This window comes from Neovison vison, chromosome 8 (genome assembly GCF_020171115.1).
Source record: "Neovison vison isolate M4711 chromosome 8, ASM_NN_V1, whole genome shotgun sequence".
NCBI lineage: Eukaryota > Metazoa > Chordata > Mammalia > Carnivora > Mustelidae > Neogale > Neogale vison.
This window is the reverse complement of record NC_058098.1, coordinates 47729251-47801339: the sequence shown is the minus strand read 5'-3', so window position 1 is coordinate 47801339 and position 72089 is coordinate 47729251. Positions and strand designations below refer to the sequence as shown.

General features: G+C 44.3%; 1 protein-coding gene and 1 long non-coding RNA gene across 2 annotated transcripts; both read left to right on the top strand.

The window, feature by feature from the left end:
* The first annotated feature begins 21348 nt into the window (after positions 1 to 21348).
* FOXA2 (forkhead box A2) lies at positions 21349 to 24516 on the top strand. The gene is made up of 2 exons (XM_044262404.1): positions 21349 to 21488; positions 22495 to 24516. The coding sequence occupies exons 1-2, from the start codon at positions 21402 to 21404 to the stop codon at positions 23797 to 23799; spliced, it is 1392 nt and encodes a 463-aa protein (XP_044118339.1). The 5' UTR covers positions 21349 to 21401; the 3' UTR covers positions 23800 to 24516.
* A 2396-nt stretch (positions 24517 to 26912) lies between these two features.
* On the top strand, positions 26913 to 42304 carry LOC122915650. Its single transcript, XR_006386073.1, has 2 exons — positions 26913 to 27227; positions 41785 to 42304. It is a non-coding gene; the product is annotated as an uncharacterized LOC122915650 (long non-coding RNA).
* Positions 42305 to 72089: the final 29785 nt, after the last annotated feature.

Genomic DNA, 72089 nt, shown 5'->3' with positions numbered 1-72089 from the left:
CCTTCTCCTCTCTAACTCCCCATGTCCTACGTGGAAATATTTTTAACACAATGCCCAATTTTAAAAGACGGTGAAATACCAAGTTTTCTATCATTATTAGGTAAAATATGTATGTATGAGATATAATCTAGAAGAAAGAACATAGAAATTAAATGGTTTTCCAGAGTGGTGAGATCTATTTTATTGTTGAATTGATTAAATGACACTGTAGTAGGACTGACATTATACATTACTATTCTCATGTGGAAAGGAAAAACTAGTTTCATCATTTCCTATAATTGAACTCAACTTCAAAGTCCCTCCCACCTGTATACCCTCTACAGACCAAGGGCAGTCTGAGCAACCTGCTAATTAAAAGTCACACCATATCCTCTATGTAAGCAACCTCTATCAGCTAATTACCCCATCTATTCTAAAGCTACCTTCCCCTAAGAGCTGTTCATCCTCTTCTTTCTGCCTCATCAAGATGTCTCCAGTTTCAAGAAATGTTCATATATCCTCAGGTAATGGGGGTCCCCTGCAGGAAGTCTTCTAGATCTCACTAGTTCCCAGGTGAGGAATACCCCCTCTCAATTGGTCTAGACATTAGCTCCTGGTACCACTGTTGAGTGCTGGCCCTGTTCACTTCTTCAAGGAACTGTGTGAGCTCCCTGTGCTGGAATGTCTGCAGAGCATGGTCCTGGATCATGGCTGGGGGTCTACACACAGGCTGACTCTCATGTGTGGGGGTCACAGATCTTGAGTCTCAGCCATGTTCAACTTCAGGTTCAGCTTGAAATCCTCACCAGACAGTCTTTTTCTCCAGGGGACCTGCCAGCCCTCTCCCTGTCTACCCACAGCAGGCAAGATGAATCTCCTGTCTCAGGCATGGTGCAAAACCTCCCAAGGCTCCCACAGGAATGCCTGCCTCCCTTTCTCATCAGGAGGCTGGAGAGGAAGACACAAAACACCAGGTCAGGACCTGCTACCCCAAACTCACTTTCTTCCTTGCTCTTCTACAGCTGCCCTATCATGTTAGAAAGAGTTGCATGTACCCAGATGTCTTTGGAGTCTCAGAAACACCTTCTAGATGTTTCCATACCCTGCTGTCATCCTGAGATTCACCTATTACTCCACTCCTTCTGACTCTGTAGGGAACCACATGCTGTTTGCTGGGCAATGGTTTTACATTACATTCTACAGCCTCCTTTTGCCTTATGGTAAAACTTATGGTAAAGCTTTAGGGTCTCAATCTATCCATCCTCATTCTTGATATGTAAATAAAGATTTTAGAGTTTAAAATATCTTCTTCTCTTCCCCCAAAACTTGGATTTCAAAATAATTTCCTTGCTCAAGAAAGGACTCAAGAAAGAGAGCTTCAAGCCTCAAAACGGCTCCTTTGTACTTCACTTTTGATGCTCCAAGATGGTACTTGGAATGCTAGATAGGCATTGCCTGGGAACTTGTCAGAAATGCAGAAGCTCAGGCCCCCATGGACCTTCTGAATCAGAATGTGCCTTTGAATCACCTTTGACTACCCCAAATGATTATTGTCCATAGTAAAGTTTGAATGACATTGGTCTAGGAAAATCTCTTCCTTCATGGATTCACTTTCATAGTGGGTGGATTGAAAGAGCATGTAATTTACAGAAGGACCAAGAAGGCACTGGTTTAATATTTTTTGATAATAAAAGTCCACTCTTAGGGGCACCTGGGTGGCTCAGTAAGTTAAGTCTCTGCCTTCGGCTCAGGTCATGATTTCAGGGTCCTGGGATCGAGCCCCGCATCGGGCTCTCTGCTCAGCAGGGAACCTGCTCCGCCCTCTCTCTCTGCCTCTCTGCCTACTTGTGGTCTCTGTCTGTCAAATAAATAAATAAAATCTTTAAAAAAAAAAAAAAAGTCCACTCTTCGTCATCATGAATATATGGTACCTTTGAAAGAAAGCAAACCCTGGGCAAGAGCCAAACCCCTTCTATATCCTGAAAAATGGTAACTGGTTAATGGGAGTTCTCAGACCCTTTCAGCTTGAACTTTCCCATGTCCCTGAGTAACAGTGTGTGGGGCAGAGATGGTATTGTGATTTCACGTCACCTTGATGGTCTCTTATCACATGTGTGCCCTCGCCCTGTTTTAAACGTTAAACTCCAGAGGCTCATTGAAATTAGCCAATTCACTCAGGGTCACCCAAGCCCTAAGAGAAAAGCTGGGGAGAGAGTTGGGTCATTCCAGTTGGGCATACATCCAATATTCAGCTGTTCAGAAGAAGAGAGCCAGTAAAACCTTGTTTCTCTGGTTTTAAAAAATAACCACACACACACACACACACACACACACACACACACACAAAATAGAAATGCCTGTCTTGAATTAGAACAATTGGGTCTTCTATATTACCTTCTTTGGGAGAGTAGGATTTGCTTCCATGATACCAACCTCAGACATTAGGTCTTGTGTCTATATGATGACAAGGAGGAGAAAGAGGAAGAAGAGGAGGAGGGGGACATAAAAACCAGTTAAGTGTCCGGTTTTACCAGACAATCCTTAAAAAGCATATATTCTTGCTATTTTTTTTCTCCTCCTGGAATAGACACCTCGCTAAACAGGTAGGTAGCATGGGACACACAAGGCAAGGCCTACAGCTGCCTTGAATAATGTCACCTCTTAGAACTTCTCAAAGGGAGTCTCTTGGGCACCACACAGCCTGTATTTTATATGAGACTACTCCCAAATTCACTCAAAATCCATGCAGGTGTTTCCACAACCTGTGATGGCCATCATATAGAGAAATATTACTGTATTTTTATAGATCATGATTAATACAGAGATTGTCCTCACCGTGAGCCATCACTGGATACATGACAGCCATGATCTCCACAATGCTTAGAGAAAGGAATAACTATTATCTTCCTTGAGAGACGAAGAAACAGAGTCTCTGGGAGGCTAAATAACCTGCCCAGAGTTATCCACCTCCTAAGTGATAAAATCAGAGACTCAAGTCAAGGTGTTGGTTCCAAAAAGCTCACGCTCTTTTCTACTACTATCCACCAATTTAACTTCTCAACCAAAGAAAACTTTGATCTAGACCACCTGTTAGATTGGGTGCTAAGCCTCAGGGAGGAGCAGTGACTGACAGAACTCTGAGGGAAAAGAACACCCAGCAGGGGGCTGATGAGGGATCTGTGGGGATAGAGAGCCAGGAATCCCCAGACATCAAAGATGGTGACTAACAGAGAAGGTCCAGCCCACCATGTTGACACAGTTGCAGAGAAAAGGTGGTGCTGATGAATACGGTTAAGCTAAAGCAAAGTTGAGGTTTTTTTCCATCCCCCATTACAGCTCCTTCTCACACACCCCTTTGAGAAACAGTGGTTTCAATATGGACTAGTAGTGTGCTTTTACCTTTTCTTGTAAAATTTTAAATAAACTCAACCATAGCTATTCCAGGTACTGGGGATATGCTGCAGTTTTAGCACAGACCACGGAACATTTTAATGTGCGTTTCCTACCAATATGACCAAAAGTTCCTTTCCCGTTTCATTTTCCAGGACATTTTCACTCAAGTAAAAGAGGTGGTGATCCATGCAATTGCCTACATAAAATCAGGAAAGGAATACCTTTGGGTTTTCGAACCCTAAGAAAGAGGGTGGTCTGTGATAAATTATTTAAGGGAAGGAACCAACCCCACCACCCACCTCTCAATGCCTACACGCATGCGCGCGCGCACACGCGCGCACCCCTCTTGGAGTAACCTACCAGCCACTCAACTCGTCCTTTCCTGCCCTCCCAGGTCCACCAAGATTGAGGTCTCTGTTCTGGAGCCTTACCATTGGCTACTGCTCAGCACTGGCATCCAATCAGCTCACGGAGAGAATGCAGACCCTGCAGCAGATACCAGCAATTGAGATGAATATCAATTCCTCTGCAAAGACCCCTGGAGAATTCATTATGTGGGTTGTTCTTCTGAATACTCCTTTAAACATGCAAATCCCTTCAGCACTGCTGTACTCATGGTTGAATAGAATATGAATCAAAGGCTCAGCCCTTTCCTTTTATGCTCAGATCATAAAGTCTGAAACATCTCAAGTTTGTGTGTGTGGATTTTTTTTTTTTTTTTTTTAACCAGAGGAGGTTAAGACGTTACTTATTATTCAGAGCTGTCCAAAAGGAGATTAGGAAATGGGAAGTCAGTCCTTCAGATGTTATCCAGATTTAAAAATTAAAATGATTAATGTCTGGAACATAAAACTCAATTATAAGAAAGACCATTGGGATAGTGATAAAAATAAAGGGTGGAATTTCCAGATAAATTCTGAAGAGTCTTGTAACTGATGTAAGGTCCCATTAACCTCATGGGGATCTAATCAAAGGCTTTCTGTTAAAAGTAAATTTGAGACTCAGGGAGTGAGAGTTCTTGCAAGGGCAGGTGAAATTCCATCAGTACTTTGTAGAAATGGCCCTGAAAATGGGATGTCCCTTCTCACACAAAGTGGGAATATCACAGTCCCAGTTTTTGCACAAAAGTGCTTAGGGTCAAATCGTAAGAGGTTTCCTCTGTGATCCATAGTCTAATTTGAGTCACCAGTACATTGTACTTTCTGGCCTCAGGGTTTAGGGAGCAGCTGGAGATCCAGTCTTCACTATGAAGATTTTTCACGGTGAGATAATTTTATCTTGAGTCCCCATTTACTGCATGTGAATCATCTCACCAGGAAATGAGAAGCAAGGCAATAGTTTACCTTCTATTTAGTAAGGAACAAAGTTCACCATTACTCAATACTTCAGCTGACTCTTACACCACTGAGTGTTGGAAATGCATAGTTGTAGAATGTTTCTGTTCAAACTTGGCATTTCTGCCTGCCTTCCTTCAAGTAATGAAAGACCTTGCGGTTCAGGGAGCATTGCAGTGAAGACATAATCCTATTAACCCTCTAGTTGACATCGACCCCACTGATCCTAAATGTTATACCTAAAAAGTGAAAAAAATCACATTACTGAGTTCTGAGGCACATTTCTGAGGAGCACAGTTCATAGTTCCAGTGCTTGTTGGGAGAATATCACTTCTAGTGAATACAGGTGATTCACTCTACATACTTCTGAAAATCAAATTTGGAAGGTCAATCCTATCTTGAAGGAGTTGGAGGGGACTCCTGGCCTCTCCACTCTTGGGAATGCGTGCTGGGGTCCAGAGCATGTGATAACTGTTACTACTATATGTCTACTTGTCTCTCCCTTCCCTATCAGTCATTCTTAAAGATATCTTTTGAGAACTAAAGCCAAGTTAGATTGAAAACTTCACAGTGATGATGAGGCACTTATCATCATTATCCTTGTTTTATGACAAGGATAAGGCCTCTAAAATCTTGGCACTAGGAAATGGACAGTAGAACTTAAACAAATGATGTCAGAGCCCCAAATATATTTCCCTAAGCCCACCCTCCATCTGTCAACATATACTGTCCGCAGAATCCTACATTTCCCACACAGGACTGGAAGAGCCTAGAGAATTAAGACTGCCCAGCAGCAGCTGCTGTCAAGCAATGACTGACATGACTTGGTGTACAAATACCCCAGTTCCCTCTCCCCTTGATAGGAAGAACCCTGAGGTCTTCGTTCTGTTGTGTCTCCCAGGGTCCCCAGCAAGATTAAACCTCAGTTGCCCTTAGCAGTAACTAACTCAGTGGCATGCCCTTTATTGGCTACCTTCCCTTCCCAGTCTCAGTTTGTACCCCTTTCCAAATGTTTCCTGGCCAAACACCATGTTTGTACAGAATGCTTAGACATACTTCTAGGGGAACCAAATTGAAAACACAGACCTTTTGATTCTGGTTCTATATTTTCATTTCACCCAATGATTTCCTGGCTTTCTCAACAGTTTGGAATTTTCTGGAGAGACTGTCAGAGGCCAGATGTAGATCTCTCCTTCCAGAATCAGGCCATGTCCATTACTGTATAGTAGAAGCCAGAGACAATGCTGGTCTCAGAAGTGTAGCTTCTCCACCCAGATTAGTGCTGTAGCCTCCTAAATGGTTGTATTAGCTGAGTTCCCTGAAGGCAGCCTTTAAGTCAGAGCTTAGCATGAGCCATGGTTAAGAAACAGGGGATCAATAACTTGTGTGGGGAGAAGAGGCAGGAACCGGGGTGGGGGGGATAGATATTGGCTCCAAAGCAGTCTTGGTCCACCCCAAAGAGAGCCCCAGAGCTAGTGTGGCCCTCAGATTTTTCTGGAATTGGGTTGAGATGACTGGGTCATATGAAGGGCTGTGACTTCAAGAGAGGTTATCTCTGCAGATGAGGTGACTCCAAAGGGACTGACGCTGACTAACTTGTCCTTCTTTGATAAGGACCAGTTTAGTAGTGATCCTGGGTCCCACCTCACCTTCTTCCACACTACTGAGAGAACAACTATTCCAAACCCTCAGTGATTCCCCATACTCAAGGAAAGAGGTCCAATTCCTTATTCTTCAGCTTCTCTGGCAATCCTCCCATCACCCACCAGCAATCTGTTTCTCCAAAGATGTTCCCAACCCCCCACTGTTGAGCCATACCCCTGCATTGGTATTTCTCTCCAACTAGAGAGAGACCAGAGGAGCCCTCAGTTCCTTTCAACTTGGGGAACAAACTCTTCCTCTTTCCCCAGGATTTGACTTAAATATTGCCCCATCAAACAGGAGGCACCTCAGCCTTCCCAGACAAGGAAGAGCAAACTGCTCCTGTCTTGGGGATACACGGCCTACTGTTGCAGCAACACATTGCATTATGTTCAGTTTGTTCCTGGCCTACTCCCAACCCTGTGAACTCCTTGAAGACATTTGTGGTGCCCATGATCTGTGAATCCACAGACATATTGGGGATTCAGTACACGTTTATCTAATGCATTTTGGCAGAGCTTCTCCCAAAACACGGATAAATGTGCCTTTAAGTGGGAGCTAAGACCAAGATTAATGCACACCCCTGTCACAGCTGGGGCAGGAAAAGAATGAGGGCCTCTTCAGGAGCCTTGGACTCACAGAATTCCTAATTCCTGAGCTTGCAAGCAAACGAGGAGGAATTAGTTCCATCACTGCTATCTCTGGCTCCAACCCAAAAGGAAGATGCTCAGAGCAGAGACACTTGGCAAGCCTCTTGACCAGAATTGCTAACATTTAATTGGTTGATGCTCTTGGAGATATTTTAGCATATGTTAAATACAAAAACAACACATAGACATATTCTTCTTGCAAAAAAATTTAAAACATTACAAGTAAGGGCAAAGTCCCCTTTAACATCCACAGTGCACACTTTTTCCTCCCCGGAAAAGTATGGTGTGGATCTTTCCAGACCCTCTATGCACTAGAGAAACACAGTCACATGCATACACAGACATGTACAAAAATATTCATTGCACTACTGTCTATTTAGCAAAATGTAAAGTTGTCCCATAATGTATACTATTGGTACACTAGCCAGCTTCCCTCTTTCCACTTTTGTCATTTGGTGTGGGGTTTTCAGTAAGCTTCTGTGCCTAATACTCTATCAGAGCCTGCTCTTGGGCTCTAAGAGCCTCTTCATGTGCTCCCCCAGAGAGTTCCAAGTGCTGGAGAGTGTGTGATCTGACCCCAGGGTGTGCCTTAACCAATGATGGGCACAGGAGTGAGAACTCATACAGCTCCTGTCTGCAGGGCTTTGCCCAAGATGGTTCTTTGCTGGTCTTTGCCTCCTTCCCCCATCCCTTACCTGGGATGACTAGCTTAGTAAATCACAAGCAAATGAGACCCAGCCCTCCAGACTCTGCTTCTAGGGAGCTCAATCTGAGACACCATCAGTAGTAAACTGACTAAATACTGGTGGAATGTATATATCATACCATAGTGAAAAATAAGAGGTTGTTGTGCATGTTTTAACATGGGAGAATCCCATATCCCCAAGACATACCTTTGTGTAGAAAAAGCTAATTGGAATGTAATATGGATCTGTGTGTTAAAATACCATTTCAGGGAAAGAATAACTCTGAGCAATGTTATAAGAAAGATAACCAAGTGGGGCACCTGGGTGGCTCAGTGGGTTAAGCATCTGTCTTTGGCTTGGTCATGATCTCAGGATCCTGAGATTAAGCCCCGAGTCAGGCTCTCTGCTCTGTGGGGAGTCTGCTTCTCCCTCTGCCTCTCATCCCACTCTTTTTCCTCTCTCTCTTTCTCAAATAAATAAATAAAACCTTTTAAAAAAGTTAACAAAGGCATAATTCTCCCCTCACACACCATCATATACTCCTGCTTTCTTTCCCTCCACCGCCCCCCACCCCACTTTCTTTTTACCAGCCTGACTTCTTCTGTTTTTCCAAGCAATGAGCAAAGCAGCAGCTCCTTGTGGGAATTTCCATTCCTGCTCACCACCCAATCAGGTCCCATGGAAAAGGGGAGAATTTTCCATTGCTAAGAGCAAGGTTTTCACTTTCTGATGGAACAGGTGGCTATGTTGATCAGCTTAAGAGAGTGAGCTCTTTCAAGTTACCTGAATCCAAGTAGAAGTGTTTGCTGTTTTGTTTTATTTTGGTTTGTATTTTATCTAAGATGGAAGTTGCAAATGTTTTTTCCCAGAGCAAGTTCTCCAGGCTGGGCTGAAACAGCCGGTGGGAGGAGCAGCAGCCTGGCCATGGTAGCTGAGGATCTTTCTGAAAAAATGAAGGAAGGAAGCTTCTGCCAGATTTGGGTAACCCGGAGAACATCACATGGGTGGAAGTTAGCTTTGTGGGTGAGAGAACAGCATAGTATAGAGATCAAAGGAATAGGAAGGGAGTCAGAAAGAATGGTGAGCAGCATATTACCGTGTGGAAGCTAAGGTTTTCTGGACTTTAGGAAGAGAGCAGGAAGGAAAAGGGGTAAAGGGCTTGGAAATGATTGGGGTAATTATCTGCACAAAAAAATGAAATGCTGAATTGACTTAGCCTTCAAAGGGAGGAAAAACCATGGAATTAAAGCAAAGTGAAGCTTCAGACTGCTTGTCAGCTGAGTCAGGCTCCTCAGCTTCTAGCTCTTTGCTACGAAGAATCACAAGATGGGAGAACCCATTTGCTAAACTTGGAGTTGCCCTTGGCCCAGAAGTAAGCACAGCATTTACATCAGAGTGATCATTTCAAATTTACAGTATCATTTTGAACAAATACCCTTTTCCTTTAAGAAGGTTGTTTTTTTATTACAGTTGAGAGGAGAAATTGTAAAATGCTGAGCTCTTCCTCCAGTGTGTTGCTGAGAAACTATATAGGATACAAGAAGGAAAACAACACTGACCCATGTTCCCGATGTACCAGGCAGTGGACTGAGCTATCATCATGTGCCTCAACTGATTTCATCCTCACCCAGGCCAAGGAGGCAGCTTCTGTTATTCTTCCAGTTTTACAGATGAGAAATCTGAAGCTTCTTTGAAGGCAGAGCTAATGAGTCCTCAGTCTCCAGTATACCCAATTTTTTCAGGTTCATAGATGAGAACCCACAGTAAGAAATGAATTTTCTATCCTGAAATGGATAATGCACACATTAATAATAGAAATGGTTTTTTTTTTCCAAAAGAACACATGTCTTTGCTATATGAAATGCATTGAAAGATTCTTTTGTATTTCTTTCCTTTATTTAATGATAGTATTAATGGAATAAACTGCTGTCACAGCATATTAATAAGCCCTCAATTGAAATTTGAAAAGCACTCGGCTAGGATTTCTTGTAATCTGATTTGATCCTTCCAAAACCAGTCTTCCCAGGTTAAGTATGAGTTTTAAATTAATGTTGCATAGCATCTGTCCTCTATTCTTCCTTCCATCCATCCATCCATCCATCCATCCATCTGTCATCCATTCACCTACTCAATAAACATTTACTAGCATGCAGAAGTTGAACCAATTTCCAGATTCTCCATCATAGGAACTGATGCTATGTAATCAACACTCAGCTCCCAGATGGAAAAACTCGTGTCATCAATCCATGCAAAGAATCAGTAAATGGCAGATATACACCCTAGAAATGCCCAACACAACAATTATAGATAGCCCCAGAGCTAATGTCTTGAAGCATAATCGTTCCCCCACCAAACAAGAAAAATATTCCTTTGGACCATCAGTCACAAAGACATGAAAATGTGCAAAGGAGGTAAGTGGAAACAATCACTATGACATTCTGAGACTCCCTGTTGGAGGTCTCACACAGCAAAGAACACGGATCGGTGACATGAAGAAAACTGAAATCACACCATTCCCACAGATCCCTCGTTCTTGCCTCTGAATTTGTTGTGAGTTCTGCTAACCATGACCACAGGCTGTTTAAAATTACACCGTTTGCCTTATTTAATTTTCTTCTGCAGTCATAAATATTAATTAAACTAAACCACAGAGCGCCTACATTTCGATCCTTTCACTTCCTGAGGTCCATAAGCAATTAAGACCCACAGCCATTTAAGTACTAGCTGGTTCTTTAAGTCCACCTTGTGAATCCACTTTTTAATTTTTTTAATTAGGTCAGATTAGCAAATCTTAGTGGTTTCTTTTTTGTTACCTAACTTCTCTTGGCCTGTGGGTGTTCCCAATTTGATTCTCTTCTTGCAAATACAATCTCTTTCTTCCAACAGACTTGTTCTTTTTCTCCAAAATAAGATGCAGAAAAGCATATAAGAAAAGCTTAATAAAAAAAATTTTAAAAAAGAAAAGCTTAATAAGAATCAGAGATATTTCTGTGCAGTCTGTCAGCTATCCAGTGATATCCAGTGACTTTTCAAGTCTTATTCATTGTCATCAAATGGTATTTAATGACAAAGACAAAAGATGATGGTAAAAAATGAAGAATGTATAAAACACAAGGGAAGCTCTTCTCCCAAACATCCCCAAGGGCCCAACTTCTGGGGTGTCACTGTTAACAGTTTCATGTGACCTTCAAATCTTTTTTATGCACAGACAGAGTCATGGTTTATTTTCATCAAAACTAAATCAAGTCACCTTATCCTGCAACTATTTAACCCTTCGTCATAAATATATACACATTTTACATGATATTAGAAAGATTGAGGTCATTCTGTATAACAGCTGCATAATATTCCACAATAAAGTTGGGTTGATGTTTATTTAACCATATTCTTTTGGGCTTTTGATATTGGACATGTTGTAGATACACCACACACCCATACACACGGTGCCAATAAATGGAGCATTTTCTTTCCTCCCAAGGTTTTTGAAAACTGTTCCATCTCACTAAGGTAAGGTCTGTGGGGAAGGGGAAGAGATCTGGGTCAGAGGGCCTGGGTGTGGATGGGAGGGCTGGAGGGCCAGGGGCCAGAGGCTGGTTATTAGCATCTCTCACTCCCAAGACCACAACAACAATTTGAGTTCCCATCACAGACAGGCCTGCGTGTGAAATATTAGCCCTTCTACAACCTCTCTATTCTCCCTCACCTGTGTCAACTAGGAGATCCAGGGAGAATCGTAGAAAAAATTCTGAAATTCAAGATGTCAAGAGGGAGAAAAGAATGAAACAACCAGGAAGAAGAGAGAAGACATCTCCTTCCAGTTTCTACGGAACTGTAAGGGAGTGTGTCTCAGAGGTGAGGCACAGGACTCCCACAAAGACTAGATGTTTCCCATCATTAGCATCTACTTAGCACTTTATTTTGAAGACTTCAAGGAATGAATTCACCAGGTTTCTCTTTTAAAGGGGAGAGCTAAACTCTCATAATTGTGAAAGCTATAGACCCATTTATGTAGACTACTTTGGAGACTATTATGCAGACTATATAATTCTTTATATGAGGGTGCCTGGGGCTCAGTAGTTAAGCAGCTGCCTTCAGCTCAGGTCATGATCCCAGAGTCCTGGGATGGAGGCTCACTGTGGGCTCCCTGCTCAGTGGGAAGTCTGCTTCTCCTTCTGCCACTCTCCCTGCTTGTGTTCCCTCTCTCACTGCGCCTCTCTCTGCCAAATAAATAAATGTAAAAATCTTTTAAAAAAAGAAAAGAACTTATATGATATTAAACAATACATTTGAGTTCAGTATCACATATTGCTGTCCTTGGAGCTGAAAGAGGCAAGCCATGTACTAGCTGGGTGTGAAAGAGACAGCTACAAAACCAATTTGTATTTTACATCCAGTTCCCAGCAGCTTCATACAATTCCCTCACCAGTCTCACTATCACAACTCATGCTGCTTTAAAATCAAACCCAGGTTAAGTACTTGGTCTAAATTTCTCACTGCATTGACATTAATTCTCCACGTGCTTCTACAGAAAACAAAAAAAAAAAAACCCAAAACCAAACCAAACAAAAAAACATATCCTCCCTTTGAGCAATTCCTACCTGGAAGGAAGGAGCCCTTTTCAGAATGAATGCCTTATTTAAATTCCCACAAGGGAAAGGTGTTCTAAGCACTAATTATGAGTGCATATTGCAAATAGAATAAGCATTGAAAAAACATCTTGAATTTTTAAATTGCTCTTACCTTAGAGACTCAGATTTTAGTTCATAAACGTTTTCTATTTTATACAAAAATACATGAGTGGCAAAGCAAGGGAAACAGTGTGTTTCTTAACAGCGGGTTCACTTTGGTATTGTCTGTGAGTTCAGTTTTAATTACTTCTGACGATGTTGTTTTTCTCATGCACTGGTGGGCAGGGCCGGTCCAGCATCGGCTCAGTCTGTGGAAGAAAGTTCCTACTATCAGTCACCATCACGAGAGGCCTATGTCTTTTCCAGGAGAAGGACCTGCAAACCTGCAAACCCAGTTGGAAATTCAGTAAACAGGAATCCCCTCTCTCTCACTTTTGCTCTTTCTCTGTCTCTAACATCTTTCCATTTTTCTTCAAGCAAAATGCATGTTGGGATCAGCTAAATGGTTGTGGGCTATTTAGGAAAGGTCCACAGGGAGGCAAGACCAGACTGGGTCCCATGGGACCTCTTCTTTAAGACTGAAAAGTTAAGGGGCCTTGGTGGGCGTTTTCTGAAGCCATGTGAAAACAATGGAAACTTTGCTTAGGCCATTTTCCATGCTTGGGAAAGGACAGTTTCCACATTGCAAACTGATCATAGCCACAGGTCCCCTGTCCCTCCTAGCCAAGCAGAGAGGTCCCTCTCTCCTGAAGACTTGTGTGAGCAGAGCAGATATGGGACCTGTGGGGGGAGCTCTGGGTGGAGCATGGGCTACGGCACTATTTTGCCTGCACCTGCAGATAGGTTCTGACTCCTGTGAGCCAGGAAGGTGGAATCTAGGCTGAGGGGAAGGTCAGTGCGGTCACAGGCCAATGAGGGGAGAACAGACAAAGGTGAAAAAGGACTTAGCACTTGTTATTTTTTCAAGTCACATGCCACCATCCGTCTCGGGACAGACTGCAGACTGAGTGAGAAACGGGCCTTGAAGGGCTGAGCTGGTCTGTCTGTGGCCAAGGACCCGCAGCATGGTTTCACCAGGAAGCTTGTTGGAATGCAAACTCTTGAGTCCTTCCCCAGACCTGCTGAATCAGAATCTGCATTTTAACAAGTTCCCCAGGGGATTCCCATGCACATAAAAATTTGAGGGGCAGTCCTGGGTCTGGTTAATTATCTCAGTCTCAGTGGATTTCTGTTGTTCTGTTATGCTACCCCTCCCTGTAAAATAAAGCTCCCACTTTTCAGGAAGCTCCATCATCCTCCTTCTGGAATTACTTTCGGAAGTGAAATTGACAACGGATACAGAGGTGTGTATTACAAACACTTGAGGGCTGAGAGCTCTCTGTGCCAACTGCTTTTCTCACACCCACAAGACTCTGTTCTCAAGCCAGCATCAACCACCAGCAGTAGAATCTCCCTGCTTCCTGCTCCTTCTTTCCAAAGCCATAGCCCTCTAGTACCCCATATGCTAGAGGGATTGTAAAAGGTGGATTTATAACAGGTAATTTGAACAACACATTTCTCCCTTCTGGCTACCTTCTGGCCAGATCCATTCTGCTGGCACCATGCCAACTATTTCAGAGGACTAAGCCCTTGATTTTGCCATCAGTTCTGGGTCAACACAGACAGAACACTTTGTCTTGGGTTTTAGTCCATCCCTGCCAGGAGATAGACTATTTCTGAATGATGAAATGTAGATTACCCTTTGGAATGGGCTGGGCAACTTTTGCATCATGGCTGAAAGGGGACATGAAAACATAAGGAAAATACATTCTGCTAGAATCTGTGGCAGAAGCAGCAGGAGAAAGTAGAAGGAAACACTTAATCTCTATGAGCCCATGGTGTTGCCTACCTTGTTCAGGGCTGCATCCTCGCCTCTGGAATATAGTAAATGCTTATTAAAATAGTTGCTAGATGGACCAACAATATATAAATGCTTCTTCATTGTCTCTACTTAATTTTGGAGCAAGTTCTGTATAATTCTTTTATCTTTATGCAGAGCCCCTGTATCATCTTGAGATGGAGACAAAAAGCAAGCAATTCGTTTCTAACCACAAGACTCAAACTCCAGGCAGTACTAAGCACTTTCTCATCTCCACGACTGTCACATGCTGTCATATGCTTCATCCTCTCATACTTACTGGAAGCGTATTTGTTAATCCACATAAATAATTAGTAGTTCACAGATCTAATTCTTAATTACCTCTCTGTATAGACAGTAACTTCTTTGACATCAGCTGTAGCAACCTTTTTCTAGATCTGTCTTCTGAAGCAAGAAAAACAAGAGCAAAAATAAATATGAGAATGACATCGAAATAAACAGCTTCTGCACCATGAAGGGCACAATCAACAGAACTAAAAGGTAGTCTACAGAACAGGAGAAGATATTTGCAAATGACATAACCAATAAAGGAAGGGTTAATATCCAAAATATATAAAGAACTTGCACATCTCAACAGCCAAAAAAGTGAATAATTCAATTAAAATGGGTAGAAGGGGGTGCCTGGGTGGCTCAGTGGGTTAAAGCCTCTGCCTTCGGCTCAGGTCATGATCACAGGAGCCTGGGATCGAGTCCTGCATCGGACTCTCTGCTCAGCAGGGAGCCTGCTTCCTCCTCTCTCTCTCTCTCTCTCTCTCTGCCTGCCTCTCTGCCTGCTTGTGATCTCTGTCTGTCAAATAAATAAATAAAATCTTAAAAAAAACTTTAAAAAAAACTTTAAAATGGGGAGAAGACATGAACAGACATTTTTCCAAAGAAGACATCCAGATGATCAACAGACACATGAAAATATGCCCAATATCACTCATCACCAGGGAAATGCAAATCAAAACTACAATGAGATATCACCTCACACTTGTCAGAATTACTAAAAACAAAACAATAAGCATGTGTTGGTGACATTGTAGACAAAAAGGAACCCACACGAATTATTGGTGGGAAGGCAAACTAGTCCAGTCACTCTGGAAGACAGTATGGAGGCTTCTCAAAAAGTTAAAAATGGAACTACCCTGGATTACACTATTGGGTATTTACCCAAAGAATAAAAGAACACTAATTCAAAGGGATACAAGGACCCCTATTTTTACAGCAGCATTATTTACAAAAGCCTAATTATGGAAGCAGTGCAAGTGGTATTTGAATACAGTGAAATATTATTTAGCCATAAAAAATGAAATATTGCCATTTGCAGCAACATGGATGGAGCAAAAGTGAATGCTATGTGAAATAAATCAGTCAGAGAAAGACAAATATCATGATTTCACCCATATGTAGAATTTAAGAAACAAATGAAGAGAGTGGGGAGGGGAGAGGCAAACTAAGAAACAGACTCTTGACTACAGAGAATACGCTGATGGTTACTAGAGGGGAGGTGGATGGGGGATGGGTTAAATATGGGATGGGGATTAAGGAGGGCACTTGTCATCTTGATGAGCACTGGTTGATGTTTGGAAGTGTTGAGTCACTAAATTGTACACTTGAAACTAATATAATACTGTATGTTAACTAACTGGAATTAAAAAGTTTTATAAAATATTTTATTTATTTATTTGACAGAGAGAGATCACAAGTAGGCAGAGAGGCAGGCGGGGGTTGGGGGGGAAGACTCCCTGCTGAGCAGAGAGCCTGATGTGGGGCTCAATCCCAGGACCCTGGGATCATGACCTGAGCTGAAGGCTTAACCCACTGAGCCACCCAGGAGCCCCTAATAACTTTTTTAAAAAGAAAAAACAATTATCTCTCTGTGTAGCAAAGGATTCCCAAGAAGAAATGCCCAGGGTCTGATTCTTCAGGTCTGTGACCCACTCTTCATGACTCCTGTCCCCAGTGTAATTTACTGCTTGCCTTTTTGGCAGGAATAACAGAGACTGCCTCCAAGAATAACATTCAAATATATGAAATAGCTCCCAGGGCCACAAATGCAGATGCATCTAATTTAGGCATCCCTCAAAGAAGAATTTATGCTCACTCACGTTGACATGTTATTATTGCTACTAAAAGTTGTCATTTCTTTATTTTTATCTCTTCCAATTATGTTAATTACCTGCTATAATAGTCTCACATACTAGGAAAGTGCTCAAAACTCAAGAACAGTGGACAGGATGCTAAGTATATACCAGAAATACTTGTCGAACCCTGGACCCAAAAGGCAGCGTGTTGGCCTTCACAGACCCACACAGATGGAAGCCAAGTTGACAACTGCTCAATCCAACTACTGGAAAGCCCATAAAAGAGGAACAATCCATAACTGCACCAACCTCCCAACAGCAATCTTACATGTAACGAGAGAGAGAGAGATCCAGGTGCCAAATTCATTCTAGTAGCACCCCAAGGACCGTCTTCTTTCTTCTCTTGTGCCATGCTAGGAAGTCACCATCTGTGGCTGGCATGACTATTACTTCTCTCCTTCCCTCAATTCAAGGAAGGGCACAGCCCACTTTCTGAGACAGGTAAGAAAAAATAATATTGGTTTGCTTTTCAGAACTCAAACCTTTGGTTCATTTGAACGGTGGCTTCATCCATCTCCTTTTCAGTGTGAGAACTGAAGGAATAGCTGTAAGTTAGTTTGTGAAAGTTTCCTTGACATCAGATCTAATGTTTTTATTACATATTTCACCTTAAAATAATTTAAACATTTTAATAATAAAATAATAAATAATAATATAAAATGATACAGCTATACTGCAGAAAAGATGTAGATTGAAGGTATGAGTCTACCACTCAAAAATCATATTAACAACATATTTATTTCATTTTATTTTATCCTTATTTGTTATTACTTCTTTCCCATCTTTTCCTGTGAATCTTGCCCAGGAGAGCAAGATTACATTGTATCCAGGGGCATTGCATATTGAACGTGTACTGTTGTTTTATGCTTTTTTTCCCCACTTTTATCAGCATGTTCCTCTGTGTGTATGCATGTGTTTCTGAAGACTAGGACATGCTTAATCTTTTCTTCAATTTTCACATAAATCTCCTTTGATAACATAGTCTTAGCTAATTAACTTTCCGATTGACCTCTCCATAAACAACTGGTGGTTTGTGCCATCAAGGAAATATGAAAGCCAGCAAAAGAGTATCTGAGGTTGTGTTCGGCACCAAATAGACTAATTTTGATGGTCAGATTTCTTTAAATAAAATTTCAGAAATAACAACCCACCCGCAGAAAGTGAAATGAAGATTGTAACCTTTGGCATAACTATATGCCTTTTCTTTATGAAGACCTAAGATTCACCCTGAAAATTCCATTTTGAGAGCTGTAAGCATTTGATTTCTGCCAAGTCGAAAACTTATTTAAAAGTAAAAAGTGTATTTCCACAAAACTGTGCAGTCACCTTTCCTTCTCCTCTATCTTAATCTCACCTGCAGACCAGCCTGATAATGCCCTAGAAGCAAGGCCTGCCCTGGACCTTTATTCTCTGAAGGGCTTCAGGAATTGTAGAAGCGATGAGCCAAATGCCAACCACATCCCGACCCCCACCCTTGGTATTTTAGAGGTTATTTCTTAGGGAAGTTGGTATCCCTTTCCCCAGAAGCTAGTGTTAGAGCACAGAAAAAGCCCCCAGGTGAAAGGGGTTTTGCTAGGGAAATGCAGGATAGTAGCGTCTTCTCCCCAGCAAGAGCAGAGGAGGCCCAGATTTGAGCCCAAGTCAAATCCGCTGGGGGAACATCAGAATATAAACCGTGTGCTACCCCCAAGCATAGCCGTCAGTGACAAGGAGGCCTTATACTGAAACGGGGCAGCGCCGAATGAAAAGAAAGGAAAACGGGAAGGACACGGGCAAAGGAAAACTTTGCAGGTCTCGGTCCTAGGTAGCGTTTAAACTAAGGAGGTATCAGGGGAAACATCTGTTTTCAACCCGAGTTACCCGCGAACTTTTTCCTGGAGAGAAGCTCCCAGAGCAATTTACAGCATTCCAGCCTGAGGCTTTCGTGCCAGACGCTCTGAATAAACCTTTAGAAACCGAAGCTGCCGGGGAGGACCAGGAGTGTGCAGGGGAGGTAGCGCCTCCAAAGACCTCCGCGCCGGGGACGGAAAGCGAACCTCAGGCTGTGTGAACGTTCCTGTCTGTTTGCTCCGTGCAGTCGGTGCCTCGAGCGCACCGCAGGCCGCCCTCGCCTTCCTCCGAGCGGCAGCGTGCTCGGGAGCGTCCCGTACTGGCGGCTCGTACCCGACCAGAGAGCCCTGGGCGCCTCCGAGGTGGCAGGAGGCGGTTCGAGTTTGTGCAGAACTTCTGGGTTCTCCGAGCAAATGCCAACCCCGCATCTGGGAGGCGGGGGAAAAGGTGGCCAGGTACCCGGGTTTCGGGGTTAGGAGTACAGGGGTGAGGAGGGCTCGCGTCGGGCCCAGGGACCGCGCGGCCGATAGGGGGCGTCCTGTCACTGCGGGAGCCGGGGGCTAGCGCTCCCGGTGCGCTGGAATCCCGACCACCGACCCTGCGAGAACTTGAAAGATTCGCTCTTTAGGAAGGGAACGCTCCTTCCTCCCCCGGACCTCCTCTCTAGGTCCCTTTCGCTCCTTTGCTCGTGGAATAATTTCTAGAACCATAGTTTCAGTCAGGACCAAAAAAGAGAAAGGGAAATGAAATACATACACACATGGACAGATTAGGCTAACCAGAATGTTCAACTCCATACACACGAGAAAGCTATGTGTCCTGTCGTTGTTTCGCAGGTTTGTCTGTTTGGGCGTCTCTTTTTTACTGAATTTGAGAAGCGCTACCTGGGCAGGGGTGTGTGGGTGTGTGTGTGGAATTGACAAAGTGTTTTGAGGTGTGTGTGTATGTGTATAGCTGCGTTTCTGCTCTGAGCCTCTGCAGAAAGCTTAAACACACACACACACACACACACACACACACAAGCAACTTACCTCTTGAGTGCCAGTGCGCACCCTTCTTCCCCAAGCCCTGGGGAGAACAGTTAAATTGCTCCCCTCATGCTCTGAGACCCGGTGAGAGATGCTGGGAATCTGTCTCTTGGGTTCCCCAGCACGCACATACACTAAGTGTGCATATACCCCACAACACAATTCCTAGGTGCACTGGGCTGGCCTGCCTCTTCGGAGAGCCCTCTGGGCTGCGCAGGGCTTTGAAAGCCATTCAGACTTCAGCTTTGGGGGATCATACCCTGGCACTCTCTAACCCCCTCACTATGAATGGGTCAAACCATTTAAGGTTCAGCAAAAAAAGGTGGTACCAGCGACTGCATCTGGTTCAAAGAGATGCAGGCCTGGGATAGGTGGGGAAAAAGGAAAGGGTGTCTTCCCTGCATGGACTGCTCTTCCTCGCTGTCCTTCTAGACCGACCCTCATACAGTCCTTCCATTCTCGGTGCTCAGCTCCTGTCTTCTGACACCATTACCCATCACTTTGGCCAGTGGACCAGATACCCACTATTTCCTATTTGTTCTTTATCTCTGTGGTGAGGGGACAGGGCTGAATCCTCATGGCCCAGCCTGTTTTTAGAACCAAGAAAAGAAGTCCACATCAAACACCTGCAATAGCCCCAAACCCTGCAATCTGGGCTCACTAAGGTATTGGTAGCTGGCCCAGGACAGATAAGCTGAACTCAGAAGGGGTAGCAAAAATAAAAAGGAAGTACATGGTTGCGGGGCTTCTAATTCTTATAGAAGAGCCCCTCAAGAAAGCAGAGAACAGAGACCTTCCTGAAGTAAATTCCATGTGTCCCATTATTGATTCCTTTATTCCCCTCTCTCCTCCCGCCTCCCCCCCCACCTCCTGCCCTGTTTGTTTTAGTTACGAAATGCTGTGGGCACCTCGGTTGTGACTGCAAAGTAACCTTGAAACACGGCGTCCTGAATGTCAGAGACAAATAGCAGTCTCCCAACCGTCGACTGCAGCTGGCGGGGGCCGAGCGCGGGGCGCTCGGCGATCGGACAGTGCTCTTGCCCGACAGCCACTCCCCAGCCGGTCGCGGAAGGCTGGGCTCGGAGGAGGAGAAAGCGCGCCCCGCACGCCTTCCGGAGCCGCTCTGGGTCTTAACTGTAACAGGGAGGGGCGTCCCAGGAGCAGCGGCAGGCGAGTTAAAGGTGTGTACACAGTTTTTCTAAATACGACAGCGCTTTGCAAATTGGCTCTGCCACCGTCTTGTCGTTTTGGCAGGGAATGAGCACTGAGAGCGAAGAAACCCGGGATGAGTGAATGCGGCGTTTCTAAGGCTCTGCGGAGGGGCAACCGGGCGCGGAGGCCGGGCTCGCCCTCCGACAGGCGCACCAGGCGCCGGGCGCTATGGGACCGGGCGGCGGTCAGAGCCCTGGGCCGCTACTGGGGTGGCTTCCTCCCAGGTCCCTCCTCCCACGGGCACTCCCCGCGCACGGGGGGGCGGGGATGGGGGCTGGAGCAAGGAGCCTGCTCGCCCACTCGCCCCGCTTGCCTGGCCTGGTACCGGTGCGGGGCGCGGCGGCAGTGGGGCGGGCGCCGGGCGCCGAGGGGCAGGTGCCGGGCGCCTGCCGAGGCTCCCTCTCACCTAGGTGTGAGCTGATTATTCAAATGGGCTGCCCCGGGTCTGGGGATTGGAGGCCCGCGCCAGCGCGCCGCGCTATATCACCAGCCGCCCACGTCACTGCGGCACTTGTCCGCTCCGCGGTCCACACCTCCTCCTCCTCTCCTCCTCCTCCTTCTCCACCTCCTCCTCCTCCTCTCCTCCTCCTCCTCCTCCTCCCTCTCTCCACCCCCCCACCCGCCCCCGCGCCGGGCGCTTCCCGCCGCCTCCGGGCAGCTCGCACTGCCAACCTCGGCCTCAGCCCGGCAGCCCGCAAGCGCGGCGGCGGCTGCGGCGGGCTCTCCCTACAGCGGGGCTCGGGTCCGGGCCTCCTCCCATCCCTGGCCCCCTCCTCCCGTGGCTGACCCCTCCCGCCCGTTCCAACTACCGCCTCCGGCCGGCCAAGGGAAAGAGAGGGAGTGGAACGGGAGAGAAGGAGTGCGAGAGAGGGAGGGAGGGGACGGTGCCTTGGCTGACTTTTTTTTTTTTTTTAAGAGGGTGGGGGTGGGGGGTGATTGCTGGTCGTTTGTTGTGGCTGTTAAATTTTAAACTGCCATGCACTCGGCTTCCAGTATGCTGGGAGCGGTGAAGATGGAAGGGCACGAGCCGTCCGACTGGAGCAGCTACTATGCCGAGCCGGAGGTAGGCACTCGCCTTTTCCAGGGGGAAGTGGGGTGGTGGCGTTCGCACTATTCCCCAACCTCAGGACCGTTTCCCTCGCCGGCACCCGCCCCCCACCCCCAGCCGCTCTGGGCAGCCGCCTTTTCCACCCTCCTTCGACTCAAATGGGTCTCTTTTTTATACGACACACTGTTAGCCTTGAGATAATATTAACTTTGTGATCAAATATTGACTTGCGGCGCCTCCAAATCCTCTTCGTGGCCGAGCCACGCACTATCCTAACAGAGTTATGTTTGGCAGCGCGCGGCTGGGGAGGGGTGGGAGGTCGGCCGGCGAGGGGGTGGGGAGCTGGAGAGAAGGTGGGTAGGAGTTGGGGGCTGAAGTAGAGTCAGATTCAAAGACTAGAGACAAAGAGAAAGAAAGTTTGTGGCTGCAAAGCCCAGCCGCCTGTAGTTCGGTTCTCGGTCTCCTCCCTGCCCCTCAACTCAGTGCCTCCAGCTGGCCCCAAACTCTGCGCAGGCACTGGGTTTTGGTTCCCCTGGGGCCAAGAATGGGGTCCCAAGAGGAAGGATGAACGGAGGAGCCTGGAACAATCTCCGCTTGAGGCCACTGGGCGCCCTAGTCTGTGACCCACAGGTTGTTCACTAGGGTCGGAGGCCGCGACCGAGGCCGCGCGCGGATTTGGTATGCTGGCCTGAGAGTTGAGGAAAGGAGATGCATTTGGGGTGCCTGATCTAGGGGTGCTCCGGGGGACCCTTGCTTTAGAATCTGAGCAAGGGGCAGAAGGGCTAGGATCCAGCCACATGCATACAGCAGCAACCTGCTGGCCAACTCCTCCTGGACGATCCCGGCTTTCTCCGGTGAAACGGACTCGGTGTCCGGGGCCCAGGGGGCCGGCCAGGGGAAGGACTCCCCAGAGGCCTCCTCGAAGGCGGGGGCCTGGGCTAGCCCGGTGGGTGGGAGGTCAGGGCACGCTCTAGTTTCGATGCTAACCCTGTGCGCCTCCCTCCCCGGGCTCTGTCCGCAGGGCTACTCCTCCGTGAGCAACATGAACGCCGGCCTGGGGATGAACGGTATGAACACTTACATGAGCATGTCCGCGGCCGCCATGGGCAGCGGCTCCGGCAACATGAGCGCCGGCTCCATGAACATGTCCTCGTACGTGGGCGCGGGCATGAGCCCGTCCCTGGCCGGCATGTCCCCCGGGGCGGGCGCCATGGCGAGCATGGGTGGCTCAGCCGGGGCGGCCGGTGTGGCGGGCATGGGGCCGCACCTGAGTCCCAGCCTCAGCCCGCTCGGGGGACAGGCGGCCGGGGCCATGGGCGGCCTGACCCCCTATGCCAACATGAACTCCATGAGCCCCATGTACGGGCAGGCGGGCCTGAGCCGCGCGCGCGACCCCAAGACGTACCGGCGCAGCTACACGCACGCCAAGCCGCCCTACTCCTACATCTCGCTCATCACCATGGCCATCCAGCAGAGCCCTAACAAGATGCTGACATTGAGCGAGATCTACCAGTGGATCATGGACCTCTTCCCCTTCTACCGGCAGAACCAGCAGCGCTGGCAGAACTCAATCCGCCACTCTCTGTCTTTCAACGACTGCTTCCTCAAGGTGCCCCGCTCGCCGGACAAGCCCGGCAAGGGCTCCTTCTGGACCCTGCACCCCGACTCGGGCAACATGTTCGAGAATGGCTGCTACTTGCGCCGTCAGAAGCGCTTCAAGTGTGAGAAGCAGCTGGCCCTGAAGGAAGCCTCAGGCGCCACCGGCAGTGGCAAGAAGGCCGCCGCCGGGGCCCAGGCCTCGCAGGGTCAGCTAGGGGAGGCCGCCGGGCCGGCCTCTGAGACTCCAGCGGGCACCGAGTCGCCCCACTCCAGCGCCTCTCCGTGCCAGGAGCACAAGCGAGGGGCCCTGGGGGAGCTGAAGGGGACACCGGCTGCGGCCCTGAGCCCCCCAGAGCCGGCGCCATCGCCTGGGCAGCAGCAGCAGGCTGCGGCCCACCTGCTTGGCCCTCCCCATCACCCAGGCCTGCCGCCGGAGGCTCACCTGAAGCCCGAGCACCACTACGCCTTCAACCACCCCTTCTCCATTAACAACCTCATGTCCTCGGAGCAGCAGCACCACCACAGCCACCACCACCACCAGCCCCACAAAATGGACCTCAAGGCCTATGAACAGGTGATGCACTACCCTGGCTATGGTTCCCCTATGCCGGGTAGCCTGGCCATGGGCCCGGTCACGAACAAAGCGGGCCTGGATGCCTCGCCACTGGCCGCAGACACCTCCTACTACCAGGGAGTGTACTCAAGGCCCATAATGAACTCCTCTTAAGAAGATGCTGGAGCCGGGTAGCCTGGGACAAGGACAAGAAAAAAGGAAGTGGGGTGGAGAGTTTGAGGAAGGGGTGCTGGAGAGATCCAAGGGAGAAGAAATCCATTACATCCTCACCCCCCCACCCCCCCGACAGCAGCCTCCCCTCACCCTCAGCAGCTCTCCCTCCCAAACAGATGGGCCACACTGATATCTATTATTCTATATAAGGAGGGAAGGCAAAAAGAGATATAGTAAAAAACAAACAAACAGAAAAGAGGAAGAAAAGAGCAAAAAGCCTCTGGTTTCCACTACTGTGTAGACACCTGCTTCTTTAAGCATTTGCGAGTTCTGATTTTTTTGTTGTTGTTGTCTTTCTCCTCCATTGCTGCTGTTGCAGGGATGTCTTACTTTATTAAAAAATGAAAAACAAAAAAAAGCAAAAACAAAAACCCACAAACTTTTGTGAGTGACTCAGTGTAAAACCATGTAGTTTTAAAAGAGAAGCAGAGTTGTACTATTGTTTAAAAAGGAAAAAAAAAAAGATGTAAGGGTCTGTTGTAAATGACCAAGAAAAGAAAAAAAAATGCATTCCCATTCTTGACACGGTGAAATCCAGGTCTCGGGTCTGATTAATTTATGGTTTCTGCGTGTTTTATTTATGGCTTATAAATGTGTGTTCTGGCTGGAAGGGCCAGAGTTCCACAAATCTATATTAAAGTGTTATTGCCAGTTTTACCCCTTGAATCTTCAAGATTTTTTTTTCCTTTTGCCTGACTTGAAAAATAAACAGGTCCAGAAATTATTTAATAGTGGGGGGGCTGGGATCCTGTCTGGTTGGAGATTTCATTTTATTTTGGTGAAGGGGGGGCATGATGGTGGTTGTTTTAACATTTTATTATTAAAACTTTCAGACACACTGAAGTACAACAGATTTTACAGAAAACACACATTGCCCATTGCCCAGATCCAACAGCTATTGTTTCACTATTCTTGTTATATCACATATCTGTCTAGCTGTCTGCACCTCCATTGATCAATTCAGGTTATTTTTTTCTAAGTGCATTTCAAACGCAATCAAGCCCATTCAGCATGGTATGGCCATAGACCTAAATGCATTTCAAAGTAAATTTCAGACATCAGTATACCTACCCCTAAACACTTCAGCAAGCACATCATTAAATAGAACTCAGTATTATTTATGATTGCTTTTGGAGTTTTGAGTTGATCTTTACACACACTGACTCACACAGATCCAAGGTGGACCATTCCCGGGTTTGATGCAGGTTTACGTTTAAAGTTGGGAGAAAACATATATCTTAATTTCCCATCTGGGTCATGTGAAGGAACAATGTAGTTGATGTCTCTTGGGCCCCAGGAAGCTGACTTCTTTGGGGCGAAGCCTGTATTTTACTGTATTTCCAATCTTAGGCCTCCCTTCAAGTCAGTGAGCCCAGATTGGATTTGCAAATTCCTGGTGCACCACTTTCATCTCTGCTTCTCTGACACCCATTTACCCTCCTACAGAACTGGAACTCTGCGTAGATCCTAAGCCTCAGGGCTCCCACTAGCTTCCACCATCCTATCCTACCCTCCTCCATTTAGGTATTCTGCCCAGCCTTGGTAGACCTAACTGTAGCCAGAGAGCAGAGAGATTTTCAGGACCACCTCCTCCCACTGTGGCACCTGATTCAGAGAAACAGAATTTCTCCTGGAATTGGTGTTTAAAGGGATAGCTCAAGGTGATGGTCTAAATCTCCTTTATAAAATAAGGTATATTTGGGGATGAGGTTGTCAAGTGACCCTGGCCAATGGTGAGAGCCCAGGGTCTGTAGATGTGCTTACTCCGCCCTCTCCACAAACAACCCTGTCTTTGGACAGTCGTCAATTAGCCCAGGCTGGGAAGTCAGGAATGCAGGGCCAAGGGTATAAGGAGGTGTTTTGTGAGCCTTAAATGAAAAATCTAAAAGTATAAAGAAGGACCAGAATAGATTCTTACAAATCTTGCTGTATCTCCCCACAGATGGTGAAGCCTCCCTAAATAGGCAGCCAACCGGACTGAACTGGCTACCCCAGAGACGAAGCACGGCCTGGGCGGGCAAAACGGACCCGGTTTTGACTTTGCCTGGGCCATGTGCGGGCCTACAATCTGGCGGAATGAGGGCAGGAGCTAGTGTCCCCGCAGACTTAGAGATGTGCCATGCACAGTTATCTTAACGTGAACGATTACCGTCTGCACAGGCTTCTGAAGCAGGACTTTCTGCCTCAAAGTTTCACAGCCCAGGACCCTGTTTTCAGGGACTAGATTTTTGGGCTTGTTGAGCACCCAAACCTGGAGTGTCCCAGGTTCGCCCCTACTCTGGAGACATGGAGACAGTCCCCCCCCTTCGCCCTCTGCCACCTTTTGGGGTCTCTGCACCCTCAAGCCCTGGCCTTCCCACGCGCTTGAGGGGGTTTGCCCTCCCCTCGCACCAGCGCCACCCCCCCCCCCCCGCCCAGGCTCCAAATCCCTTTTTAACATGCCACATTGTCCCCGGAGGCCACAGCCAGCAATCAGGCCCGTCTCTCCCCCTGGCAAGGACACACACGTCGTGAGCCCGGCCTGAAATGTGTTTCATTATCACATAAAAGGCTCCCGTGGCGAAGGAGCCGAGAGGCAGGGCCGGGGGCCGAGTGGGGGACAATGGAGGCTGAAAGCGCTGCCCTAACCTGCTATGTTTCGTATCGCACGCCCATTGTGCGAGGGTCGTTTTAAACTACTTAGCGCTCCCCCCTCCACTGATCCCGGCCGATAAGATATAGTTCTGTCCGAATACATAAAAAGGATGTCGGAGAGCGGGGCGCTTTCGGAGGCTTTTCTGCGCTTCTGGTGTCTTTCACACACACCGCCCCCACCCCGCCCGCCTCAGACCCCTCCCCCAGCCGGGCTCCAAGCTCTCTAGCTCACAGTTCGTCCTCCTCCCGCTTTCCCCAACTCTAAGTATTGTAGGGTGCGGCGTTTCTTTTTTCCTCCCTCTCTCTCTTTTTCTTCCCTTTCCCCGCGCGGTCCGCGCGTCGGTTTAAGCAACCGTGATCTGTGAATAAACAAAGTCAGTAAACAACCGAAAAAAACATTCTAGATCCGAATTCCAGGAGGGTAAACTTTCCATGCCACGTCACACTTCAGCAAATTTGCACAGATATTATATTGCCTCCCCCTCCTTTATTATTCTTTTTTTTTTTTTTTTTGCTAGGATCCCATTGTACTTAACTGAATTTTATAACGCTGATCGATATCTTGGTAAAATATTCATTTTTAAACTAGCGGGCAGTGAAATCTTTGCTTTGTGTGCTAAAGTCAACAGTCGCTCGGTTTGAGCTCAAATAAATGCGGAGATGCCTCGGCTGGGAGCAGTTGGCCGCCTCCCTCCGCGAGCTGGACGCTCCGCCGCCAGCCCGCCACACCGCAGGTAGGGAGCGCGCCCACTCTGGGGCCATAACCAGGTCCCCTGGGCAGCGTCCACCCCCCATTCCCGTCCGCGCGCTTCCCCTCCCCCAGCCAGTCCCTTAACCTTCGAAAAGCTCCAACGCAAGAGGTTGGGGGTTCGGGAGTGAGAAACTAAGTCGGTGAAGAGACCTGGGGTTTGGGAAGTGGCTTTTTTTTTTTTTTTTCCGGGGATTTCTGAGACTGCACGGTGTGCGTGGATGAAGGGGTGAAGAGTTGCAAACAGACTCAGTCTGGGGTCTGAGCATACAGAGTTTCTTGAGGCCCTGAAGCTGTGGAAGCCAGGACAGACTCCTGCATCGCCTCTGGGCTGGGGATTCGATCCGACGGCTTCACGTTACCCAAGGACAGTGAAAGGGTGGGAGTGGAACACCCCTGGCCTCTGAGTCTGGGGTGGGTGCAGCGGAAAATGGAGGGCTGGTACCGGATCGCTGCGGGGCAGAGGCCGGAGAGTGGCTAAGTCCTCCCCCAAAACCTGGCGTTTGGGTTCCAGTCTGGTCTAAGCGTTTGCCTCAAGTCCCTAAACCGGGCGCAGTGGGGGTCGACGCCGCGAGGCATCAGGGGAGGGACAGGGCCTTTCCAAGAAAGGAGTCAACTTTCGTTCTTGCTCCAAGAAGCGGCCGGTGCCCTTTACGCACAGGCGCGCACAGCTACAGACAGGTTCGGAAGCCTCGGGGGTTACAAGCGGGACCCCGGGTGGGGAGGAGGGTAGAAAAACAGGCCACTAGGCCATTTATCTCCATTTTCCCAGAGGCTGTCCGGCTCAGGGGCGCGCTGCGGTAAGGGAGGAAGGGATTTTGGAGGGCCGAACAGAACCAATCGCATCTTAACTGCCGCGGGCGGGAAGGCACCGGCTCCGAAAAGCTAAAAGTTCCAAAGCTGCCAGTTGAAACTGCAGGAACCCCGGGTTCCCAGGGCAGGGCATAGGGTACTGAAAAAGTATCTTTCCTCTGGGGTCTACCAGGTGTCCCCTGAAATTTGCATTTCCCCTAGGGTGTTTGCTTTAAAGAGCTAGACATCCGGCCTTTTTTAAAGCCCGCGCAGACTTCTAGGTATTTCGCCAGGCGGAGAGACAAGCGCTCTTCCCATCTGCCCCGGAATCCCCAGATCCCGAACTCAAAAGGGCAGAAATAGATCCCTGTGATTGGCAGGGTCAGTTATGTGGGCACCTCTGTGTGGGGAGCACAGACGCCCCCTCCCTGCCTTCCCTGGCGCCCCGGCCCTGGCACTTTTGTCCACCTCACCCGCGGCGGGCTAGAGAGAGCGCCCGCCGAGCTCCCACGCCCAGGTTCCAGCTCGCGACGGTTATCTTCCCTAAACAAGATAGAACGCCTGCAGGACACACGGCTAGACTAATCGTTTTTAAATAATTAATGCTTCACCGTTCTGCTGGTAATGCGCGGCCTCGAATCCGTCAATTACTTGTCATTAGAAGAGTGTCGCCTAACGGCCTTCCCTCGGGCCTTTGATGGCTCCAGGTCACCCAGCCCAGTCCACTCACGGCCGAATGAAAAGGTGTCCGGCCTTTGAGAGCCGGGTGCGGAGTAGCCGCGGCCCTCAATTCAGTGCGAGTTTTGAAAGAAAGACCGTCGCTGAAGAGATGTAATCTTCCAAATGGCCAATTTAAACGCCTGATCTTTATCGCCTGCCTTCCCTCCCGGCTTTATAAAGAAAAGCCGGTCCTCAGTGCTTGGGGGGGGGGCTTTTAATGTAAGGGTGGGGTGGGGAGAAGCAAGAGATGAGGCTTAATAGGGCATAGAACAGGTGTTTGTTCAAGAAGGTACCTGGAGGTACCTCGGGGTAACTGGTTTTCTCAGGGGCAGCGCATTCTCCTAAGCGTGGGGTCTGGAGGTACTGCGGGCTGTGAAGGTGAGGTGCGCAGAGACGTCGTCCTGAGTGTATAAACCAGAACGTCCAGAGTAAGCGACCGGGCCTTTTCTGGCTGTGAATCTTCACCCTGCCAGAGGCGATAGGACAGGGAGCATTCTCACAGTCACCCATCCACCATGGGCCTGGACATTGCAGGACGGTCTGTGCTAGCTAATGCCCACAGACTTGTGGGCACCAAGTCCTGCAGCGTAGAAAAGGCCCCTAGACACACACGCACACACACACACACACACACCCCTCAGAGCCACCACCCCCAATTTGCTGTCCCTGCTGTAGCAGAAGAGCAAGATTTGAGACCCCAAATGCCTTTGCTGGGTCAGGGACACTGTGGAAACCAGCCTTGGCCACAGCACCATGGCAACCCCAGCCTGCCAAGGGTTGATGGAGCAAAATTAAAACAGAAACACAAACACAAGAAAAAAGTTCCCCAAAGTTGTGACTTGATTTTCATTGCATTTCTGTTGCTCCCTTCCCCTGTCCAAAGTTATTCTTACAGTAACGAAATATCTGAGGCTCTCAGAACCTTCCATGGCCCCTTTGGGCAAAACCAAAGTGCTGTATCTCCACCACTTTCAGCTTTACAGAGTTCAGATCACAAATTTCTCATAGCCCCCTGCCCAGGATGAGTTTTCCTCTGAGAAGAGGAGAAACAGGAGGGAAGGAGAGAGGGGAAAAAAAAAAAAATTATGAGGAGAGTGGGAGAAACTTTAAAAAGAAATAGATGGAGAAAGGGTGACTGAAACATGCCTGTGTGCCTGCTTGTCCCTGGAGGGCCTGGGGCTGAGCTTTAGGCCCTCGGCTTCAGACTACATCCTTCCTAGGGCATGCCGCCACCATTGGGTCTTTTTGAAAAACTCATTTTTGATGAGATTCACCGGATATGGGCAGGGTGTTGCAGTCACCTCCAGAGACAAGCAAACAAAAATTGCACAGAATAGATGCTCATTGCCAATGGAGCTCAGCGGGGTCCCCACCTCCAGGGGGCTTCTTCTCCCTTTGTCAAAACTCCCAGGGAGCTCCCCACCCCAGAGCTCTCCAGAGGTTGCCTCAGAAGCCTAAATCCTGGGGCATCTTCCCCATTCTGTTCGCAGCCTTCCTGCCCACTCTCTTATCCTTTTTCTCCTTTCTTCTTTAAAACAATCATGTGTGTCCCCCCTCGCCCCCTCCCGCCATTGTATTTGTTGATGACCTAACACGCTCACACCAAAAGCCACACACAGAAAACCAACAACGTGGGATGGGAGGAGAGACCAATTATGACTGAGGCTAACAAGCGGGGAACACCCAAGTTGAGGCCGGCTGTCTCCTGGGAGACTGATGGAGGCTTATTTTACAAGCTGTCATTCCATCGTGGTCCCTATTGCCAGACTGGAGGTGATTCCTATTCTCCCCTCCCCCTCAGCCCCTGCACCCAGGGGCTCATTCCAGATTCTTTGTATATCCTCTGCAGAAGAAGCTGCCACCGAAGTCCATCTCCTGCTCAGGTAGAGAGAGCAGGGATGTTTTACAAGCACATCGTCACAATACTTGGCTTGTTTTTCACATCAGTGGGTGGGTGTTCCTCAGAGCTCTGAGCTCACTGCCAGCAAGACCTGAACTATTCACACATGCCTTCGTCCTCCTCTCCAGGGTCCCATTAAAATGCTTTGACAACTTACCCTTTACACTTCTCCCTTCTTCCTCTTCCCCTTCCACTTCTTCCCCTTCTCCTCCTCCTCTTTCTTTTCCTCCTCTTCTTTTCTTATGCCCCCCCCACCAAAGAAGGGACAATATTTTACTATCAGATAACACAACTGAGAGCTGGATTGCTAAAAGAAGCAACACAAATTAAGTTGTTTTCATTCATGCAAAACTAGAGGTCTCACATTCTCATTGGAATAAGGGCCTGGAGTTTACCCCCCTCTTGAAGCTAATTAGAGGCAGGAACGTTCTCTCTGATGTCAGGACACCATACCAGCATCATCATATTTATTTAAATTTAACACATCAACTAAACGGAGAGGGAAAATTTCAGCATCACCAACACGTGTGAGGAAGAAATACTGGAGTATTTCTTGCCATTAGAACTTCAGAAGGGGAAATTGTTTGCTGTGGTTCATTTCTCTTTGAAGAAAGGATTCTGCTTCGGCTTGCTTAAATGATTGAGGACTAGACTTCTTGCATAGGTAAATCAGCTTTTCTATTGTTTCATTTATCTGAAAAGAATAAAGCCACAGGGTTCAAGAGTAAGCAGGGATGTTTTTGGGCCAGGGTTGGTAATGACCCCAGCAAATCAAAACAGGACTGTGTGCATGTGATTTTCAACTTGTTATCTCATTAGAAAGATGATCCCAATCCATTATCCCTTCTTCTTTCACAAAGCAGACATATTTATATAATGAATTTTGTTGGGAAATTTTTGCTCATATGAAAAAGAACACACATTGCTAATCTGAAGACATAGTCGTTAAAAGCACATTACTTGGAAGTGGACACATAATATTGAGAAGTGTTTGGAGGAGAAGGCTTGAGAGGACTTAAAGCAGGACGTGGGTGGCTGGAGAACTGGAAAGGGCAGAGGATGCTTATATGTCATTTCCATGATGGAACAGGGTACAGTGTCAGCTAGGGCAGAACCTGGGTCACAGGGAGTTCTGTATGGAGGCCAGAGGCATCTTTAGCAAAGAAATCAGGATGTCAACATGTGGACTCCTTGGTGTAATACACACAACCCCCCACTCAAGCTTAAGCTTTGTCTTTTAAAACCCTATCTAAGAAATTTAAAACAAAAAAGACCAACCCATTATATATTTCCTTTGGCCAGCAACTCTGAATTATGTTCAACTAAGCCATTCACAAACAAAAGAAGTTGTAACTTCAGCTGCTTGTTAGCTGAGAAAATTCACCCTCTATGCTGAAAAGTGAGTCAACTTCTTGGCAAAACTTGTGCCCTTCATCCTACCTTCTTAATATTTCTCAGCTCCCACCACCCACCACGCATCACCCCTCTCTTTTCTTTATCACTATTGTATTCACTTCAACCACCAATGAGTACTGTCACCCCTGTGCCAGACACTGGGCAAGGTGTCTTCATGAACATGACCTCATTTAAGTTTTCCCATGCCCCACCAGTAGAATCCAGAACTTATGGGTAATGGACCTGGGGCTGAGAGAAGCTAGGGAACCTGTTCCGACTTCAGAGCTCAGCATTGAACTCAAGTTTTGCAACTTTATATTCTTTTAACTTCTAGTGGCCTCCTCTGACCCTGGGCACAGAACTCTCTGATTCCATTGTAGAAGGAAACCTGCCTTCTCTAGAATACAGTGAGCTGCTGTTGGTAGAGGGGAAGGCTGGAATGTTAGGAGAAGGCTGGAAAGAAACAGGAAGATCTCCAGAAGAATGAGGTCTGGGTCCTCCTTGCTAGGATGACAGAGACCCCACCTGCTGTCCTAGAAGGGATTAGGATGCTCAAAGTGGCCAGAGGTTCAATCAAGACTGGACCTCACTGAAGCTTCAAGGGCTTGGCTGGAGGGGTGGAGACGGCGGGGGGGTGGGGGGGTGGGGGTGTGGGAATCCGCAGCTAGGTGGCCTCTATGGTGTGATCAGGAAGAGAAAATGCCAGGGAAGAGAAGAGGAAAAAAAAAAAAAAAAAAAGGTCAAGGGCAGAAAAAACAACCTGACATGGGTTTAAACAATGCACAGAGCCAAATTATTTTTTGAGATGTAGCCTGCCAGTGGTATTCCTCACTGGGAATTCTGAGGCCAGGAATGCTCTGAAAGACTCTTGCCTCTGACCTCCCCCTGACCCACACCTGGTGGCACGATGGCACAGGTGACAGCACAGCTGGAATGCATGTACCACCCACAGCTGGGCTTCCATGTGCTGTCCCAGCCCCTGCCCCAGCTGCAGGAAGAGCAAGGCCCCAGGCCCCAGGGTTTGCCTCGCTCTCACATATATACAAATGCAGATCCGGGTAAACAGGGGCCTCAGAGGTTTGCTCCTGAATAGGATGTTGGCCCAGGAGGACTGGCCTGCTTCCATCACAGAGGAAGGATGGGATGTGGCCCAGCACTCAGTAGGCCTGCGGTCTGAGAAAAGAGAGTGTCCACCTAGCAGCTGCACATGGACCCATGGGTGTGTAGGAACTGGTGGCTGACTCTTGCTGGCGCTAGGCCCTGAGGACACAGTATAAAATGAACAGGGTCCTCCTGAAAACAGGCTTGGAGTAAAGGTCTCCTTTTTACTTTTCAGCTTACTGGAAGATAAGGCCCCTGGGTTTCCAGGGTTTTTAATGGTGTGAGGTTTCCTGCAGACTTATCATCTTCCAGTTTGGGATTTGAGGGGAGGCTCTGGACAACTGGATTCTAAGGCCATTGCCACACACAATGATGCCTAGGGCATGGAATAACCGACTCTGGGAAGTGCATTAGTTCTAGATTAAACCACGTTCCACTCCAAAGTGGATACTTGCGGTGTTAGGTTGAGGTGGGGAGAATGCATCCAGAGTGACAGTCGCTCAGTCAGGTTGAGCGCTGAGCCTCCTAAGAACAGTCTGAAAAGGGGCGAATGCAATCTTCTGGCTGTTTATAGGGACATGCAGGGAGCAGACATCCAATCTATATTTTGTCCACCCTCCATTTAATGACCACTCCCCTCCCACCAGCAGTTTGCCAATTAAAGGCCAATCTCTCTTGATTTCTTTGCTTTAAAAGGACATTTCGATTCACCCAGCCAAACAATTAAATCCCCCTCTCGCCTCTCCCTTCCCAGAGCTCAGGAACAAGATGCTTCCCTATCTCGTGCCAGCATCGAGCTGTGGGAAGGAGCTGATCTCAGGTGCTAACCTGCAGTTATCAGAATGCCAGACTCATTTAGGGAGCTCAACTCTGGAACCCCAGGCGATCCTTTCATTGATTGTGGAAAGCGCTGTTTAGATTTTGTCCTTGCTCAGTAAACAACTAAAAGTAACTGCGGGATTTCTCCCTTACGTTCAGCTGAATCCCTCTCTTTTTCTCTCTCTGTCTCAAACAGGCGCGCGCGCCCTCCATCCAGCTCGTGCGTGTGTGTACACACACACACACACACACACACACACACACACACACTCCTCCCCTCCCACAGACTCTTGTTAATCAGGAAAGGATAGTCAGACCACTGTCCCTTTATAACAAACACCCCCAGCTAGCTTCTCTCCCCACCACCAGTGTCTGGGTCTTTCAGGGTGGTAGGGCTATACATATCCTGCAAGAACTCACATCTCTCCCAAAGGACATAACCTCCCAAGTTCCTAAATCTGTAGGGAAAGCTCTTGAGAAAGGGTTGTGCCTTTGGGTTCCTCATGCTGCCACCTCTGAAAGTTCCCACCTGACTAAAATATTTGCCAGGGACTTCCTTGGGCTATTCCTCCTTGGCCTCCCTTCCCCCACCCTCAGTGCTTCCAGAGGTCTGGGTTGTCTTTGATAAGCTCAGTGCAGCTCAGAAAAACTTTGCTCAACAAAGTTGGGGGTTGAGGGGCGGATTCCCTGTCTGCAATGCTGCACTGGACAGAAGGGTCCAGGATACAGATCTCTTCAGGGATAAAGGCGAATTAAATTGGCAAACTCACTCCCATGATCAAACTTTTGAGGTTCTTAGCAAGATCCCCATTTACTCCTCAATTACTAGTAGCAAAACACAAAGATGCTTCCTATTGTCCACAATCTGCAATTCTCTGAATAGACCATTTGTTTTAATTAGGTCCCCTTCATTTAGCTCTATCTGTAGGAACAGGTTCGCTCTGAAGTGATTGTGTTGAACGTGCGCACTCTGCCATCTATTTGTGTAAAATAAATAGAAAGACATAATTGCCAGTCATCACAATATAAAAGATTAGTGCAAATCCTAAACAATGACCATTTAAAATTCAATAATACTTAGAAAAAGGAATCAAATGATAAATAAAGCACAGTTTCTCTGAAGGTGTTAGACACAATCAGCTTGCAACGAATGTGTTCTTAAAAATTAAGGAACTTTCTTTTTCCAAGTTGGTCCTATTTCAAATGGAATTCCTTTTTGTTTGTTTAAATTCCTTTCACATGAAAAAATCATTTCAAATTAGATCACTTCAACTTCACATAGAGTTCTTCAATATCAGCCAGCCTTCAGCAGAAAGCTTCTTAAAAGTCTTACAGATCTAATACCTGGTTTTATTCTTCCCAAGATGCCAAAACTCTAATATCTTTTATTTTTTTAAGTCCCCAATTTTGTCCATGAGACATCCACTTTTTGGGAAACAAAACAAAACAAACGAAAATAGATACTGTAATGGGTAAATTCTTAGGACTTCAGATAGAGATATTTTTCACAATATCGAGTGTTCCACAATAATGCACATTAAGCAAATATTTTTTTAATGAGGGATATTTTGCAAATAATTGCTATTTTATTATATAAGATACAAAGCAATAACGTATGCCATTTCTTTGAACCCCTTCCGTTTTCCTAGTACAGTTTTGAGAAGGAGAATTAAATACACTGGGGTTTTGATTTATTTATTATGTGCCAAACCATCTGCATATTTGACAAGACTCCACTATTTTTCTGCATCATGTACAGTCTATGCTGTGTCCTGAAGAAAGGGAAGAATAACAGAGTGCCCTCCCCTCGACCACTTGTGTTATGGTCTTGGGTGTAGCTGTTCACATGCAGCTCACAGCATTCTAGCTTCATTGTTATTGATAATGCTATTTTGTTAAATACCAGCTTGGCTAGGACTAAAGCTAATTACCTAATTTCACTTCATATTTGCCTTTGAATTTTATGCTTGATAAAATAGCTCAATGATGTTAATTAAATCTCTCCTTTCAATGAAGATTTCTTTGTATTTCTCAAGGTTTGTCTTTCTAGCTATGAAATTTACACTGAAAATATTTCTGGGGTAGCAAATTCATTGATCATTTTTGGATTAAGCCCGTGAATAAAGTATATTTTTAAATGTCTCCAAGTAAAAATAGGCTAGAGTCTATGTAGAAGAGGAATTTGTTCTATTTACCTCTTTCCTTTTGCAATGTTTGTGCAGATCTCCCCTCACCTGGGGAGTAGTTTAGATATTTTGTAATAGTTCACCTTCTCTGGAGCCCAGGCAAAGCCATGCTAAGTTTTGAAAAATAATTCAGGAGAAACTCGTAGATATTGGGACGCAGGTTGTAACCTCCTATGGCTCTCTGAAATAAGCGATATTCTGTTTGGTGCAAGGGGCGGAAAAACACGACCTAACAGTGTTTACATGTGTATTCAGCCATGAAATTGAATATTATCAAAGTTGAAAAATGCAAATCAAATTAAAAACGGGAAAATTGTCTTTGGAATTACAGCGGCCTGGAGCCCCCAAGTGTTTGCTTAAATTGAAGCGTTTAGAAAATGAAAAACCCTAAATTGCTCCCCTCCATCTCCCACCCGCCACTCCCCCGCAGTTATGAAATTTATTCTTTCTCTTAGAAATACATTGAGGCTCAGGCATCAATCGTTCATCCTAGGCATCAACCACGTTGGAACAGAACTTTTTCTTAAAAATTGTCTCCCTTTACTTAGTGTTACTAAAGTCGCGAGTGCTTCAGAAACCGAGCGGCATCCTCTTTCCTCAATTCCGAAATGAGCCCCAAGCCATAGGCTGTCGGGCACGGTTTTGCCGCTTGCGAGCGGCGGGGAAACCTTGTGCCACTGCCCGGCGGAAGCCAACCAAGCTGTGCGCTCCTGACCCGGGCGGCGCGGGTCCGGAAGGATAGCGAGCGGCGGTGCTGGGGCTCCCGGCTGCACACCCGGGTCTGCGCAGCCGGGAATGCCAAACCGCTGGGTCCGCGGAGCTACCGGCAAAGCCCCGGGAGCCTCCTCGTTTTTCGGGCGGGCTTTCCCACGTCTGGGAAGCCTGGAACCTGGAAACGTGGCACTTTGCTTCGCCCCCCTCTCGGTGCTCCCTTCGTTAACGCAGGACTTCCCAGGGTCTTCGTGGAGGAGGCCGAAAAAGGGAAGTGTCAAAAACCTATTTTTTAGAAGAGAAAGAGATCTATAAAGCAATAGGCGGTGGGGAGAAGGAGCGGGGGCGGGTCAGTGTTGCCTTTTTCCAAGTTCTGAAGTTCAGGGAACAAACCTTAAGTGGCCAACCCACCAGATGGGGCCAATCCCACCCCAAGTAGCCTGCAAACTTTATTCCTCTCCTGCCCCTCCCCCATCTCCCGGCAGCCTGGGAGAAAACGAGCGCGCCCGCCGCTCTCCAGCAGGTGCCAAGCGCGGCCACTTTCGGAGAGAGCCCGCACGGCCCGCGCTGCGCGGCAGGATGTGCAGGTGAAACCGCCGGCGGCGCTCTGCGTGAACCCGTCAAGGGTGGCTAGAGTAGGAGCAGGACCCAGTCAGCCATGCCCAGCAGTGTTATTTGGGTCTGTGGGGAGGCTGGGGATGCCAGCAACTACTTGGATGTGCTGGCGTGGACTTGGAAAAACTTCTATCTCATTTGATGACCCCAAGGATGTTCATTTCGCCCCGCAGCCTGCGCTTTCTCCAGTTCGAACACCCAAGCGTGGTCAGGCCGGGGATCGCCAAAGGCGGTATGATTTTTTGTCCCCAGGGGAGGGGAGACAACTGGTGGCCTCCGCGTCACTTGGTCCTCCCTCCTGGATTCCTCCTCAATCCTTGTAGATTTGAGGGGCAGACCCTGTTCCTGAAACGCAGTAAGTCCAGTCCCACGAACCCTGGTAGGGGAGGGGTGGGGAGTAGCGGAAGCCAATTTTTGTTTGAAACTTGCCTCTTTATTTCTTTTCCCGGAAGCCCTGGATCAAGACTAGCTAAACTATGGCTGAGTAAACAACCCAGGTTCCCCAGAGTTTTTAAATCTACCAATAAGTTGTGTTCGTGTTTTGGAGATTCAGGATCCCATTTCCAAGGAGAGTTGTGGGGGCATGTTTATATTTGTTATTTTTAAAATCAAGCAAAGGAAACAGCAGCCAATTAAAATGAAATATTATTATTTGCCTCCAACGTTGTCAGTGATTTGCCCCCAGGGATCCACAATTTTCCCAAGCCTGTTAACGGGTGACAATGAATGAGTGCCTCCTGTAATTTAATTTTCCTGTCACACTAAATAGAGCTACATTGTAAACCTTAGATCTACTCTTACTGATAGGATCGCCTTGTTTTGCCATTTGCACCATAAAGACCCCCAAAAGGGACACTGTATTGTGACCTCTACTCTTGAATTATTCAAGAACTTAATGACATTTTCCATTTTAAAAAGGGAACTAATTGCCATGGATGTAAAGCATGTGACCTTCTCTCAGTGCCCAGTATGAGAATGTAACCATCTGTATGTGCATACAGGAGCTGCAGAAAGCGGTCAAAAATAGAAGAAAGATGTAAACATAAATGAGCTCCAAATGGACATGGAATTAACCACATTATTTAATCCCACCCCAAGCCATTATGTAATTTTCCAGAAAGTTCTCTTATCTAACCTAAAATCTTTATAAAATCAGCCAGCAATTCAAGCCTGTTTTTTGGGTATGGCATGACTTGTTAGCTAAGACAGTAACATTTGAATTTGTGAAATCCAGTGTGTCTTCATTAGTGGGAAACTACTTGATGTGCTATCAAACAAAATATCTAATAATCTGCTCCCCCTTTTTTCCCTGGCCTTTCTTCATTTCATTTTATTTTTCTTTTTTACTCAATAGGAAAAAGGAACTCACAACTGCAAAGAAATCGCACCTCAGTATTTAGTATTTAAATCAGGCTTAAGTTAATTTTGAAATTCTTCAAGACCAGCATTCTCACTCTTCAAATTCCTTGAAAATGGATGCTTATCTTTCCTCAAAGTCAAAAGACTCCTAGTGTATTTTCTACTGTCCTCTCACTCTTTCCCTAACTCCTAGAGGAAAGCAAAAAGAGAGAAAATGTTCTTTGGCTTTATAATTTCACAGTGTGCAAAGATGCTCCTATGCTTTTCCTGATCTATCTAGTAAGTCCACAGCCAATGTTAACCATTTTAAAGGGGTGAGTAAATTGGGAATAAAACACATTCCCCAGGCTGGGCTGCAAATACTTCTTTTGAACTTTAAAGTGATGCTTTCAACAAGGAATCATCATTTGGGCCGAGAACAGACAGTTCCTTTTTAATAACCACACCATGGCTTCATTGAGAACTAAGTAACTTCACTCTGTGAGCCTGTGTGAATTCACATCTCCATTTTGTAGAATTTGTGGAAAAGAAAATAAAGTACATTTGAACACCTGACTCGATTCTGATGGATCCCCCATTACATCACCCTCTTCTATACAACTGTTGCCACTGCAGCTTGGAGTCCTATGCAAAACAGAGTGTCTGACACTCTATCTGTGGAAGGATATTATTTTAAAGGAGTTTGTCATAAAGCCACTATCACTCTCACGTTATATAACAAAACAACTGCTTTCATATTTCTTCAAAAGAAACTTGTTTCCTTCCTTGGTATTATGTCCTCTTTGTGTACAGTAACATGGCAGAAAAAAGGAGTAGGGACATATAGTTCATATTGTTAAATAATAAGGACATACTTAAGGAATGAAATTTGAAACATTTTCAAACCAAGAAAAGTTGCAACAGATACAGAATGAACAAAGATCCTCCTCCTGGCAAGTTTCCTGTGCAAAAAGTGGCATGTGATGGGTCAAATGTTAGTTTCACTTTACTGATTTTTTATTTAGTTCTCCAAATTAAAAAAAATTTTTTTGAACAGCTCAAGGTAGATAAGAAGACAGAGACACAATTAGAGGGTCTCTCACAGCATGCATTAGACACTGTCCAGCATTCTACAGTATTATAATCCAGTAATTTTTCCACAGTGACCGTATGTGTTCAAAATGAAAATTTGATTCACCGTTCAAACTGTCACCCTGTGTAAATGACAGTGGTTTTTAAAAAAAAACAAAACAAAAAACAAAACAAAACAAAAAACCAACGTTCTTGATCTAGTACCACTTGAAGGAAATTGTAATTACCAAAGCAAGTTTATAGCATCTTTAGAGCACAGCAAAGCTGTCTCCTCACTCTCTTTCTAGATTGCTTCCTCTGTCTCCTCACTCTCTTTCTAGATTGCTTCCTCTTTGGAATGGATTTCTGTGTTGACAATTCAGAGAACTGGGAGGAGGAATTTTATCTTCACTGAGCTTGAGTGGATGATTGTAGAGGGATGTGCAAGAGACTCTTTTTTAATTTAATTTTATTTTTTTATTTGACAGATAGAGATCACAGGTAGGCAGAGAGAGAGGAGGAAGCAGGCTCCCTGCTGAGCAGAAAACCTGATGTGGGGCTCAATCCCAGGACCCTGGGATCATGACCAGAGCCGAAGGCAGAGGCTTTAACCCACTGAGCCTCCCAGGCATCCCTGTGCAAAAGATTCTAAATGAGGGCCTTATTTCACCCGGTTCCCATCCTCACCTCCCCCTGCCCCCCAAAAAGCAAAAGCAAAAGCAACAGCTTTGAAAAGCATTCCCAGTTTGGCTTTTATGAAGGGTAAACTGAGATGCCTTTTCCATGGTGTAGGAGTGGCATTTTAGTTCCTCATCTGTAAAATGGGTTTGTTCTTTATCCATCAGTCTGGAGTGAAGGGACACAGTGAGGCTTTGTGACTGTGTCTCTTGGCATTAATGGAGATCAACAACACTGTGCACTTTGGTTATTTTCCAAGATGCTGTGCACACACGGGAAAGGAAAAATGAAGCAATTATTCAGGGGAAAATAAGGTAGCTTAAGATACCAAGGCAGATATACTATCAAGCCAGCCTGTCTTTATGCATGTGTAATTTCTTCAGTTTTCCAGGCCCCGTTAGGCTTTCAACAGCTGTGGTGTGCCAACAGCCTGAGGTGCTTGTCTTTTTCCATTTTTACCTCCTGCCAGGAAGACCGATGTACACATATTTTCACCCCCATTCCTAAAATTGCTTATACCCTTTGTCTCCTCCTCTAAAGATTTTCAACTGTTGATGTATGGAAAACAACAGAGCTAGGCAAAGTTGATGATAACTTTCTGTCTAATTCTATTTATCTGAATGTAGGTGCATATATATATATATATATATGTAAAACTTCTGACTATCCATTCTTCTTCTCCTGGGAAATAACATCAAGATAGCTCAACTCTGACATGGTTACTAAAAACACCTTTTAAAACACCTCCATTTCTTCTGTTTAGTAAATATTTATCTAATAACATGGATTGTGGCCTGACTCTGTGTCAGGATTCTGCTATTGCATGGAAAGTTGCCCATGACTAAAAAAATGGTTATAAAGTCACTCAGCAGTAGCATTTTCCAGCACAAGCAAGTGTGGCTGTGGAAATAGGAACATCTGGTTCTGGTGCTCAGGGAGTCGTACAAAACTCTGAAAAGATTTTCCATAGGATGGGTGAAGCTCTTGTGTTATACTGGTCCTCTATGATGCTGATTAAGTGTTTGAATCATGGAGTAATAAAGCATGTATAAAATATATCTTCACTGAGGCCAAGTGTTCTAGGCATGGAAGGCATTGATTTTCTAATGAAAATATAGAGATTCTTCAAAACATACCATTGGGATATAGTTCACTTTTCAAACAAAATTCGAATGACTGCCTGATTCTCCTTGACTACATTCTTATGTTTTCTCTAGATTTGCTTGTTCCCAGCAACCAGAACAGAAAGATGAGATGGAGGAAGCTACTGTTTTTCTAAGAGTCCCACGTGTTGGAAAGTACATGAGCTTCTTCCCAGGCTGAACTTTGACCGTCACAAGAGTGTCCCCAACAGGCCATACCTTTGCTGTCAGATTCGAATTGCTCCTGGATGCTTTCCTCTGAGTTTTCAATGAGTATCAACTGAGGAATGAGACACAAAAGCAGACTGTTAATAGAGAGGCCATGGCCCAAGTCCAGATGGGTGCTGTGTATGCACCTGGAGCTCTCAAGATAAAGGGAAGGGGGCACATGGAAATCGATACTTGCCGCCTTGGACCAAACTACCAGACCCACAAAGCATCAGAATATGTCGACAAAAGATGTTAAAATATGAAAGTGTTGATTTGCCCTGCAGTGCAAATAGAAGTTGTGATGGTTAGGTTGCCCAAGTAGACCTTCAACCTTCCATGAAGTCTCTTACCATGACTAATAAAGTTTACTGTGAGCAAATAATGATGGGTGGCCGATTTTTATAAAAATTCCTGACCTAAAAGTGAGAGACTATCTTAAGATGTCATTACTTTTCAGTGACAGGGAAAAAAAATCCACAGATGCAGAGTGATTACTTGAGGTGAAAGGTGCTCCAGTATTCATCCCTTGTGGGCCTTTCTTTGCCGGTTGATAAGATTTTGTGGCCCTGCCTCATAGAAAGCAGAGTCGGCTAGCATGTACATAGGCCCTATGAGCTTCTTGGAGTAGCAGAGCAGGCGCACTTTCCCCAAGGAACCCTGACCCTGACGGGACCCACGAGCAGCCCAGGGCACGCACACCAAGGCCTCTGCCATCTCCCCATCATGGCACACACATGGTACACTGGTGATGACACATTCCAAAAGGAAGGGAATCACGGGTCTCAGGGATGGTCAGCTTGGGGACAGTTGTATTACTCTGAATACCATTTTCCATTATTGGGGTGAAGTAGGGCATCGAAGGGACAGAGTTCAACCTGTTTCAAATGAAAAAATGTCAACCTCGAGGCCCACAGAGCACCTCTCCTTTCCTTTTGAAGACTGAGTGTCTTTCACAAGCTGGCCATTTGCTGCATGGGGGTTTCTAACATAATGTGATTTTTTAGTGTGCTTTGTCTCCTTGGAGAGGCTTCAGAAAGCCCTTGAAGTCCTCAGCCTTAAATCCATGTTAATAGGGGAAGTCTTTTTTTTTTTTTTTTTTTTTTTTGGTGGAGAGATTGGTTGGGAGAAACATTGACCCAGACTGCACTCTGGGTAAACTAGGGCAAAAGACCTGATATCATCTGCTGGGTACTTATTAACCACTGCTCATTTGTGGGATCAATATTTCCAGCAAAGGAGTCAACACTCAAGATACACCACTATGTACGTCTCATTTTTTTCCTTGACACACAATTTATTTTATAAATGCATCTGCTGGAGAAGAAAAGGCAGTAGGAAGGACTGTGTCTTTTATCTGAGGGATATGCAAAGCACATTTATTTTCAGCTTTTATCTCTGGAATTGTATGTTGATCCCATACATATAGATTGATTTTGTTCAGGTAGATAATGAAAAGTCAAGTGGAAAATTACACAATGGCACTCACGATCCTAGTCTTATATCGGTATATAAATTGGTTTATTATTTCATTCTATTAAAGAGGGTTTTTTTTTTTCCCCCTTAATACCAGGAAAACTTCACAATGCATCATGTTGTCCGTTTCATTGAATTTTCTTTTGGGGGAGGAGGTAGAGAAGAGGAGCAGAGGGAAGCCATTTATTCTGCTCCCTTTTCTAATTGTACTGGCTAAGTGAGCTTCCACAGGCGAGTATCCTTGCAAATTCTCTCCCCCAGCCCACTTTAGGGTCACACACACAGTTTCTGTAACTCCGGGTCCCTTCTGGGCCTGAACAAAGATGTTCACCGTACATGTCCTTTTCCATAAGTGGATATTTTTCACCCCAGGCAATTCTAAATTTTGTCACGATGACTGAAAAAGGCGAGCCCCTCCCCGGAGTATGGAGAGACCAGGGGCGAGAGGGTGGTAGCCGGATAAAGGCCACCACCAAGGGACAGCTTGGAGCCAGAATCCTGGAGGAAACGTTATTAATAAACATCTTCTGGACATTTGGTAGCCCGTGGAGCTTGCTCCAGCTTAAAGCAATTAATTCAGGACACTGACATAAACTCTCCAGGTCTTTGACAGCTTGGAGCCGAAATAAAAATGCTAGTTCTCCCGGGAAGAGAAGAGGCTGGCTAGCTCTTTTCTGGACTGTTTGCTTATAGGCCCAGAGAGCAACCTTCCTTGCAGAATGAAATGCAAGGGCACAAACAATGTACCAGGGAGAGAATAGAAGATGGGAATGAACAGTTTGAACTATTTGCTCAGCAGAAGGGCACCACAATGCTGGGGTAGTGGTTTTCCCATGCATCCACCGTCCCTTCTTTGGGGTCTTTTGTTGTCCCCTGTCTCCTTTGGCCAGATAAGAGCACAGCTGCAGCATTGCAGCTAAGTAAGGCTGTACTTATCCCCCTAAATCTCGGGGTGTCTTTACTGTAATGGGTTAGGCTCGGCTCCCTTTTATTTTACAAGGGAATGGCAAGGGAGAGAATGGAAGAATGGAGTGGGGGAAGGGTGTGGGGGGGTGGTTAGGACTATGACATGGTTTGTATCTGATTCGTGATTTTTTTTTTCCTTTCTTTCTTAAATCCAGGCAGTGATCAGATATAGTCTTTGTGGGGCATTTAAATAGAAGGGTTCAGTGATTTATAATGGTTGCTGGATCAATATGTTGCTTTTGGGGGAAAGAAGCAGAAAGAGGTGTGTGTATAGTGAAGAAAAGTGGGGGGGGGGGTTGAGGCAGAGTTTTTGGTTTAAACCAGGATTCTCTGGTTGTTGGAAACATGGGAAAGTTGTGAATTGGCAATTTAAAAACTGTGTTCATTGATGATCTGTCACTTCTGAAAAATCATTTTGGACTCCTCTCTTTTCCAAACTTCTTTTATTCAGAATAGGAATGGAAAGAGGTTGCTGGAATCGAGTTAAAACTAGGATAATCTGGAGATGAACATAAAATGTACTTTTGTAATTGCTGTAAATTATACCACTAATCAGAGTAAATGTCACCTAAAATGTAATCAAATGTTCTTTCACATTTGCTCTTTTAAAGTCGGAGCCTATTTTAAATGCCGTAAGAGACAGTAGACATGGTAATAATACAAAAACAAGCACAAAGTATGGTTTACATTAAATTCATTTTAAAGTCAGACTCTAACACGGGTTTGCAGTTGTGTGTGTGTTCCAACTCAGTGGGTTTTGCCACCAATGTTGGTTTTGGGAGCCAGGCCACAATGCTTAATTCTATTGTAATAAGGTTTATTTAGCCTGAATGGTTTTATAAGGTGAAAAGGCAAAAAAGTTGAACATGGAAGAAAATTCAAGTTTTACTATGATTCTATTAATTGTTCACAGGCCAGAAACCCACCTGCGGGAAGTAGAAAGTTTCAATGCTGTTTTTTGTTTTGTTTTGTTTTGTTTTTTTCCACAGACAAAACTCACAGGAAAAAAAAAAAAAAAACCTTCTGTATATTTTTCCTGCTGGGTGGTCAGAAGGAAAGGCCACGAAGCCAAAGGCCTCCCATTGAGACAGTGCTCTTCGGAAAGCCGACCTCACGTGCCGCTGCCGCAGGAGATGAGAGCACCTGTCGGGTCTCCGCCACTCCTTGGTGAGCTCTGCGCGTGCGGGGGGAGGGCAGCCACGCACCACCCCCATGGCAGGGGACAGAGACTTCCTCCCCACGACCCCCCCCCCACCACCGCCGGGAAACGCCCACCCCATGTGCCCACACGGGGTTCAAGACATCCTGCAAAATGTCGTGTGGTCATTGTCCAGTAGAGCTGCTAAGTAGTTTTAATGCCAGTGAGTATCAAATTTGTTTAAAAAACGTGTGTGAGTGTGTGGGTGTGTGTTCTGCCCTGCAGGGAAGAAGGGAGAGAATATGGGAGTTGGAGGCGGCGGGGTGGTGGGGGGTGGTTCTATTTAGGCATTTGCAAATATGTGATGGGACCATGAAAAAAGATTCCTTCATATATGTCATTTTCGCTATGCTTTTGTGTAAACATATATGGATGGCATAACCTTTTTTTTCCCCTACAAGAATTGTAATAAAACTATCAAGTACAAAATGTTATGCATTTGTTTTGCAAGCATAGATTTTAAAATTTTGTATTTAGTACAGAAATGCTACCACATAATAAAGCACAAGCACATCTTCTTTCCTGATTAGGTGCTTAGATTAAATGTATACCATTTACAAAAACTGAGCCAGGTGAAGGAATAGTACTCTTCTTAGGTAAATGTATTTCTTTTTTCCTCCCTAACTCTTGACATGAAGAAAAACTTGTCCGAGGAAAATTTTTCTCCCATGGCATTTTAAGAGTGATCTGAAAATCATATTGAACCTTTGTGGAAATGACTTTTCTCTTTTCAAGATCATGGATTTCCACAGAAGGGGAAATGGGGTTTTTTGTTGTGGGGTTTTTTTGGTCAATTTCTGCAAAGAATGCCCATACGTCTGGTATACAGCACAAAGCTGCATGCGTTTAGAGGCCTCTGAGGGAGAAGGAATGCCACAGTGGAGGGCAAAGGCACAAATAATGAATCAAGTTTAAAAGACTGTGGTCAGAAGCAAGGAGCAAGTGATACTGATCTTATATGAGATGGGCTTGGACATCACATCAGCTGCCACGGGGTTTGATTAATGAGGCATTAAGGAGATCGAGTGACACTTACAGCTAGTTACTTATGGTGCTAATTTCAAAACACTTTGCAATAGACAAAGAGACTCTGCTCATAATGCAAAGTAATTTGTGGTGTGTTCCTGGTGAATGCATTTAGTGAAGCAAATATAGTTATGCAGAATTTAAATTAAGGTTGACACTAATGTAAACAGAGCCCAAGAACCACTGTCCAATAATTTGATGAGGACACAGGTTTTAATCAAGCCTCTTCCACTAAAATAGCAATTTAAATCCCCATCGTTTAAACTGGATGAAATGCTTAACCATGAAGGTTGGGGGGAAAAATAGAAATTTACTAGAAAAAGATAAAAGAAACACAATATCTCTGGGGAAACTGTGACTATATTTTGACCCAACAAAGCGTTATCCATGTTGATTTAAATATCGGATTGATTCCAGGGCTGGATTCTAGGAATTCGAGGGCATTTGCCATGTATCTTTTTTGTTGTTGTAAAATTATGGCTTAATGCATTCTGGTATTATTAATCTTAGAATAAAAATGATCCTGCTAATGAGGAAATGGAGACTCCAAATGGATTCTGAATCTCTAGAAGTATTTATTTTATTTATTCAAAGGAGAAATATCACCCCCCATGGGCCCCCAACCGATTGGTACTTGTATTGTACATGTCAGAAGGATACCTTTTCCAGGAAGAACCCATGCACTCATATATGGCTATTTTCTGGTTTGCTGGTTTATTTATCTTACTAAAAATCATTTGGGGAGGAAGGTGGTCAGTCCAGGCATTAACTTTAATTAAAATGCCAGCCACCCACATTCCAGGGCCTGGGAGGTCTCGTGTATCAGAAACAAAACAGAATAGCAGTTTACTTTGTCACAGCTCCTGGAAGGAAAAAGCAGTGAAGGCTAGAAACAAAATATCCCAGGTCTCAGGACTTTACTGTTAGCAATGGAATAGGAGAGTGAAGGCAACTAAATTGCGATCTGACTGTTCCAGATCATGTTAATGATGTATCTTCTGGGGAAAAATTTGTATGGAGGTGTTTTGTTTTGTTTTGTTTTTTAAATATTCCAAAGAAAGGGCCCTAAACAATGTAGAAAAAAAAATGTGTTAAATTTTAAGTGGTAAATGTAAGGTGTTCTGAAAGGCTCCTAGCGGTAATTTTCAAGGTCACCCACCTTATGGAACTTAGACCAGGGCAAAAGGTGAGGGGAAAACTGGAGACTCAAATTTTGGGGAGAAGAACTGAGTATTTACTTTGATCCTGGTCCCATCTGCGTGGCAACAGGTCCTGTACGTGGTGAATAAATCATGCTTCTAATGTCAGCTGGACAGTAAGGGCAGGGTTATCCCTCTCTGATCCCAGAGGAGTGTGCCCTGTCATCGGCCTCAGCCCCACAAGGGACGCCTCCTATTGCAAAGAAGCCGGTGTCCCTTTCTCCCTTTCTTTGCTACTCCTTCCTCTCTGGTGTTTGAGTGGACTGTCAGTGCTGCTTTGGGAAGACTCCACTTCAGGTGCATCACCTGAGGAATAACCGAAGGCTCAGACTCCCTTCCTCCAAATATGTTTAAGAGGGGAAGGGACTTCTGATCATCTTCATTCCTCTGGAATCAGAGTAAAGGGACTAAAAATGCATCAGTGTGCATCACAGCTGCAAAGATGGGGATTCTGAAAGTAATGGGGTTTGTATTCTCTGTGTTCAAAACAAACAGACTCTTTGGCATCCTGATGTTTGGAGCTCAGGTGGAGAGGTGAGAGGAGATGGGCTGGGAGGTGGCTCAGAAGACACAAGGCTGAGGCTTACACACTGGACATGCAGCCTGCAGGCTCCTTCTCCCTTCTAATAGGGGAGAAGCCGCAAAGAGCAGAGTGGGATGGTAGGAGGCGGGGAGAGACCTGTGCAGGATCAACACTGCATGTCAGTGTCTTCCTGAATAATGTAAGGAATATAATTTGTTAGGCGATGTCTTTGGGGGTTTCCTGGGTTTGGGAACATACTGAGTTCCTTCTGGGCTCTGATTCACAGACTCTTCACCTTGTCTTTGATGCCTGCTCTGTGGTGCACTTGGCATTGATACAGAATGTTGATTTTTGCCCTTGGGAGGCATGACCCTGCCTGACCTATGTGGCAAAGTCACATCTCATGGCAGTTGCAAGCTTTGGGGGACAGAGGTAGGTGCTGCTCCTCTGGGGACAGTTCTGATAAGTTCTTAGTGGGGATGGCAGTGAGCAGCCCCATGGTGCTTCTCCCCTTCCCTGCCCCCTCTTCCCCTGTACCTCACTCCTGCTTCTTGAGGTCCTGTTCCCAGGAAGCCACATGCACACATGTCCTGCTTCCTACTGGAAGAGTTGTCCTCCACTTATCTCCCCATGCTTGCTGGGGCTGGCCAGTCAGTCCATGTGGGAGGAACAATGTGGGAGAACCATTTTGCTATCCCCTTTACTTTATTCTTCTACCCATAAATCTGGAGACTTCGTGCGTCTGAACTCACTTGCCAAACACTCTTGGCTGCATCTTATTCTTTTTTACACTGATGGATTGATGCAGAATTGACTGGGGTGGTTGCATTTCACCCTCAGCTCCTGGGAGGTAACATGGGTGAAGGCTTGTAAATGCCAACCCATCTCTTTTGTCCCCTGTCACTCTCTGTCTGTCAGAGGATAAAACAAAACAATGTCACAGACCATTGTTTTTTTTTTAAAAAAAAAAAAAAAAAAAGAAGTGGCTTCACAAAATTCCCTGGACATAACTGACACTGGTGGTACATTTTGGATTCATACCTTTTTATGGAAACATGGGGCACAATTGTGTGTGGCAAGGCCAATAGGCTGTCAGCAGTCAGCTCTCTACCTTCACTGAGAAGGACTCGCATTCTTTTGCCTGCTCTGTGAGAAAAATCCAAACCTGTTTCCCCTGCCCTACCTCTCGATTTGGAATCCCAGTGCAAATCCCAACATCAACAAGGTTGCTATGGTTTTTTATGATTATCTTAAGAATTTGTGTCAAGTGAGGCTCGAGTATTGCCAGGGGAAGGCGCTGAGATCACACTCGGCTCAGCACACATTCCCCACTTTCTTCCTTCCTGTCTCTTGCACTCCAAACGCCACCTCCGGGCACACAAGACTTGCTTTTTTATAAGAACCACAATTTGCCATGTAATTCTGGGCCCAGAGCCCTCCACTGATTTCCTCTTAAACTGAAAAGAGATGACAAAGATCTTCTCATCACCTTTAAAGCAGTCTGTAGAAGGTTCTTTCCAGGTACCAGGAGACCTAGACTGCCATCCCAATGGACGCCTAATTCTGCATGCTTGTGTGTACTCTTTCTTGTCAAATGCCAGTGTCTGCATTGGGTCATGTCTTAGTGAGGTAGCCAGGAGGGGTGAGACCCTTGCCCCACATTAGAGTTAATTTTGCATCAAGGTGGGTTTGAATGGGCTGGCAGACATCCTTTTTTTGGTCTGGGAATGTCCACTGACAAATAGGTTGAGTGACAGACACCATGGAAAGTCTAAACTAAACTGCTGTTATTTTTTATAGTGTACAGCTTCTAATAAGCATTTTGGGGGCCAGTTCCAGGCCCAAGTGGTATCTCTCAGACCTAATTTCTAGGTTACACTCTCTGTTCTCCTCTTTCCCTCTTCCTCACCTCCAGGACTCAGGTATGGGCTCCTAATGTGTCTCCTGACTCTTGTCGGGGCTCAAGTTTCCAGCCCCCCCAGGCTCTGCCATGCACTGAATCATTAATAACATTGATCATATAGCAGAAAGCATAATTCTGACTTATTCTACAGAATTCTTTATATGCATGGGGGTGTTGCCAGCTCCAGCCCCTGTGTGTTTGCTTAACCAATTTATTACATAGAGACTGAAGCCCTGGAGTATTTTCCAGATAAAGAGGTTAATATTCTATTTATTTAAAATGCACATGACTCAGCATTTTAGGATATCTCTGAGCCTGGGTGTACTTGTTATTTATTAGCAGTTTTCTAAGAAATATCCTGAGATGAGAGGGTGGATTCTGATGGCTTAGGGAAATTTCTGGGGTTATCTGAGCACACTACTTATCTGTGAATTTAGAGCACTACCAATTGGGATGTCCATTGGCGTAAACCAGCAGGACAGTTTTCACGCTCTTGTGAAATTTCCAAATCACATTCCTTTGTTACTTGAGAGTTGGTTGGCCAAGGTATTGGCAACATCTCAACTCTGCCTTTCTTTAATTATTTACCAAATCCTGTTAATTCTTCTTTCGTAATGTTACATTTATCACTGCTTTTCCATTCTCCCTGCCAGCACCTTCATATTGGCCCTTTATGACAAGGAAAATCAGCTTCCTGTACCACCTATGTTATTACCAATAGTTGGTTTCTGGAAGTTTGTGTCCAGGCCCACAGGACAGGAGAGTTTGAACAAGCAGCTTATCTCCAGTTATCATTGCCTTTTTTAGGAGGCATTCTAAACTGATCATTTCAATGTCAGTGACAGACCACATTCTGAACATTGCTTTCATCTTAGAAAAATCAACTATAGTTTTTCATGGATATGAACATACATTTTAAAAAATATTTTATTTATTTATTTGATAGAGAGAGATCACAAGCAGGCAGAGAGGCAGGCCGAGGGAGAGGGAGAAGCAAGCACCCTGCTGAGCAGAGAGCCTGATATGGGTCTTAATCCCAGGACCCTGAGGTTATGACCCTAGCCAAAGGCAGAGGCTTAACCCGCTGAGCCACCCAGGCACCCCTGAACATACATATTTTTTTAACTTAAGGAATATCAATTTTTATATATATTGGACCTAGTATGTATAGAATCTTGATTTTTTTTTTGCTGTTCAAAAATGGATTAGATTTTCTGTAAGAGAGTAAGAACTTGTATTTCCCCACAAACATAGTGAAAGGAATTGGGAATTCACCATAGATGGATGGGGTAGGTATCTCTGGAACCCACATTGATTTGGACTCACAAAGAGAGAGGCCATAAGACATTTGTACCTACCGATATGATACAATAGAAAACACACATTTTTTGACAAAAATGAAATACGAAACACATAAAACCTCTGGATCTAACTCCCAGAAATACAGAGAACTGAAGAAACTGAATAGCATCATTTGGGTGTTGTCAGTAAAATCCAGATGGTGGGAAACAGGATATACTAAACATATCACCTTGTTTCTTCAATACATAATCATTAAAAAAAAAAAAAAAAAGAGAGAGAGAGAGAGACGGGGAGAACTTACAGATTCAAGCATACAGAAAATGGATGTTAGCCAGTTGCCACGTGTGGACTTTATCTGGATCTTGATTTCAATAAAGCTTCCCCTTCCACTTCTCTAGTCCCTGTAATAGTATTAGATAATTAGAGAAATCTAAACACGTCTGAACTATTCAGGAATTATTGTCAACTTTTTAGATGTAGCAATGGCATATGACTATACTTTTTAAAGTCTGTATCCTTTAGAGTAACATTCAAAAAATTATTTAAAGAAGGAGTGATTTAAAATGTAGAGTTAACTTCCAAATGAAGCAGCTGGGGTACACAGTGAGTGGAAGGAAGGTAAATCAGGATTGACCATGGGTTGGAAATTCTGGGAGTGGAGTGATATGATATACTTTTGTCTCTGATGTGTTTGAAAATTTCCAAAATAAAAAGTGAAAAAAAATTGGGGCTCACATTTGTTTAGCTCTTTTCCTTTCAAATCTCTCAGCAGCTTCATATTAGAGGTAGACTGGAATCTGGGCGACCATCTTCCTGTCCACTGAAGCCAGATGGTCTTCTCCTAGACTCTTGTCAAGGCCCCTCCTACTGGTAACTGGTGACTTAGTCGAAGAAGTTGTCTAGGAGATGCTGTGACTAACTTACTCCTTATGTCCTTTTCAAATCCCCACTCTTTAGTTTGCTACCAGAACACACACCACATTTCAACTCTGGAATCACAAACCCAACGGCCATCTCTCTGTGAGCATGGCAGCAATGGTCACCATTCATCAGTTTGTCCTTCTTAAAACTCTTTTTCTTGCTTTCCATGATGATGCAGCTACTGATTTTCTTCTGATGTTGTTATAATTGTTTCCTTAACTCACTGCTCATCATCCTGCCATTGGTTCACAGAAACCCCTCTACGGCTCCAGGATTCAGCTCTCTGTTTTTTCTCTTGACTCTTCCATCTAAGAAGCCACACTCGCTTACCATCACCTTTGTGGAGGGACCCTCCACCCAGCCTCTCCTGAGTTCTTTAGTCTCTACAGGTGCTTGTCAGACATTTCTTCTGTTATCCCTAGACATCATTGCCTCATACCCAACTTTTCCACAAAATGAATTCCTCCTCTTCTTCTCCCCTTCCATGTTTCTTGAGGCACCATATTTACTGTTAGCTCTTCTTTGTAATGTCTCAACTCCTCTTCCATCCTCACCTCCAACACTCAGGTGCAGGCCCCTCTGTTTTCCTCCTTTCCTCCTTTTCCAGAAAACCCTTTCTGGGTTTTCCCAGCATCTTTTACTCTGTGGCTTGACATCTGGAACATATTCCCAAGCCTCTCTGTTCCTGTGCTCACCAAGGCCATCAAAGTGATCCTGTCTCTTACAAGATGAATTTCTCAATTTATTTCTTCAATATCCTCTATCTGATCTCAATTGCTAGTTCAATTATGACTCTACACTAACCTCCTCAAAGACAATGTCTTTGCCCAGTTCTGAACCTGAACTTCTGAAGGGTGAATCCACCTATGATTCAAGACAGCTTACTGGAAGCCATAGGTGGAGTCTCCATAGTCTGAAATTGTTAGCTTGGCTTACCCAACCTTAACTTGGCATGTAATGGAAAGATCACTCTAAGCTGGCCAGTCCTCTACTGTTTGCCCTTAAGCCAGTGCTCAAACTCTATTTAAAAATGAAGATAAACCGAACGTGGATGCCCACCTTCCTGAATAAAGTTGAGCACAGTGCTGGGCCTCAGAATTCATAAGAACTAATTTGCTAAATTCATCCATGGGTATTTTTCCCTTTCTTGGAGAATATGAACATTTTAGAGTTGAGGCTTTCTGACTCATCTCATGGCTCTCAGTCCTCAGCACACTGTGGAGAACAGAAAGTATTCAATAAAGATGGTTGAGTAAATGAACCATTCATAACCTTCTTCCCCTCATCCAATCCTAAACCCAAACCCCTCCTCACAGGCACAGGTATAAAGATGCCTACATACCTGCACATGTCAGCAGATATTCTGAAAGATGCCCACTTTTAAATGGTCTGCCATTTTTTTCCCTAGTAAGTACACTGGTCAGATCATGTACTTGTGTTTCTTTTCTTTTCTTAATAACTGGAAGTTTGTACCTACTAATACCCTTTGCCTACTTCACCTGCCCCTTCCCCCTTCTCTCTTTTGGTAACCACCTGTTTGTTCCCTTTATCTCTTTCTGTTTGTTTTGTTTGTTCATTTTGTTTTCAGATTCCATATAAAAGTGAAATCATATGGCATTTGTCTTTCTCTGTCTGACTTATTTCACTTAGCCTTAAACCCTCTTTTTTATGGCTGAGCAATATTCCATGGTATATACACAATGTCTCCTTTATCTATTTGTCTATTGATGGACACTTGAATTGCTTCCGTACCTTGGCTTTTGTAAATTATGCTGTAGGAGTGCATATATCTCTTTGGATTGGCATTTTTGTTTTCTTTGGATAAATATCCAGAAATGGAATTGGTAGATTGTATGGTAATGATATTTTCAATTTTTTTTAAAAAAAGATTCCATTTTTTTTTTTATTTGACAGAGAGAAATACAATGAGAGAGGTAACACAAGCAGGGGGAGTGGGAGAGGGAGAAGCAGACTCCGCTGCTGAGCAGGGAGCCCAATGCCAGGTTTGATCTCAGGACACATCCAGATCATCTTCCATAGCTGCTGCACCAATGTACACTTCCACCAACAGTGTACAAGGGTTCCCTTTTCTCTACATCCTCACCAACACTTGTCATTTGTTTTTTGGTCTTTTTGATAATAGCCTATATGACAGTTGTGAAGTGATATCTCATTGTGGTTTGATTGGCATTTCCCTGGTAATTAGTGATGTTGAACATCTTATTGTGTGCTGTGTACTTGTATTTCTTGGTTTAAAAAATATCAGTAAGTTGGACACACTTTTGGTTTGCAAGCACTGGACCTGTCTAGATAACATCCCTCACTGACCTAGGCAACTTAGGGTGGGTGTGGAGGCCCATAGGGAGTACTGAGTGGGTGGGTGCTGGGAAGATGTGTATCTTTATATATAAACACCCACGTCTAAACCTTCTACCCCTCACTTCTCCAACACATCTCACTAAGCTCCCTTTCCCCTTTCCAAATGTTCTCTGAAAGGTAATTTCTTTTCTTTTCCTTCTTCTTTTCTTTTTTCAAAGATTTATTTATGTATTTTGAGAAAGAAAAAGAGAGATTGAGCAAGCAGAAAGAGGGGCAGAAGGAGAGGGAGAGACAGAATCACCAGTAGACTGCGTGGTCTGTACAGAACCAGACTGGAGGCTTGATCTCACGACCCTGAGATCACATCCTGAGCAGAAACCACTAGTTGGCTGCTCAGTTGCCAGAGTAACCCAGGTGTCCCTGAAACATAATTTTTAAACTTACTTTATATATATGCTGAACATTGAAATTGAAAGAAAACTTTCAGTGCTCCAACATTTTTTATAAAACATTACATGTTTTTACAAAACATATCTGGACACTTGTCCTGCTTTTATTGGTGAAGCTACCTTCTCTTCTTGAATCCAGGTAGACAGTGAGACTGGTTTGACCATCTTGCTTCCTGCTGTGTTCATAAAGTCCAGAACAGTGCTTGGCACAAAGTAGACACTCAGTAAATACTTGTGAATGATGAGCAAATGACATCCCTGTGCCCAGCTGGGACTGATGTAAGAAAAGCCATTGTCTACTCTTGGTTTTCACATTGTCAACCTGATGCCACATCCTCTTGTTCTGCTTCTGCTACCATCCCCTGGGGCAAGCTTCTCATTACTATAACTAGGGCAATAGTTCCATAATTAATCTCTCTGCAGCATGTGTGTGCTCATTTCATTTATCCCACCCACTGCTATAAACTTGGTATTCCTGAAGAGAAGTTAGAATACTTTCTTTCTCTACTCAAAAGCCATCAGTGACTCCCCTTTGCCTACTACGTCGGCACCAATGCATCTCATTTTCTGGACTTACCTCAATATAACAATTCAATACTTTCAATTTCATAGCTTACATCTTAATCTCTATAAATTCTATGCCCTAGCAAAATGGAAATATCTTCTGTCACCAGAGTACACTTTCTATGTCTCCACCTTAAACTTTTTCTTCATGTGTTTAACAGGACCTGAAAACTCTCCTTTCCAAGTGCACCTGTTTAGATCTGCCCATCGGCGAAGGTCATACTTGAGTACCACCACATCTGTGAGTCTTTTCAGATTAAGCTTTCCTAAAACTTTGTGTCCTTCTTATGATATGTAACATATTTATCTTGGAATTGTTTTCTCTGTACCCATGTACAGAGGCCTGGAGCCTTGATTAGAGTAAGTATTCTGAGATATGTATGGGACAGAACTCAGCACCAGTTATGTACCAAGCCCTCTGGCAGATTCAGGGGATACTGGAAGAGTGACTTTCTGAGGGTGATACAAGAGAAAGTATGAAGAATTATTCTGTAAACCCAGAAGTAGTACATGCATTTGAATAGTATAAAAATGATGATGATGAAGATGGTGTTGATGATTTTGAATGTGCAGGATATTTGCTTTCCCTCTCTGAGTCTACTCTCCACCTTTGTCATCCCATTCTGTCCACTGGGAAGTTGATCCCTATGGATTTCATCAGCCAGACTCCCTTGCCTTTTGGTCTTCTCTTGCATTGGGCCAAAAGGAACTATGAATAGAAAATCAGAGTGAGAGGAGAGTTTGGGGCATTTATTCCTTCAGCTGTCTTCGCTGGGCTTCAGTCTGACAGTGGTTGCATTCTAGGGGTCAAAGTCCCTTTCAGCTAGTTCCCCCACTTGTAATTAGAGCTCCTGTTGGACTAGTCCCCCTACCCTGTAGTTAGAGCTCCTGCTAGACTCTAGTCACAACTCCCCACCTGGCCTCTTGAGGCCTAGGATGGTAGTGTCCCCTCATTGTTGTCAGACCTGGGTGTGTCACTAATAAGTTTGCTTAAAAACTTTAAAACTCTCCATGATCCTCTTTTCAGTGAGGCATTTGTGTTTCTTGCCAGGACCCTGACTCATGATAACTGATGAGGATGGCAGTAGTAATAGTGGTTTTGGTGTTTTTTTTTCTCCAAGCTGGTGGTACGAGAATCCTGATGAACAACTGCTTGCAGAGAAGCTGGGGAATTATGGCAGAGACTAGCAGGGTGTTCACTGTGTTGCTTCACAGGTTACTTTCAAACTTGGTGGCTTAAAGCAATAACAATGCTTTTTTTTTTTAGATTTAATAATTAAAAAAATTTTTTTATAAATAGATAATGTATTATTAGCCCCAGGGGTACAGGTCTGTGAATCGCCAGGTTTACACACTTCATAGCACTCACCATAGCACATGCCTTTCCCAATGTCCATAACACCACCACCCTCTCCCTATGCCCTTCTCCCCGGCAACCCGCAGTTTGTTTTGTGAGATTAAGAGTCTCTTATGGTTTGTCTCCCCCCATCCCATCTTCTTTCATTTATTCTTTTTCTACGCCCCAAACCCCCACATTGTGTCTCCACCTCCTCATATCAGGGAGATCATATGATAGTTGTCTTTCTCCATCTTCGCTAAGCATAATACCCTCTAGTTCCATCCACGTTGCAAATGGCAAGATTTCATTTCTTCTGATGGCTGCATAGTATTCCATTGTGTATATATACACCACATCTTCTTTATCCATTCATCTGCTGTTGGATATCTAGGTTTTTTCCATAGTTTGGCTATTGTGGACATTGCTGCTATAAACATTCAGGTGCATGTGCCCCTTCGGATCACTACGTTGCAATAACAATGATTTATTATTTCTTATAATTTTTGTGGGTCTTTAATTTACCTAGTTACTGTAGGATGGTTTATTTCCACCTTATTATGTCTAAGGCCTGCCCTAGAAGCCTGAAGGCTCACTCACTTATAGGTCTGGCAGCTGCTCCTGGCTTTCAGCTTGGGAATCATTTGTGGCTATTGCCTGGAGCATACACATGTATCATATCCACGTGGCTTGGGCTTCCTCACAACATGGTGGCTGAAGTCCAAGCATTCACATTAAGAGACAGAGAATGAACCAAGCCAAAGCCATTTTGCCCTTTACAACCCAGCCTTGGAAGTCCTACATTGTCACTTCTACCATGTTTCAGTAGTAGAAGTAGTTAGAAGTGTCCACCCAGTTTCAAGGGGGAGGACAAATAACCCCATCTCTCAGTGGAGAAATGTCAACCTCTGTGATTGATTGTTGATTGTACCATGCGGATTGAAGTGATGTAAGCAACTTCTGGACCTACACATACATATTGATATGCCACCCACTCTTTCTTCCTATGCCGTGACAGCTATGCAGGATACATCTTGAAGATGACACAAAAGTCAAGGACAACTTAACCCATATCAAACTTTGTAAGTGTGATAACTAAACATTCAGTATGTTAACTCTCTGAGGTTTGGTGTTTGCTCCAACAATTTTATCCATATCCTCAAACTTCATCTGAGCCACTAGTTTCTTCTTCCTGTCTCATCAGCATCTATCAGGACTACACATCTATGATGAAAGCAAGGAACTTGGGTTAGTTTCTTCTTCCTTGTTATGTGTGTACCTCTCCCCACTCCAAGTTGTATTGTGCAGTAAAATGACTGGGAAGAAGAAGAAGGTCATGGACTGCCTAAATCACTGAAAACAGGATCACTGACTGTGTCCAAAAAGGTCTTAGCCAAGCCAAACAGTGGAAAAGGTGAAATGTTAACATGAACGCAGTAAATATTCAGTCCTTCTTTGGAGAGTCTTGAGGAAAAAGGAAAGTGTTGTGTTGGAAATGACTGACAGGTGCATGTCTGCAGGGGCCCACCACACCGTAGAAGACTGTCTGGAGGAGAAGGTGTGCCTGATGTCCTTCCCAATAAAAAGCCTGGAAAATAACATCTGTCAAGTGATATTTAGAACTGACATTTTCATAAGGATCCAGTCTATGGAGGGTTTTTGCAGGGCTTGGAAAAACACATTTTTCATTCTTCCTCCTCTCCATCTCCTGTAATTAAATGAAGTTCACAGTGTTAAATATATATTTAAAATGACATGCTTCAAGGATTACATTTTAGGAAGCTTTCTATTTGGAAACAATTTTGACAATAATAATGATCATTTCAAAAAGTAATATTTATTTCCTGAGCCCTTTGAGAGTAAGGTAGGTGCACACATCATGGCTCTTTACTCCTAACTATTTCCTATTTCTTTCTAAATGTACTCCAAGCTGGGGTCTGAAACACAGAGTGATGCCCAATTTATGACACTAAGCTTTGGGAAATGGAAGTCCAGGTTCTGCCTTTATTTTCCAGCTATTAAGATATTCCTGGAGAGGAATGTTGGCTGAAAGATGCCCACATGGAGAGACATCTGCTCTCTTGCCACAGGTGCTGCCTTGTCTAATATTTTCATGTTCTGCTTGGGTGATGAAATAGAAGGGATGTTTGCCACCCCACCCCCGACCCCATTCAGGGATACTGATTGGGAATGGGTGGCTAACATAGTTTCTGGGTCAGAAAAGATCTTGATAAACTGGACCTTTACCAAATTAAATATAAAATATATGTTATAGGGGCACCTGGGTGGCTCAGGCAGTTAAACATCTGCCTTCCACTTGGGTCATGATCTTGGGGTCCTGGGATCGAGTCCTGGTCAGACTCCCTGCTCAACTCAGCAGGGAGTCTGCTTTTTCCTCTCCCTCTGTGCTCTCTCTCAAGTAAATAAATAAAATCTTAAAAAAAATAAAGTATACATTGTATAAACATAAAATTTCTATTGTATTACTTCCTAGGTTCTAAGAAACTTTTCTCCTTTTATTGTTTCTAAACTTTAGGTGGCCCCTAAAATCTATGTCAAAGGCAGCTAGCTGTGTAATAGTTAAGGGGATTGTAAACAGAAAGCCTACCTGTATGCAGATAAAGGTCCAACTAATTGCCCCCTGGGTTTTCTCCACCATTGGCTGCTCTATACAGGAATAAATTTTCTTTGAGATATAATTTACATACACTGAAGTCTATCTTTCTTATTGTATGATTCCAGGAGTTTCAACAAATACACATAGTCATGTAACTGATAACAAAATCAATGTACAGAACGGTTCAAATTTGAATACAAGCATATTGGTATCTCGTGATGGTTTATATTTGTATTTCTTTAGTGACAAATGATGTTGGGCATCTTGCCAAATGCTGATTTGTCCATAAATCATCTTCTTTGGTGAAATGTGGGCTCAGGTATTTTTAATTGATTTTTTTCTTTTTATTATATTTGAATTTTTTTAAACATATTCTGAGTAAGTTCTTTATGTGTTTTGGAAATATTGTCTCTCAATTTGTGGCTTCTCTTCATTTTCTTAACAGTACCTTTTAAAAACAATTTTCATTTTGGTTAAGTCCTCTTTATCAATTTTTTTCTTTCATGTGTTGCATTTTTGGTGTCATAATTAAGAAATACATGTCTAATCCAAGGTGACAATGATTTTCTGCTGTGTTTTTTTCTAGAACTGTTATAATTTTACATTTAGGTCCATAATCCATTTTTAGCTTATTTTTATATATGACATGAGGTATGGATTGAAGTGTACATTTGCCTTGGTGACTTTTCTGTGTGTTTGATTTTTTGCAAAGATTATATTGAGACTGTATTACAATATCCTGTCTGTTGGTGCCAGCCTGATTGTGGTTCACATTTATGGACAGTATTTCCAAGGTGTGCTTCTAGGAGATTTAAGTGAATTTCAAACTCTGTAGCAATTCAGTGCAGAATGGAAGAGAAGTCTATTGCTCAGATCCCATGTTCAAGACTCTGCACACTCTAAAGCACTTCTAAGGACTTTTGAGACTCTTCTGAGCAGTTTGAAAGCATCAAAAATGTGATCACTTGGATCAGGTCATGATCTCAGGGTCCTGGGATTGAACCCCACATCAGACTCTCTGCTCAGCTGAGTCTGCTTCTCCTGTACCCCCTGCTTGTACTCCTTCTCTCTGTGTCAAATAAATAAATAAAATCTTTAAAAATATTATTTTTTATATAGTCTGCTTCTCCTGCTCCCCCTGCTTGTACTCTCTCTCTGTATCAAATAAATAAAATAGTTTTAAAAATATTATAAATCATAATCATAAATATTATATTATAAATTTATCACCATATTATAAAATAAATATTAATATAATTAATTAAAATTAATTATTTAAAATTCATACTTAATTTAAATTTGATTCTTTTAAATTTATATTTAATTATTTAATAAATTTAGTTACTTTGTTAATATAATTAATATAAATAAATACTATAAATATTATATTATAAATCATAATTATAAATAATATTGATGTAATAGAGTCTTCAACTGAAAGAAATGCAAGACTAAGGCAGCCTAACTTAGTTTTTATGAGAAAGACCTAGATGTGAAGGTGACCACATATTCCCCTAAATGGACAGTGTATCTCAGCTCTTAAAATAGGTCAGAATCTTGGCATCCAGGTTAAAGGAGGCATTAGTCCTATTGTTTTCCATACTGCCCATGCCACTTTTGCATTGCTCTTAATTTTTGTGTAGTTTTAAAAAGAGAAGTACTGATATAAGAATGAAGATGAGCAAGATCTTGGTTGGTTTGGCCTCAGGTGGGAGGGACAGGAAGGTGAGAGAAGCAAGAAACTAAATGAATATCATTCCTGAGGAGCTATAAGAATCTTTGGTCTTTGGAAAGGCAGGGTTCAGATCTCAAACTCTGACATCAGCCAAACTGGTTTAAAATCTCTATCCTTTATCATTCTAGCTGATGACTTCAAGTGATTTGATTAACTTCTCTGATTTTTGTTTCCACATATGTAAAATGCAGATAAGAAAACTCCCTATTTCATAGTTTTTATTGTGAGCAAATAAAATGACATAATAATGCCAAACACCTAGCTCAATGCTTGGTGTTGTATGTATTCAGAAAATGCTAGCTATTTTTCTTGTCACATATTATTTATCTGTTCAAGTTTCATTCATTGAGCTCCTACTGTGTATCAATCATTGGGGTATCAAAATGAGATAACAAGCCCTCCAGAGGTTTAGCCTAGTAGATTTAGAAAATGGACCAGTGCAGCCAGGCTAGTAGAGATGAACTCAGTTGTTTGTATGGGAGTTATCTTGTGTGTGTATATATGGTATATACTGTGTGAGATATGATTAAAGATGTCTATATTTATCATGGTGAGATTTTTGTCTTGAAGAGATAATATTAAGCCAAGGATGGATCCTATAAATGATGGAATCTTTATTTGAAAGAAGTATGATACATAAAGGAATAATGAGTCAGCATGGAGGCCAGAGGCCAACCATGAATTTCCAGAAGGCTGACCCTTGAATTAAGACCTAAAGGAATCAGCCAACCTAGAGTGGGGGTGGAGGCGAATATAGAGGGGGTTCACACCGAGCAGTCAGCCAGTTCACTAGAGCATGTTGGTGAGGAGACTAGACAGACCTAATTTTGAAAATTCTGGGTAAGTGACAGCTTCTTAAACTCCAGTTGCTTCACTAGTGAGACATCCATAATTTCTTCATCCCAGGCAGTTGTAAAGATTACAAGAAACATTTGTGTAGCCCCTGGTGAACACTGTTCTTCTGCACAGTTTTCACAGTTATTCTCATACTTCAAGCTATCCAGGTAATCCGGAACAGAAGATGAGGCAGGGGATGGTGGAGGATGAGACTGGGGAGGCAGAGGAACAGAGGGTAAATTGGCTGGGGTTGTGTGCTCAAGAATCTGGATGTTATCTCTAAGGTAACGATTAGCCAGGGAAGAATCCTAAGCCTGGAGTATGGAATTTTAGAAGACCAGACAGGACAACAAATTGCAGGAGGTCCAACTGGAGACAGGGAGAGGAGTTAGGAGATTTTCGGAAAATCCAGGGAAGGCATGAAGGCTGCAGGAAGTGAGGCAATGGCAAGGGGGATAGAGTAAAGGGCAGAGGTGAGGAGCATTCAAGAGGCAGCACCAGCACCTAGATGGCTGAAAGAGGCAGATGACTTCCCAGTGTCTGACTTGAGTGAGATGAGAGAAGACAGGATGGAATGGGTTTGTAGGGAAAGCAAATGAATTCACACACATCCAGACAACCAGAGAGACCCTGCAAAGAGTTAACGTTTGGGTCTAGAGCCTAAAAGAAGGATCTTTCCTGGAGACAACGACATAGCAGATGCCAACAGATTCTCAGACAGAATCTTCGACAGGGACAGAATCACTCAGAGACAGACTAGTCAAGAGACAGCCAGTCCATCTATGTTAGCATGCTTTCTCAGACTGACCTGGCTTAGGCACATTTCTTAACTATTCTGAACCTCAGTCTTCTCATCCGCAAACTAAAAGTCAAGTACATGTGGCCTTTACTTGGGAATTAAACATATACATGCATGTGAGGTGCTCAGAGTAGTATCTGACACAGAATATTTGATAGTCTTCACTGCATTTTTATAAGACTGAGGGCTGAGGGAAGCACCAGGGAGCAGCCACAGGTGATGAAGGAAGGACTGAGGAAGAGATAACATGACAGATACTGAGAAGAGTCTTCCAGGAAAAAAAGAGAAAGAGAGAGAGAGAGACTCTCCAGAACATGGTGATATAGAAGCCATGGAAGCAGACTCTTTGATGAAAGAGAAGGTGCTGAACCATTTCCAAAGTTCCAAAGAGAAGCTGTGAAAAGAGGCCACTCGGTTAGACAGCCAAGAAGCCATTGGCATCTTTGGTGGGAGAGGAAGGCTGGTGACGGAAGCTGGAGGCGGCGGTAGAACTAAGGGAATAGAGTCAAATGAATGCTTAGTTTAGGCAAGACAGAGAAGATGACATCTGTACTGATAACTATTTAAAACAGTGATATGGGGCAAAACATGCCATCTCGTGGGGTATAGCACATCCAAATGGGTATTAACATCCTCACTTTATAGCTGGGAAAATGGAGGCTCAGAGAGGTAGAAAAAGTTGTTCAGAGTCGCATTGGAGTCTGATCTTGGACTGACTGACTTGGGCTCAAACTCTAAATCTAATGGGGGGCAGAAGGGAGGACATATGGACTCAAAATTAGGATTTTATTTATTTATTTGTGAGAGAGAGAGGGAGAGACTCAAAATTAGGAAGGACATTTTAGGAATTACAAATACTTGGTGATAGACTAAACCCTATCATAAAGGGAGGCCTCTGTCATAGGGATGTTCAGTCATAGCCTAGATAAATAGCCCCCAGGAGGAATGATCACTTCCTGATATCTATCTATATCTATATCTATATCTATATCTATATATCTATATCTATATCTATATCTATATCTATCTCCATGTGCTTGTATCTCTTACTGGACGATGAGTTTCTTGAGGTTCTATTAATTTTTAAAAATATCCTGACAAGTTATAAAGCCTGGGATATAATGGGAACTCAGTAAGGTTTGCTAAGCAGCTGGCTTTAGATGGACTTCTCATACTAAGAGATTAGACACAATATCTGTGCTTTGAGACCCTTCCATGGTCTAAGGCTCTGAATTCTCTGAGCTGCAATTATGAAGTATCCAACAGGAGTCAGCCTTGAGCACTGGAGACTGGAAATGGGAGCCAAGCAGTCACCAGCAAGATAAGAAGGAACAGGGTAGGGACCAAAATCCAGAAGTCTAGTTCAAGGACAAAAACCAGAGGGAAATGTGGGTGAAGGAAGTAGAGATTCAGCACAAAAAGGGTTTACTAGAAATATCTACCTTAACAGCAGGTTCCAATGCGGAGCAGAGGCACAGTACACAGTACACAGAGGAAGGTTGACCTTGAATTAATCAAATTCTTAGTCTCTGCTTTGTAAGGTAAGCTGGTCAGTGGTTTGGACTACAAGGGGCTGGACCATGTAGTTACCCTCAAGAATCCTGAGTGACCCAAAGTCCTGGTTGTCAGGAGATGCTAAAAAGGAAGTGAAAAACACTTTACGAATCTGCCTGGACAAGATAAGACAAGAGTGCCCTTGACAATGATCTCAGAAATGCTTTGGAAATGAAGGGTCAGAAATAAGACTTGTCTTATACATTATATGACTCTGTGCTCACAGCCAACAAACCAAATCTGTTCAATGATCCTGACTTACATGAAAATGATTAGAAGCCCTGAGAGTTTGAATATCTAGTTTGGGATCACACAGCAAGGAAATGTGGAGATTGCATGAAGCCCTCCTAGGGGTAGGAGAAGGGAAGAGAGTCTCTTAGGACATAAAACGTAAATTCCCATCTTCTTTAGTGATATCAATACCAGAGAAAAGACATTGATTTTTAATCAAGGCAATCTTTTTGTTGCAGGGGAACTCATTTGGAGGGGAAGAAAGATTTTGTCTAGTAGATCTTGTTCCTTGATTCCAGATTCTAATAACTCCACTGCATCTCTGAATATGATTGGAATCACTCCCACACATCAATGTTAGGAATTATCGGGAGGAACGTGTCTCAAAATGGTGGGATGGTGGTAAAGGTGATATGTGTGTATACATGTGGAGGTGTGTGTTGTTGGTTGAGTTATTCTCAAAGGGTGCTGGGAAGAACTCCTCCTGGGATGAGTTTGGAAAGACTCATAAGGCAGGATCTTCAAAGTAGCTGGACTCCAGTGTTGCAGGCTTCAGGCACCTTTCTGGTTAGTTTTTCAGGCATCGGGCCTAGAGAATGAGTGCTTTGTTCTTTGATCCCTGCCCCCATAGGTCTTTGTTCCTGGCCCAGCTAATTTGGCTTGGTGGTTGATTAGCAGGTCTCAAAGTTAAGGAGAACAATGGCAGAGGTGCTGGTGCTTTCTACCAATACTTCCCTCCCCCAACTCTGCCTTCTCATTTTTTAGATGATGGATAATTGCAGTTGGAAAGGGGTGATCTCACATTCTCAGCCCCTCTTCCAAGCAATTTTCTTAGTTCCATTGTGTGCTAACTGCTCCTTCTAAACGTACCTATTAGTGCTGTGATATCCTCAGCACAAACATGGACTGTCCCTGTGACCACCAGGATTCTCCTGTGAGAAAGTCAAAGCTTTTTTCTTCTTTTTCTCTTGGGAGAGAAACTGCCTTTCTCTGTGGGAGTGGAAGAGGGAGGGGTTCAGCACAATACTCCATGATAACATTTTTTATTTCATAATGTCCCCAAAAGTTGGTGTGGTGGGGCCTGGGCTTGTCCAAGTACAGGCATATGCACTCATGTTGTCAGGTTTCCAAGCTTTGTGCTACACTCACACAAATCATCAATTTGAAAAAGGTCCATTGTGATCTTTACCAACTGGGGCATGGCCCCTTCCCCAGAGCTACCTCTGAAGGTCACCCAGGCCTGTTTATTTGTGGACTCTTGATAATAGGAAAGGCTCTTAGAGATTGTTTAGTTTAAGTATCATCCTTTCTTACCTTGAGGTTCAGGAAGGCCAAGAAATTCATCGGAGCTCACAACAGAGTAACTGGGACCCTGATCCCCTATGATTTGTGGCAGGAACCCAGCCAGCTTTTGTTAACTGATGCAAGAAACTTAGGCAAACCCACACGGCAGTGTTTCCTACTCACCTCTCATCCTCCACCCCCTTCCCCAAATTCCTAGTGTTTGTCTGGAGCCTGGTTTCTTTTAAATTAATTTATACTGAGTGACCAGAGACACCACACTCCAATCTTACAAGGCTATAAACTGTGGAGGTTAAGATGGAGATGTGGGGTCGCACAGAAGACAAGAAACTCCTATTTACCACTCACTCACCAGGTTTCAGGATGATTGTTTCCATCCGTGACCTCCTTGTACCTCAGTTTCTTTATCTATAAATGGAGATAAAAGAACCTAATTTGCATGGTTGTCCTGCAGATTAAGTGACTTATTATGTGTATAATGTATAAGATTATAAATTTTCATTATCTTTGCCTTTCAAAAAGCAAACAAACAAAAAGGTTGCTAGTGGTATAATTCCAAGAATATTGTTCCCTGAGAGGAAAAACTGTACAGCAGCAGTGGGAAGATGGTTGAAGGTCATTTCAAGGTGCTAAGTATATTAACTGGCCACATGTGAATCTCATGTTCTGTTTTGTTTGTTTTTCCTTTTTCTTTCCCCACTGGCAGGTTTCCCAGATGTTTTATCTCTGTAAGGTGATAATCAGCTAATATCACTGACTACTCAATTTTGACAAGATTTTTTTTAAGAATAAGAATAATCAAACATTATATAGGAATTTGCAATATACAGATGCTTCTCTCTATGTAGCATACAGTCTCTAAGATGACCCCCAGTGACCCACTTCCTGGTATTCATGGCCCTGTGTAATCTTGAGTAACTTGCCTCTGACAAACAGAGTGTGGTCTCAGTAAGGGTATGTCTCTTCCTTGATGAAGTTACACCATACTGTGACTCCATCTTGCCAGCGGTCTCTCTGTGTTGTTGCTTTGGTGGGGCAAGCTACCATGTTGGAAAGGGCCTAATGGTAAAGAACTGAGGGTGGCTTCTGGGCTACCAGCCAGGGAGGAATCAAGACCCTAAAGAAACTGAATCCTACCAAGCCCTACACATGTGAGCTTGGAAGGAGATCTTTTTCCAGCTGAATTTTTAGATAAGACCCCAAGTTTAGCCAATGTCTCAACTGTAGTCTTATGAGAAACCCTGAAGCAGAGAATCCAGCTACACCATGCCTGCTTTCCTACCAGCCAAAAGTGTGAGATAAGTGTGTGTTGATTAAACCACTAAGTTTTGGGATAATTCATTACACAGCAGGAGGTAGGGAATAACACATACCAGATTATCTGATTTCATCTTTGCATCATTTCTCAGAAAGGTGAAGTAACACCTGGCAGATCGCAAAGCTAGGAAGTGGTAGACCTGGTCCTTGAACCCACATCATCATTACTTCACAGGAGAGGTTGCAGAATGTAGTGTCCCAGACTGTGTTCTATGATTTCCTTAACCCATTTTAGCTCTGGTTTTCTAGAATGATTCCCCTGCTTTCATTTCCTGATGTAGGGAAGGAATTAACACTTACTGACTGCCGACTTGCCAGGGACTCACCGCATGTTAGCCCTCCCAGTCCTCCTAGCATGGTAGAGTGGATGTCCCTGTTCCCAAGGTACTGGTTTTCCCAGAGGGGGTTTTACAGGCAGTGATCCCTCAAGGTGCTCTGTGAAAAGTATTCCATGTTTGAGAAAACTGTGCCCGTGTCTTGGAAACTCATTATGAACATGAGTCCATTAAAGGTAGAGAGGAATTGTGCCAGGGAAGCCTGCTGAATGTTTTCTGACATCATGTGTCCTAATCCCATCAGATCATGAATACACTTCTATCTCATGGCTCAAGACCTGAGGAACATTCCACAAAATACACCTTGGGAAGTGCTGGCTTACAGGAAATTGTCACACTTGCATTTTTTTCAAACCATACCTCACAACAATTTTGTAACGACAGAGTAACATTTTCCAACTTACAGATAAGAAGACTGAGGGTCAGGGAATTGTGAAATCATCATCAAATAATACTTATCCTTGGGTGGTAGCTGATCTCTGCAATATTTGATGTGGCTAACCAAACCTTCCTTCCTTCCTTCCTCCCCTCCCCTCCCCTCCTCCCCTTCCCTTCATCCCTCCTCCTCTCCCCTTCCCTTCCTTCCTTCCTTTTTCCTTTTTATTTCTCCCAGGAGCAGAGGAGATATGTATTTTTAAATTATTTAGAAGTAAGATAAAATAGGGACATCTGGGTCGTGCAGTGGGTTAAGCATCCAACTCTTGGTTTTGGCTCAGGTCATGATCTCAGGGTCACGAGGCCCACATAGGGCCCCACATAAGGGTCCACACTCAGTGCACTCTCATTTCCTGCCCCTTGCTTGTGCTCTCTTTCTCTTTCAAATTAATAAATAAATCTAAAAAATAAAATAAAATAAAAATAAAGTAAAATAAAATAAAATAAATCCTCTTACGACCTGGATGCACCATGTCATGTTCTTTCCCAGAACATTCCTCATTCTCCTCCTTTTCTGAATTCTTGTCATCCTTCTTGTCCCAGAATGTCAGCATTTCTGCTGGTCTTCTCCCTTCAACCCACTTTGGCACCTGTCGCTGAGTGACCACCTGACTCAGAGAGCTTCAGCTTACTCTGAGCAGTGAGAACGTTCAAATCCAGCTCCCTCCCCAAGGCCTGTTCCCAGGGCTCAGATCCCTCCTCCCTTGATACTCAGTTCCTCACACTCAAGCTACACTGATCACCTCCTTCCAGACCCGTCCTCTAGCCATCCCTGTCTTTTATTAGATAGCACACCCACTCTTCTGTCTACCTTCTGTGAGCTCCGCTTTCTCATCACCCACCATTCTGCCCATCTTCCCCACTGCTACCAACAGCTGCTACCATCACACCTGCCAATCTGATCCTACAGGTTTTGGAGGACTTCCCCATTATCTCCAGAATCAAGCCCACTTCTTCATCCCCTTGCTTCCTCTCCCAGGTCAACCTGACCATCTGCCAGTGGTTCCAGGGACTTCAAAATCTCCCTTCCTTCAGCCCGGACTCTCCTATATTCTTGTCCACACATATACTTGATTCATTCTTCAAAATTCTGCTTCACAAGTGGTCAAATGTTAACAAAACGTTCAGCCTTATAGTACAACTTGGCAAATAATATTCAGTCTGTATCAAAATAAAAAAAAATATTCCAACCTCTGAGAACTCAGGCTATGGAAAGAATAATATGTGAAATATGCTTTAGACCTAGAGATGCTAACCACATGTATTTATAGGAAACAATGTTCTAAAAAATAGATACTGGTCAATTAATGACCATCCACCGGAAGGAATATGTTAAAGTGACAAATATAAAAATGATATAACAACTTTGTATCTGCTACATACTTAAGACATGAACACAAAAGGGGGCAAATTGTAGTATGTTGTATTATTGCACCTGCTAAATGGCAGAGGCAGAGAGGGCAAAGGTAAAGTATCCAAAACATCACTCTGAGTAGGTTCAGGCACAGGAGTTATAGGAAGATGCCTTTTCTTGAATTAAGAAACATTCTGTCATTTGTTTGTATTGTTTTTATAATAGTAAAAAATATGTATATACATTTAAAGTAAAATACATGTAAATATGTATCTTTAATCAGAAATTTTGAAATAAATAAATAAAGACTTTTACTCTCTGAACCTTTGATCTGACAATACTAAAAAGCTCTCACACTGGAGTAGCAAACTTCCCAAACACCTGGAAAGGTATACTTACCTCCCTGCCCAAAATTAATGACAACATCTGTCAATGAGACATGTCAGTGAGAGGCAGCCTTGGGGATAGAGGTGGCTAGGACCCCAGGCTCTGGAGCCAGACTGCCTGTGCTTCAGTTTCCTTCTTTGTCAAATGCACATAATCATGATACTATGGAGCTGTCGTAACCATGTCACAGAGCTCTTGTGGGGATTAAATGAGTTAATGCAGGCAAATTCCCTAGAAGAGTGCTTGGTAAAGCCCAACAAATATTATTACTTTTAAGATATTAGCTGTATATATATGTATTATATATATATATATATATATGTATGTAGCAGATACAAAGTTGTTATATCATTTTTATATTTGTCACTTTAACATATTCCTTCCGGTGGATGGTCATTAATTGACCAGTATCTATTTTTTATACTATAGCATATCTATAATATATGCTGTATATAGCCTATATATCTCTGAATTCCTTGAGGGCCAGAATGCATTCGATTTATATTTACCACTTTAGCTTCTTATATATAGAAGTTCTTCAAGAAATATTGTTGTTGCCTCATTGAGCTGAATGGCCTGGAAAAAAATATAAGTTTCTCTAAAACAAAATGGGCACCTGGGACCTTCCCCTAAAATGACTGGGGACAGAGCCAAGACTCTGGGTATTTGAGGCCACTGGCAATGCACGCAGGAGCAGGGCAGAGGTGGAATTCCAGGTCTGCGACTAGACAAAGTGCACAGTGCAATGTTGCCCTTGAATTATGGCCTTTCAGCCTTGCCCAGCCCTGGTTGGGAAACCAGGAGCTTTAGATGGGATCTTCTGAGATGTGACCCTGATTCTTGCTGCCTAAGAACAAAGGGCAATTATGGCTCTTTTGTGAGAGGCAGTTTAAGTGGAAACCAAGGGGCTGGTTCACCAAAGGCTCCCTGATCATGGGCTCATTTCTGAAATAAAGGTCCTGCCTGTGTCCAGTGTCCTGATCAGTAACACCCCAGTGCATGGCCCCCAATATTTCTGACACATTTCTGTGTTGATTTTGGGGTCATTCTATAACTTCTTGTTCCCCACCCCCAAATCTGGCTCCAGCATAAACTTCAAGCTCTGAGAAAACAGGCTCTGTGAACCCAACTTCAAAGCTTGGTGACATGGCCTCCTTGCAGAAGTACTGGAAGCAACAATGGACTTGAACCTGGACAGGGTAGGGCTGCCCAGCGGGCGCCCCTTAACCTGGCAACTATTGTGTTCAAAGTCATTGATGCAGCTACAAGTGAACAATGCATTTGGCAACCCAACAAGGTCTTCTTTCAAAACAAAGTTACTCTTGCCAACAGTGCCAAGCGGAGGGCCCTGGTATAAAAGACTCCATTTCTTTTTTTCCAAAAAGAATTACACTAAATGATGTTAACAAAAACATTTCTTTTGTTCTAAATGTAGTATCACCACATCAAAGGGAAAAAAATTATAAAAGAAAAAAATCTTCCTGGAATTCTTGGCCCCTTTATCCAATCACGGCGATCCTTTGGGTGCCTCTACTAATCTTTCTGTCTTTTTATTTCATCCGTTGGGGATGAGCATGTAAGAGTTTGTCTTTCTGTTGCTTGTTTTACTTAGCATTATGGTAGGCAGAAAGCTACCATATCATCTTTCTTTGTTTTGATGGGCATTCCCTCAAAATACTATGCCGTAACAAATTAAAACATTTTTCTTGTTTTGGAGAATGATGTGCTATTATAAATAAGATTGTAATGAATATCCAAGAACTATAGAATGTTTTGCTGGGTCAGAGTTTATGACTTTTTTCTTTTGTTTTGCATTTAATAATGACACCAGTTTTTTCTTCCTTCCTTCTCCCATCCTTTTCTCCCTCCCTTCTTTCCTCCCTCCCTCCCTTCCTTCCTTTCTCCCTCCTTTCCTTCTTTCCTTGCTTCCTTCCTTCCTTCCTTCCATTTCTTGTCTCTTCCCCAAAATGGAAACTCTCAATTCACTGTCTTTAGACATGTATGAGACTATAGCTTTCAGTTAGAATGTTTTTAAAAAATGTTTTAATCTGTCAACATTTTATTATGAAAATTTTCAAACATACAGAA

Excerpts from the sequence above, each read along its gene's own strand:
- FOXA2 (XM_044262404.1), top strand. The coding sequence starts at position 21,402 with ATGCACTCGGCTTCCAGTATGCTGGGAGCGGTGAAGATGGAAGGGCAC. Across the intron at positions 21,489-22,494 it reads GCTACTATGCCGAGCCGGAG|GGCTACTCCTCCGTGAGCAA; the intron begins GTAGGCACTCGC and ends CTCTGTCCGCAG.